This window comes from Magnolia sinica, chromosome 11 (genome assembly GCF_029962835.1).
Source record: "Magnolia sinica isolate HGM2019 chromosome 11, MsV1, whole genome shotgun sequence".
Taxonomy (NCBI): Eukaryota; Viridiplantae; Streptophyta; class Magnoliopsida; order Magnoliales; family Magnoliaceae; genus Magnolia; species Magnolia sinica.
Window position 1 is genome coordinate 65,186,699 of NC_080583.1, and position 72,089 is coordinate 65,258,787.

Here is a 72,089-nt window from a genome sequence, read left to right on the forward strand (position 1 = left end):
TACTTGTGGTTATGCTTCTTATGAGACAAATGTACATTGAAAAATCCTCCTTGTAGGATCCCAGGATCGGAACCTGGCGTATGGACGCTGGGAGCCGAGAATAGGGTACTACAGAGGCTGTTGGCACCGGGTTCGGCGATCAGGATTCCTGTGAATCCGATTTCTGAGTTTAGGGCGTGACAGAACTTGGTATCAGAGCATAACTTGGGAATACTTAAGGATAACATCACATATCTGCTGATAGTTACATTACACTGTGTGATTGTTGAGAACTTAGAATGGTTAGATCCCCGAGTTTGAATAACTTAGAAACTTCCTGATATAGCTCCCTTTCATGTGTGCATTCGAGAGTGCTCTAGGATGATAGATCCTTATTCCTTCCTGTAGGATATGACACCCAAGAGAGTGACCCAAGTGACTTCCATTTTCTCGCCTAAGATTCCTGTTCCCCCACCTAAGACTTCTACACCCCATCCGAGTCTAGCGCAGCACCGACCGTGTCCGTAAGTGCGGACCAGCTACAACAGATGTTGCAAGGAATGACGGCCATTCTTCAGAGAGGAGACCGGAAGAGGAAGGCCCCCTCGGTAGCTCCCAGCTGCGGCGATGTCGACGGCCGCAGAGGCATAGGAACCGTCCGTCCTTCCGAGCATTTGCACCACCTATACGTTAGTCCTCAAGTGTATGCTTCAGATGTGATGAGGCGGGGCACCACTTTTGGGAGTGCCCCCACCCTCGGTAGCCCCTGCCACTCAGACTGTTCTCTGGTGCTTGCTTTGGGTGCGGTAGGATAGGGCATCGTATAGGCGAGTGTCCCCGTCCTTAGCAGCGACGACAGTATCTACCGCCGGGATCCAATCAGTGGCAGCAGCAACAGCAGGATCCTCAGACATCAGGAGGAGTCGTCGACGATTCATGTGACTTGGCCCCTACATCATATTCCTGGATTGTTCATGAATGAGGCGTCTTGGGAGTTAGAGCTTGAGATTTGTGGGCATTATTCCCATCTCTTAGATGTTTGATTATGCTGGTATGTTGCGTTCTGATTATATATATAGTGGTATGGTTTCCCTCCCTTGGTAAGCTCTATTGGTTATGTTGTGGTTTAAATTTCGAGGATGAAATTTTAATTAGGTGGGGAGAATTGTAAGGCCCATATCCCAGTCCGTACTTTTCCATCAACTCCCGCGATCCTGCCTGACGAATTTCGGCAACCCGTGACCTATGATCAATGTTTGCGAGTGACCCTAAGTCATATCACGTAGATTTGAGTTGGCTCAATCTGAGACTTGTACCATTGCGATCGCACTGTTGCCGTGGTTTCAATGCCACGTCTTGCACACCGATCCCATACCCTGGCCAGGAGATGAGGGCCCACGTTCAGTTCGAGAAAAACGCCGCACGTGTGAAACTCAAGAAAATCTCTACAACATGTCACCTCAATTAATCCATCAATCACATTAATTGTTAAGTACTCCATCCCATCTCATGTCAAGTACACATCACCTTTCACCCTATCCCCAAGCAACCCTAAAGTCAAAGCAACCCATCCCTCACATGTCAAAGTACACATCACCCATCACTCCATCACCCATCCCTCTTACTCCTTACAACCTCTCTCACTTTCATTTCTCTCTCATTTTCCTCCTAAGCACCCAATGTCCATAGCTACCAAGAGGAGAAGCTAGTATAGCCCACCTTCCTATCATCCAATCCCACCCTCTAAAGACCATCTCAATCATTGAAATTGATCCTTGGGAGCTCTAGCATGCATTGACGGAAGAAGGAAGAAGAGATCTAAGGTGGGTGCTTTATAGGCTAGATTTTCATGTTTTGATGATGGGCCAAGTGAGGCCTACCGATCGATGGTATGGATCTCACTTTGGACCCTAAGTGTAACCGATGGCCCACCTTGATCCTCATGATCATTCCATGATGGGGCTATTCTCCATGGACCCCATCATGATGTTTATTCTCCTTGCATGAATAGGGTCATCTAGACCTTACATTTTGGTGGAGAAAGGATCTCCACCGTTGATTTTTTATTTGATGGGCCCACGTGTAATGGGACCCACTTGATTTATGATTGAATGTAAGGGAGGGCTCATAGTGGCGGAGCCCTCCATCACACGTGTCCCTCTTTCTTTCTCTCTTTCTCTTTCTTTCATTTTTTTTCTATTGTGTGGTTATGTGGCCGTGTGGCCCACCCGGATGGACCCCACCATGAAGCATATATTTTATTCAAGCCATCTAGTAGGTGGGGCCCACCTTGAAATTGTGTTGTATGCAAATCGTCCAGCGTCCAGGGATGCTGGACATTACTACGTCAGTGAAGTGTGAACTGACCGTGCACTGTGACGAAAATAAAAATATCAGTTTAAGTTGAAACTTAGGGTGGATTGCTCATGTAGGCGCTACCTTGATGTACGAGTGTAATCCACGCCGTCCATTTCATTCTCCTGCTCATTTTAGGCTTCGAACCGAAAAATGAAGTTAATCCGATGTTCTGGTAGGCCATAGCACAGAAAATGGTGATTTTTACCATTAAAATTTGTTAAGGGCCACTTTAATTTCTATACACACCAAAATATACCGCATATTGGGCTTGTTTGGTCTGTATTGAGCCATGAAATCCAATGGCTGGGTTGGATCCACCTGATGTGGGCCCCACATGGGAAAAACTGCAGAAAATCCATTTTAAAAAAGAAAAAGAAAAAAAAAGAGGCAGCAGGTGCTGTTACTAGCGTCAAAGGACGCTGCGCAGCGTTTTGTTGCGCTCCAGCATTTGATGGATGGACAGGCAGGGACCCACGATCCCAGCCGTGGGCCCCACCATGATGGGTGTTGATCATCAACACCGTGCATTTGTTGGGTCTCCTCTAACCTGTGGGCCAACCCAAAAATCAGCTATATGTGGGACTCAAGTGGCCCACACGGCAGGAAACAGTGTGATTGAATGTCTGCCATTGAAACCCTTTTAGCTGTCATAGAAGTTTTGGATTATTATGAAATTTGTTTTTCCTTTTCATCCAGGTCCGTGTGACCTTATCAACAGCTGGATGGCAGGTAAACGTTATGATGGGCCCCATGTGGGACCCAATGATGTATGTGTTCTATCCACACCGTCCACAGCATTGGACAGTGGGACCCACCCCCCACTTGTGGAGCTGCACCTGGTATGTATATATATGTGTGTGTGTGTGTATTATATTATATTATATTATATAACATATACATGAGGGTGGGCCCTTCGTGGGACCCACCTCTGCCTTTCTAGTGCAGCAAGTTGTACGTACATCAGCTATATTGCTGCTCCTTTTGATGGTAGCAAGCTCGTAGGCCCCACATTGACGTATGTATTTCTACGTCGTTTACTGTTTGGACGGAGGGGCCCACCATGATGCATGTGTTGCATCTAAACCGTCCAACCATTTTGACAGATAATTTTAAGGCTTGAGATCAAAATAAGACAGATCTCAGGTGGACCACATTATAGAAAATAGTGGGTTTGAACGTCCACCATTAAACCCTTGGGAATTTTTATGGTGGAAATCCTTATCACCACCTATATTTGGATGTGGCCCATTTGATATACATATGGCTCATTGCAATGTGGCCCACTTGCCATATTTATGGCCCATTACAATGTATGTAAGGCCCAATTGGTGCGGCCTATTCAATATATATATGAGGCCCATGTGATTAGGCCCATCTTGATGTATTTGTGGCCCGTCCATTAAGGCCCACCTGTTGTATGTATTTGAGGCCCATGTGTAGGGCCCACCTATTGTGTATTTAAAGCCCATGTAATGTAGCCTATAGTGATGTGTATTAGGCCCAGGTATGTGGCCCACCTATGAAGTATATTTGAGGCCCACTTGCAATGTATTCGAGGCCCATGGGCGAGGCCCACTTGCAATGTATTCGAGGCCCATGGGCGAGACCTGATGTGATGTATATATGGCTCATTGAGATTGTATGAGGCCCATGGGACTTGGCCCATTTTGATGTATGCAAGGCCCATGGGCGCGGCCCATTGAGATGTATCTAAGGCCCATGGGCGTGGCCCATTGTGATAAGTTTGAGGCCCTTGTAAGAAACCTAACGCGATATATGAGAGGCCCATGAATGAGGCTCAATGTGATGTAGGTGTGGCCGTTACGTTGTGTATAAATCCCTTATGTAGGTCACTCCTTAGGAGCAATATTGGTTAGATGTCCACATTGATGTGCAATGATGGTTAGATGTCCTCATTGTGACCTTCCCGTAAGCTTTGTTAGGCCCATTTGTACCATTCTCTAAGTGGGTTAAACCAAATAAATGGGCCCTAGACAGATGGCTCCGTGCCATCAGATTTGATAAAACCATGGTCATGGGCTGATCTTTATATTATGGTTGATCAGTTGTCCATCTATGGACCCCGCCTTGTTTATATGCTGATTGTCGGTGTCGATTATCGATGCTGATTATCGAGGCCGATTATTAAGGCCGATTTCGATTGCCGAGGCCCATTGTAATATATTCGAGGCCCATGGGACGTGGCCCATTGTGATATATTTTTGGCCCATATGATGAGGCCCGACTTGATGTATATTAGGCTTGTGTGAGCGGCCCATTTCGATGCATATTAGACCCATGAGATGCGACCCACTTGATGTATATGTGGCCCATGAGTGAGGCCATCATGATGTGTATTAAGCTTTTGAGTGAGGCCCATGGTGTTGTATATTTGGCCCTTATGTGAGGCCATGAGTTCACTGTATGTTAGACTTTATATGGGTCATTCATTAGGGGTAATGTTGGTTAAATGTCCACATTGTCGAGGTTGATTGTCGATGCCAGTTATTGATACCGATTATGAGTATGTGACCGCATAGCATCATGATACATGCCCATACGCATCATCTACATGTTTGTTATGAGATATAGTTGACCATTGCATATGTCATTGGGCAGGTTGTTATGAGACTCCCTGATAGGCTGAGGTTATCTCACATGAGCGCACGGTATGCGCAGGATTGATGCATGACTGGATTGTATGACTCATGCATCTTGCATTGTGTGTTGTGATTACTGTACGCCCTTGCGACATCAGGGTCGTAGCCTCTACAGGCATATCGTGGATGGACAGATGGGACACCAAAAATGTTTGGTTCGAGCATCGGGCTGCCATAGATGGCCCTGGGTGAAAATTTCTAAATCTTCTTAGTACCAGAGGATGCCCCAACGTCGAGACCGAGTGGATATACATGAGCACCCGAGTGTCGGATACCAGGAGGCCGCGTCTCCCACTGTGTCTTGGTCGGTTGGGAGGGGGTGTGGCCTTACCCACCCGAGGGAGTAGGCATAGCTAGAATGAGTTTGACCAATTCGAGGAACGGGTCCGCTATCAACGTGCCAGGTAGGTATTGGCAGACTACTGGCCAGGCGAATAGTGAGGTGTCTTCCACTTACCCAGTTGTGCGCTTGATGAGGCGGCACGTGGTGTTAAGTGTACTAGACCCCGGTGATGATCCCATAGAGGAACCATACTGATATATGGACTTATTGAGTAGGAGTTGCATACTCATTCATTCATTCATTCACTATCCACTCTGGCTGGTGGTGCGCAACTATTTGTTACGTGTACCTTCGCAATGGCCAGGATTTCGATTGGGGCGCGCGACTAACCTGAGATCAGGAGTTTACACATTGAGTTTGACTATCCAAATTTAGGTATGAGACTGGTTTGGATAGAATTCCCTTGTGATGGACCTCATAGCCTGCGATACTACGTACTATCATCCCGACTTCACACTCCAACATGGTCATTCCATTCGTACTGCATCTCGCATTACATCCGTAACATATGGCATTCTGGGTTACTATGTTTATGCATTTATACGGCCTAGATACGACTGACGGTATTTGTAGACTTATCAAGATTTGCATATTGCATTGCATCCTCGGCATCTGTTATTGTCTTATTATGTTTCGCATTGTATGGCCTTGGTATGGCCGATAACATTCATGTCTTGCATTGCATAGCCTTGGTACGACTGATAGTATTCATGGACTTACCATTATATTTCCACTTACTCTGATATCGTGTGATTCATGATCTTGTCAGTATTTTCGCTTACTGTGATTACTCTGATATTGCTTACATGGCTCTTACCTTATACACACTTTCACCACCCTCTAAGCTTTCTATAAGCTTATGCACGATAGATGCGTGCAAGTGGCGTTAAGTTGCAGCAACGTGGAGCTTGGAGTGTGCAGCTGTCTTCTGAAGCTTTGATTTCGATATATGTATTTCTCTTTCAGCATTATATTCAAATGATTATATTAATAGATATGTGATGATGATGTTGCCTTTAGATTTGGGCATACTTGTGATTATGCTTCTTATGAGACAAATGTACATTAGAAAAACCTCCTTGTGGGATCCCAAGATCGGAACCTGGCATATAGACGCTGGGAGCTGAGAATGGGGTACTACGGAGGCTGTCGGCACCGGGTTCGGTGATCGGGATTCCTGTGAATCCGATTTCTGGGTTTGGGGCGTGACAGTAACACTTGAGTACTGGAAAGTACGGGGTGTTACAAAGTTAGAGTCGGCGCCTCATTGCTATTGAACAACTTGCTCGGTATGGGTGAATGGTCAGCAACATCGCCAGGGTAGAGTCGACGCTTCTTTGCAAATGAACAAGTTGCTCGGTATGAGTGAATGGTCAGCAGCAACCCTAGGGTAGAGTTAGGCCTCATTGCAAATGAACAAGTTGATCGGTATGAGTGAATGGTCAGCAACAACCCTAGGGTAGAGTCGGCGCCTCATTGCAAATGAACAAGTTGCCCGGTATGCATGAATGGTCATGACCGAGCACTTCATGTGTAATGCCCCGATTTTTGAAACCTGAGTATACTACTCATTTTCCAAAAAACCCGTGTTAGCTTTTTAAATTTCAGTTTAAACTTAAACCATCTTATCAGATATCAGAGTTAGCAACAAATGTTGGGGAGTAAACTATGCATTGTATAAAAACATTCCAATCACTATAAAAATCCAAATTTAGCGCCCATACAGGACTTATACAACCCAAATAACAAAAGTTTATTAAATAAAAACAGAAATCTATCATCTAATGATGGAGCTCGATATGGGCCACATGGACCCGATCTAACTCCTTAGCTACTCGATCTCCCCTAGCAACCAAGTGAATAGTATCGGCTTGCTCTACACTTGCATCAACTGATATGGTTTGATAACGTCAATGGCTATCGCAATGAGGAATACCATCGAAGATTACACACTTGTCATTCATAATCCAGGGTAGATAGGAAGTCATGAGAATAGATATATTAATTAGCGCAATTCAAAATCAGGATCACATGTTTAGAAATAAAGTCAATTAACGTAATTTCATCATTAAGAAAATATAATAGCAATCGCAATGTAGGTGAATGTGTCCAGATAGTGAAATAATCAACATACAACATTCTATTGTACCCAGAAATCACATTGTACGTGAACTCCGCAAGATGGTTAGAAAATCGATAAGTGAACTTCAGCTCCACCCTGAAATCACAATACAAGTGAACTCCGCAAGGTGAATAGAAAATCAACATTTAAATCTTTAGAACACCCGTAAATCATATCATATGTAAACACCGCAAGATAGCTAGAAAATCGATAAGCGAACTTCAGCACCACCCGAAAAATCACAATACGACTGAACATTGTAAGATGGCTAGAAAATCAACATTCAAACATCTACTTTACCCAGAAATCATATCGTATGTAAACACTGCAAGATAGCTAGAAAATCGATAAGCAAACTTCAACTCCACCCGAAAATCATCATATGACTGAACACCACAAGATGAAGAGAAAATCAACATAGGAACTCCGACATCATTCGTAGATCATATAAATTCCGCAAGATGGCTAGAAAATCGATAAGCGAACTTCAGCTCCACCTGAAAATCGCATTGAACTCCACCTAATGACCTAAAAATCAACAAGTTTATACAAATATAACAAACAAAGCCACAAAGGGTGTTAATATTCTATGAAAGCCGCGAAGGACAAATAGCAGGCCAAGCCATGTAAGGCAAATATGTGATCAAAGCCGCGTATGTCAAATATACGGTCCAAGCCATATAAGGAAAATATGTGATCAAAGCTGCATAAGGAAAATATGGACCGCAAGATGGTAAGTTCACAACAAGTTCCATTCAATCCATAAACTAATTGTAAGTAACAAACATCTAATTAATTAGCAGGTTATATAACTAGAAATAGTATGTAAGCCCCGTATTCTAGCCCGTACCGTCCCGTAGGCTTCCGTGGTCCTCTTGGTAGAATTTCGGTGACCCGCGAACTTTTATTGGCAGTTGCGCGTGACCCCGAGAGGTATCCAGTATTCCAGAGTCAGCTCGACCCGAGACCTATACCCTTGCGACCGCGCAGTCGCTACGATTCTGACGTCGCGTCTCGCTCGCCGAGGCGATACTCAGGCCAGGAAATGTGGGCCCGCGTTCGGTTCGAGAAAACACCGCGCGTCGCAATTTCTAAGAGAATCTCTAGCCTAAATGTCACATCAATCCATTAATCAAGTCTAAGTACACAACCTTACTTAGCCATTTCCTTTTCACCAACAAGGCATGGCACCCATTCCTTTTTCACCCAAAAGTTAACACGCACCATCCCTCTCTCCCATCACCCATCTCTTTCTCACTCCTCTCTCTCTCATTCTCCAAACAACCCCAAGAGCTCCAACGTCCATGGCTTCCATGGAGGATCTTGGTGTGGCCCACTCTCTACCACCTAATCCCACTCTCCAAAATCAATCTCCACCGTTTAAATGCACCCTTTGGAGCTCTAGGATGCATTGATGGAAGAAGAGGTCCAAGCAAATCAAAGGTGGGTGCTCCTTTCTTTTTCCTTCTCATTTTTTTTTTTTGTGATGTGTGGCCCACTTGGATGAATCCCATCTTGAGGTATGTTTTATCCAACCGTACAAGTCATGTGGACCCTACCTTATAGTGGTGGAAACATACAAATATCAAGTTGATTTAAATATGGTGGGCCACGTTCATGTGGGACCCACCTTGGTGACACGTGGGCCACCTATACGTAGGACCCACCATGATGATTGTGTTATATCCATGCTGTCCATCGTCCAGGGGACGCTGGACAGGGAGTGGCTAACGTGGTGTGCGTGCATTGACATGGTGGTGTACTAATAAGCAAAGGAGAGGAGGAAGAATAGTGTTTGGAGGTGGGCTGCTCATGCAGGCCCCACCTTGATGTATGTATAAAATCCACACCACCCATTTCACCTCTCAGCTCATTTTAGGCGTTGAGCCAAAAGATGAGGCTGATCTGACAATCATGCGGGCGATACCATAGGAAATGGTAATTTTTACCGTTGAAAACTCACCCGACGATTCTACATGCTGAAAAATACCCAATATTGGGCTTGTTTGGTCAATATTGAGCCGTGAGATGCAATGGTCAGGACAGATTTTCCTGATGAGGGCCCCACCTAAGAAATTCCCTAGAAAAATGGATTTTTTTTTTTAAAAAAAAAAAACAAAATCAAGAGGCAGCAGCGCTGCTGCTGTCAGAAGACGCAGGCAGCGCCTGCGGCTGCATGGACGGCTGCGTGGGCCCCACGTGATGCGTTTCGAACATCGAAACCGTGCATTTGATGGGTCCCCACGGACCAGCCGTCCATCCCAAAAATCAGCTGTATACGGAACTCAGGTGGGCCATACCATTTAAAATCATGTGAAGACATGCTGGAACATATAAAGTCAGTTGGTGGGGCCTACCTGAAATTTGGATGCAGTTGAAACTTGGTCTGAACGGTCAGCCAAGTGGGACCCGCATAATGGGCGGGTTGGATCAGTGGATCACATCACAGTGGGCCCCCAAACCGTGACCCATGAACAGTTTAGATGGCAAGTAAACATCCCAGCGTGGATGTAAATAAACGTTATGGTGGACCGTGGTCCACGTGACCTTAAGAACAGATGAATGGCAAATAAACATCACCGTGGGCCCATGGTCCACATGACCCCTATCCGTTTGGGTGGCAACAAATATCACTGTGGGCCCTATCCTCCTATGGTCCACGTGACCTTATGAATGGTTGGATGGCAAGTAAACATTACATTGGGCTCAGGTCGGGTGGAAAATAAACATTATGGTAGGCCTCACTTGGGACCCACTTAAGTATATATTGTGATCTACACCCTCCATTAGTGTGGGTCCTACCATGATGCATATGTTTTATCCAACCGTCCAATCATTTTAGAAAATATTTTAAGGCCGTGTGATAAGGCCCATCTTGGTGTGTTTGTGGGTGGTCTGTTGAGGCCCACCTTGATGTATTGGTGGTCCTTGTTGAGGCCCACTTTGATTTGTATAAGGCCCATATTATGGGGTCCATTGTGATGTATGCAAAGCCCATGTGACTAGGCCCATCTTGATGCATTTGTGGCCCGTCGTTGAGGCCCACCTTGATATATATATACGAGACCCATGTATGAGGCCTATTTGATGTACTGGAGGCCCATGGGTTAAGGCCCGATGGGACGTACATAAGGCCCATTGTAGTGTGATCCCACCATGATGCATGTGTTTCATCCAACCGTCCAACCATTTTTGAAAAATGATTTTAAGGTTTGGGACGAAATAAGACAGATTTATTTATCAAGTGGACCATAGTGCACAGTGAGGATTGAACGGCTACCTTTAAAATTCTTGAGATCTTAGATTAGATTGGATGAGAAATAAATGTTATGGCGGGCCTTGGGAATTTTAGTAGTGGAGATCATTATCACCACTTATATTTGAGTGTGGCTCATTTGATATACATGTGGCCCATGTGGTGTGGCCCACTTACCATGTTTATGGCCCATTATTAAGGCCCACCCTGTTATATATGAAGTCCCTGTGATGTGGTCCATTAGATGTATTTGGGGCCCATGGGTCGAGGCCCAATATGATGTATATAAGGCCCATTTCAATGTGTGATTCCGCCATGATAAATGTATTGTATATTCGTACCATTTAGCCCGCTGGATGGTGGGACTCTCCCCCCGATGTATGTATTTTATATCCACACTGTCTACCCGTGTTCATGGCGTAGGGCCCGCTTGCTGCATGTGCTGGGCCTGCCTACACTGTACAGGCCCACCACGCTGTGTGTACTTCACCATACCGTCCACTTGTGCGGCCCACCTAGATGTACGTATTTTGTATCCACACCGTCCATAATGTTGGGATAGTGTTGGACAATGTTTGGTTGGCGCCGATTTACATGGATATGTTGGACAGTGCTGATCATCATACGTGGGCCATGGGTGTAATAATACACATGTTATACCTACAACTATTGAAATGATTTTTGGTGCAGCCCATAAAATGAGGCCCACCTCGATGTATTAGTGTGGCCCATTGTGACGTATGTAGCCCACTATGATGTGTTTGGCTCATGTGCGGGCCATCTGTTTGTCTTGCTAGGTCCATGAGACGTGGCCCACTGTGATATATCCGAGGCCAATGGGCGAGGCCCATTAGTGCAACACATATGATGCAACCCACTTGATGTGTATGAGGACCATTGATGTGGTCCACTTACTATATTTGAGGCCAACGGGTTGCGGCCCATTATGATGTAATGGGGCCCATGAGTCATGGCCCATTGAGATGTATACTCGGCCCATACATTGTGCCCCATTGTGATGTGTTTCCGACCCATTTAGTGAGGTCATTGTGATATATTCCTGCTCATATGATGAGGACCATTGAGATGTATTTTCAGCCCATGTGAGGCGGCCCATGGCGATGTGCATTAGGCCCATGTGATGCGACCCACTTGATTTATGAGTTCATTGTGTGAGGTCGTGGGCCCATTATATGTTTGGCCTTATGTGGGTCACTCATTCGGAGCAATGTTGGTTAGATGTCCACATTGTTGGGCAATGACGGTTAGATGTTCACATTGTGACCTTCCCTTAGGCCTTGTTAGGCTCATTCTCTTCGTGGGTTAATCCAAATAAGTGGGCCCCATTTACCATAGACGGATGGCTCCATGCTATCAGATTTGATATAACCACGGCCGAGGGCTGATCTTTATATTATGGTTGATCAGATGTTCATCTATGGACCCAGTCTTGTCTATGTGACCGGTCGTCAGTGTTGATTATCGATGCTGATTGTCGGTGCTAATTATCGATGTAGATTATCGATGTCGATTTGTCGAGGTCGATTGTATTGGCCGGTTCCGATTGTCGAGGCCAATTCTGAGTATCGAATTCGATAACCAAGGCCGATTGTCAAGACCTATATGATGTATATGTGACCCATAGTTGAGGGCCATTGTGATATGTATTAAGCCTATGATGCATGGTCCATTTGATGTATTCAAGACCCATGTGTAGGGCCCACATGTCCTATATTTGAGGCCCATGGGCAAGGCCCATTGTGATGTATTCAAGACCCATGTGTAGGGCCCACATGTCCTGTATTTGAGGCCCATGGGCAAGGCCCATTGTGATGTATTCATGGCCCATGGGCAAGGCCCATTGTGATATGTATTAGACCCATGAGCAGGGTCCACCTATTGTGTATATGTGGCCCTTGAGTAAGACCCATTGTGTTGTATATTAGGCCCTTGTGTGAGGCCGTGGGCCCATTATATGTTTGACTCTATGTAGGCCATTCCTTGGGGGCAATGTTGGTTAAGTGTCCACATGGTCGAGGTCGATTATCAATGCTGGTTGTGGATACCGTTTATGAGTATGTGACAGCATAGCATCATGATACATGCCCATACGCATCATCTGCATGTTTGTTATGAGAGGTGGTTGATCATTGCATATGTCATTGAGCATGTTGTTATGAGACTCCCTAATAGGTGGAGGTTATCTCACATGAGCACACGGTATGTGCAGGACTGATGCATGACTGGATTGTATGACTCATGCATCTCGCATTATGATTACTGTATGCTCTAGCGACATCAGGGTCGTAGCCTCCACAGGCATATCGTGGATGGCCAAATAGGACACCGAAAATGTTTGGTTCTAGCATACGGGCGCCATAGATGTCCCTGGGTGAAAATCCCTAAACCTCCGTGGCCAGGAGACGCCCCAAAGTCGAGACCGAGTGGATACATGAGCGCCCGAGTGCCGAATACCAAGAGGTCGCGTCTCCCACTGTGTCGTGGTCGGTTGGGAGGGGGTGTGGCCTTACTCGCCCGAGGGTAGGGGGCAATACTAGGCTGAGTTTGACCAGCTCGTGAATGGGTCTGCTATCGACGTGCCAGGTATTGGCAGACTATTGGCAAGGCGGATAGTGAGGTTTCTTATGCTCACTTGGACTGTGCGGCTGGGAGAGCGGTAGTGCCATTTGGAGTGTACTAAACCCCAGTGATGATCCTAGAGATGAACTGTACTGATATGTGGATTTAGTGAATAGGAGTTGCATACTCATTTATGCATTTATTCATTCACTATCTACTTGGGTTAGTGGTGCGCAACTATTTGTTACGAGTGCTTTCGCAATGGCCAGGATTTCGGTTGGGGCGTGCGACTAACCTGAGATCAGGAGTTTACCACATTGAGTCTAACTATCCAAATTTAGGTATGGGATTGGTTTGGATAGAAGTCCCTTATGATGGACCTCAGAGCCTGCAATACTACGTACCATCATCCTGACTTCACACTCCAGTATGGCCGTTCCATTCGCACCGCATATTGCATTGCATCCTCAGCACATAGCATTTGGTTTAATGTGCTTCTGTATTACATAGCCTAATTAAGGTTGAAGGTATTCGGTTCCTCATTTGCATAGTAGTTTTATATTGCATATTCTGACATTGATTGATTCATGGACTTGTCTGTATTCCTGCTTACTCTGATAATTCATGATCTTATCAATATTTCTGCTTATTCCGATATTGTATGATTTATGGATTACCGGTATTTCTGGTCTTATATGATGATGTCATTATGTTGAATACTTGGCACTTACCTTGTACACACTTACACCACCCACTAAGCTTTCTATAAGCTTATGCACGATAGATGCGTACAGGTGATGTTAGGTTGCAGCAGTGTTGAGCTTAGAGCGTGCGGCGGTCTTCTGGAGCTTGGCTTTTAATTATGTATTTCCTTTCAGCATTGTACCCAAATGATTATATTAGTGGATATGTGATGATGATGTTGTCTTTGTGAATTGGGTAATCTTGTGGTTATTCTTATTACGAGTTAAATGTATATATATATATATATATAAAACCTCCTTGTAGGACCCCAGGATCGGAATCTAGCGTATGGACGCTAGGAGCCGAGAATGGAGTACTACGGAGGCTGTCAGCACCGGATTCGGCAATCGAGATTCCTGTGAATCCGATTTCAGGGTTTGGGGCGTGACATAGTATGTGAGCATTAAATCATTTATGCTTGCTAAAATTAAAGAGACACGCCCATTATTTAACACAGGAATCAATTGTGCAACAAATTAACATATTCGCATAGTAAGATAAGTAACTCAATCAGGTAACTTAGGAGACTAAATGAGAAAATCAAAGCATCATCTATGTCCTCACCTTGATCAAGCAACCTAGTTGCGCGGCCCGCTAGATAGCACGACCGCCACCTGATAGAGTCAAACTTGTCTATTACACATGCGTATGCGACTTGGTCAAAATGTTATATAAACCGCTAACAATTAGCTATTTATAAACGATGGACTCGGTGAAAATCTATTGAGTTAACTCGGTAACAAAATGACTAAACTAGGTTTCGATTTACCTCAACTTGGTAGCTCAACTTGGCGACTCAGATTTGGGTCAACCAGGAAGGTGTGGATTTAGCTGCGACTCGTTGATATAATAACGGCTAGGTCGGTCAGTTAGTCGACTCGGTCTCGACTTGACAACAACCCCGACCCAAGTTCCCTTCTCCCCTCTCTCTCTCTCTTTCTCTCTCCCTGCTGGAACTCCAGTTGGACCAACCCTAACTCGACTCTCTCTCTTCTTCTCCTTCTGTTTCTCTTTTCCTTTCTCCTAATGCAGGAACGTCCAACAAAATATGGACCAAACCAGCGTCTAAGTCAGGTTGGTGCAACAGCCACAGGCCCAACTCTCTCCTTCTCCTCTATCTTCCTCTTCCTCTCTCTCTCTCTCTCTCTCTCTCTCTCTCTCTCTTTGCTTTTCCTCACTTCCTTCACTTTGAAAGGACCCGGACCGAGTCAAACTCAACCTAACCACAACCCATAGGACCGTGACTCTACCGAGTCAGCCCGTGCAACAGATGTCTTTACAAGCTCGCTGTCTTCCCCCCCTTGTTTCTCTTTCATTTTCTTTCTATCTGCCTTCTCCTTTCCCTTCTTTCTTTTTGAAGTATGGTGGTGCCCTGGACTCGGTCCAGACCCAGCGCCACAATGAGTCAAGGCCTCGTCTCGAGATGATTCGGAGCGACCTCAAATGAGGAAGAAGGTTGGCCTCAAATGGCGAATATAAACGTGGGCCATCATCCTTCTAATGGCTGTTGTGGGAGGTTTGGATGAGCCCTATGGAGCTTGCGAACGCTTGAAATCCATGCTCCGTGACCTCTTCCTTGGTGGTTTGAGCTTGGAAGACTGTGACCTATTTTCTCGGGTCCTTACAAGAGAGGGGAGAGAGGCACCTTCTCTTCCTTCTTATAGCAACCCTAACTTCCTCACAACCCTTAGATGGGCAACAAGCGACTAGGATTTGATCCCGCTGTCCGATCTCTAGGGACAACTAGCAAAATAGTGGTTTCAGCGTTAGTTTTCTACGGAAAACCCTAAACCGTACGAAGAGAATGGATAGCTAGGATTTGCTGGAGCGTATGGTTAGGATAGAGGGAGGCCACCCATGTGGATTTTTAGCGTGGAAAGTAGATTGAAAAATAGTATTTTTCCATTTTCGAAAAGGTCAACTACACACAACCTAGTTTGTGGCTAAGATTGTGCGCACGCTTGTGCGATCCAACGGGTGGATCGACCATGGTTCTGGTCGGTCTCCTACTACACGCAAGATGGACGGTTTGGATCATTAGGAGGTCATTCATGGTGGGCCACAAGCCGTCCCAACGGACGTTGTCCGACAACCCAGGCGTGGGAGGGAGAAAGCTCCCTCGCCTATTCCCATTTCCATCAGGTCAAACCCAATTGATTAGGTTTCCCAGTCCAGTGCACAGTGAGTGCATGCACTTTACATGCACATGCATTAAAGGTGGGGCCCACAAAGATGGTCTTGACAGATCCACTCCGTTCATCTAGTTCTGTGGGTCCTATTAGGGCATCTGATCAAAGGTGGGGTAGATCCAAAGTCTAGGCGGGCCATACAACGTGGACTTTTGTGTTTAGTTGATGTCCACGGACAATCCAATGATCGATATTATAATCTGATCATTAGATTATTACAAGATTACTCCTCTACGGTCCTAGATATCGTATTGACTATCTGTGGTAGATATAACTGTCTAATTTCCATTTAATAGTCGAATTGTGTAATTAAGTAATGGATTATCTTGTGGGCCACAATTCTCGATTGGTGTATCGAATTGACGGTTACCGACAATTTAACAGTTGGATCCCTTCTTGATATGGTCGCCGACATTTCTAAATGTCCTCACGCAAAAATGGATTGACTTGAACAGTTGCTTTCGCAATTTGGTGGTTACATTATGTAACTAAGTGTTCTAGTAGGAAGTTGTCGACCTGATAAACGATGGGTTGGGTGATTCAGGATTCGACATTGATAATGGGCGCTTTGATCCATCGATCAAAGTGATCGAAATCCTAAAAATGGGTTTATACTTATGCTAAGTTAGGTTACATGGTAACACCCGAGTACTGAAAAGTACGGGGTGTTACATCATGAAATTGACTAAGCACTATATGAAAATGACCGAGCACTACATGAAATTGACCGAGCACTTCTTGAAATTGATCGATCACTTCTTGAAATTGATCGAGTAATACATGAAATTGATCGAGTATTACATGAAATTCACCGAGCACTTCTGGAAATTAACTGAGCAATTCTTGAAATTGAACGAGTACTTCATGAGATTGACCGAGTAATACATGAAATTGACCGAATACTTCATGAAATTGACTGAGTAATACATGAAATTGACCGAGCACTACATGAAAATGACCGAGCACTACATGAAATTAACCTAATACTTCATGAAATTGACCGAGTAATACATGCAATTGACTGAGCACTTCATGAAATTGACCGAATACTTCATGAAATTGATCGATTAATACATGATATTGATCGAGCACTACATGAAATTCACCGAGTATTTCATGAAATTGATCGAGCACTTCATGAAATTGATCGAACACTTCATGAAATTGACCGAACACTTCTTCAAATTGACCGAGTACTTCATGAAATTGGTCGAGCATTTCTTCAAATTAACCGAGTACTTCTTGAAAGAGGGAATTCAATCTTCAAGGTCAAGATCCCCATTCAATCTTTCAAAGTCTCAATTGTAGTAGTAACTCCGCAATTTAAATAAAATATATAAACATTTTCAAATTAAATCATTCACCATCATATTACATCAAAACATAAAATACATTACAACATAAATCATTCAAATACAAAATAAATTACAAAGTACATTATTCCCCAGGTATTGGAAACTTGCACCTCTGATGATTATTCCCTGTTTATTTGCATCTTCCACATTTTATTATATTCTGTTCCTCTTCACGTGAAAGAATTATTTTCTTTTTCAGTCTTCCAATTGACCTCTTCTATCGTGGGGGTTTAATTCTTGCACAATACTCCCTGAATTTGGGTGATATTTTCCATTGACTCTTGTCACGTACTGGGTACATAGATTTATTATACGTAATCTAGTAATTTTGCACCATGTAGAATGGGGAGCAATATGCGTAATGAGGAAGATTATAGTTTATACATACTGAAAGGACATGCAAACAAGGGAATCCCTTTACGTCAAACTTGCGACATGTACATGAAAGCTCATTGAGCTTAACTGTATCATTATAATCTCCTACAACATAGTACTCATCGCGATAAATTACTTGACAACGGACATCTCGCGCCTTCAGTACACAATCCTTTAATTGTTCCTCAGTCCTGGGTGTCAACGACCCTACAAATGATGATCAAGATTCTCTTCTCTTGTAGAACATATCTTGAATCTTAAATCTTATGGCCTCTATTAATATACTCATGGGGTATTCTTGTGCTTCTTTAAAGAGAGCATTAATGTACTCAGATATGTTTGTAGTGACTAAGTTAATTTTTTTCCTTGAAAAGTGTGAAGATGCCCATCTTTCGTATTCTATTTCTCTCAACCATGCATGTACTGGGGGGTTGGCCATTTCGATATCATGCATTAACTTTTCAAATGCAACCTTCCTGTAGGCCTTCACAGCCCGCCAATAGTACATTTTCAACGACTTGTCTTTAGATGTGTCCACCAAGTTTTTGTATATATGATAAGCACAATAGTCATGGATTGCATGTTGGAAGACTTGGGGAACTTATTTCATTAAACCTTTATGCCGGTATGATATAATCATAAGACCCGGAAGAGCCCCTAACGTACAGTTGAGGTGGGTAAGGAACTAATTCAAACTATTGTTGTTCTTTTATTCCTCGGTGCCAAAAGCAACTGGGAAAATAATATGATTGTCACCATCTAAGGCCGTAGCAACGAATAGAACACTTTTTTATTTATATTTTAAGTGTGTCTCGTCGATGGCCAATACCATTCGCATAGAATTTTTAAAACTTCGAACGCATTATCCGAGTGCAACAAAACATCTCTCAAATCTGCTCGTCTGTGGGTTAACAAGCACGGTAGTCACCGTCCCTGGGTTGGCCCTCCTCGACTCATGCAAATACATCAGGGGTTTATTGTAAGAGTCTTCATAAGATCCCATTACGCGATTGATTGCGAGCTCCTTAGCCTGCCATTCCTTCTTATAACTGATAAGAATATTATATTTCTCTTGCATAGCGAAAATAATATCACTCAGCCTTAACCCTAGGCGTTGCTCAATACAACTAACAACCAGCTCACAAGCTAACTTACTGCTTGCTTGCCGGTGATTACTCTTCATCCATGACATGCCACATGTGTGTTTGGACGTATAAGTCCTCATCTTGAATATCCTCGCATCATTCACCCTAGATGCATGAACTCTCTATTCACATTTATCTTCGAAACACACCACAGTGAATCTCTTGGATGATAAGTACAAGACCTTGTATTGGAAGTTTTTAAAAATTACAAATTGACTCAAAACATACAGGCACCAGCTCTTGTCCTTAAATGTTTAGCCAACGGCTATATCAATCGGCTCATCCAATGAATCTGAATATTCCAACAGATCTACATTGATGGATGTATCATCCTCGAAAGGCATGCTAACTTGATTGGTGATGAAGTTTGATGTTCCAGTAAGCTCGGGCAACGGAATGTCGCTTACACGTATATATTTGGTGGTGGATGATGAAAGCAAATCAGCTCTTGTAGATAAAGGTGGTGCCATGTATTCATATTTGAGGTTAAGGTCACCTGCCCAGCTCACTTGGCTAGTCACAAAGTTTGATGTTTGAAGCAACTCAAGCAGTGGAGTGTTGCTTAGTCCCACTTGTAAAGGCGATGCCATGTATTCCAATTGCATGCCATGTTCCTCACCCATAGGGTCTTCGTGTATTGTCTCATTAATGCGCTGCACTGTCTCAATGATTAAAGGGATGAATTTATCCAAATATTCCAACTGTGCTGCCAAGAACACTCTCACATTTTCGTTGTTTTCAATTTCAGTTGGAGGGATTGATTGGTTTGAGCAAGTATACAATACTTTCATCCTAATATCACAATCCATTGGTGTACTCTTAATAATCATGTACATTTTAGATACAAGTTATTCATACGTAGTCTTAACACTAAAAATAATACCTTTTGACTTTTCACCCTTGTACGTGTATCAATTATTTTCATATACTAACTCCCCACCATAAGAGCATATGATGATTCTCGCAGCCATTATTTGAAAAGAAACATAATGACATATATCAACGAATCGTTAAACAATAGAAGCATACTATAAGATACAACTCGGTTAAATAATAGATGGCCGAGAACTCATTGAAATAATAGATGAAGATGATGTAAAGAAAAAGGAACTAAAGAATAAGTTGAGAGTTAAAGTTTTCAAGTCTACAACTAGAGCTTTGATGGATATGAATGAATAAAATTCTAGTGGAGGATATGTTGTACCAGAGCTATGGAATTTCAAAGAGGTAAGGAATGCGACGATCCAATGTATACCAAAGCAATTGAATAATACTCGTAAACGTAGGAGATGTCAAATAGAAGGTAAGTAGTCCCATGTTACATTTAGGTTCGATGTCATGGAAAACTGACCAAGCACTTTATGAAATTGACCAAGCACTTCATGAAATTGACCAAATACTATATGAAATTGACTGAGTACAATATGAAATTGTTCAAGCACTACATGAAATTGACCGAGCATCACATGAAATTGACCGAGCACTGCGTGAAATTAACCGAGCATCACATGAAATTGACCGAGCACTGCGTGAAATTGACCAAGCATCACATGAAATTGTCCAAGCACTACACGAAATTGACCGAGCATCACATGACATTGACCGAGCATCACATGAAATTGTCCGAGCACTACACGTAATTGACCGAGCACTACATGAAATTGACCGAGTACTCAGTCAATTTCATTGGTACTCGGTCAATTTAATGAAGTACTCGGTCAATTTTCATTGACTTCTCGGTGTATTTCAGCGAGTTCTAGGTAAATTTTCGTGAGTTCTTCATTAATTTTCAACAAGCATTGGTTAAATTTGACTGAGTAATCTCGGTGAATTACTTGCTGAATTTGCACTTGTAGTCGATGAATTGTTGTTGACTGCAACAAAAATACATTCATGAGAATTTTCTCACTGTAAACTTAACCTTTAACCCAACGACTTTTTTAAACATCCTTACCTCCCACAACCGCTGTACAAGTGATAGCCAGGTTGAAGAAATAGAAGAACAATGCTTTGGAGTGAAATAAGATTTAGAACCCTTGAAAGATTGTAGAAAACCATTATAGATAAAATCCAAAATATTTGAAGTGTATCGATGCAACCAGTTTCAAGGAATAAACATAATCCTGAGAAAGATAGTAGAAAACAAATGTAAAATGATAATATTTAGAGATTTAATAGAAATTTTAGAAAGAAAATTGATGAAAAAAAGGTGTGTTAATACGTTTTGGGTTATAATGGAGTGAAAGGAATATAAATAATAAAGGGTATTTTTCGAATGAAAATAATATGTCTGTAGAGAAGATATTGAAAAGTAAAGCTCAGGTGATTCAAAGCAGCCCGTGATAAAAGGTGAGATTCACTGGTGGAAAAATCTCAAATAATGACATACATTATGGTGGGTCTTGGAGCACTGACCAGCAGATACTCTCCATTTGTAAGCAATCGGGTACCATCACATGGGTCCCAATTATCACAATCATCATATGAGCTACCATTTGTGAAAGTTACTAACGAAGCCGAAGAAAAGGCTGAAATACTAAGGTCCATGGTATGACGATTCTACCCATTTCGTTGTCTACCTACCCTTGGATTAGAGAGTACATGGATCAACGACTGCGGTGATCACACACGTGTAAACCATTGCCACGCAAGTCACCGCGAACGTAACACACTACTTCGACAGTACATCCACGGGACACAGCAGGAAGTAGGCCAAAAGCTAAGAGTTTGACCACATGCTGAGTGGTCAACTGTCCATGTTTCTGAAAAATCCACACCGTCCATCCGTTTTTCCGGATCATGATAGGATATGCATCCATAAATGAGTCAGATCCAAAAACTCAAGTGGGCCGCACAGTGGGTAGGGAAAGGCCTACCGTTGAAACTTTCCTAGGCTTATAGCCATCTATACCGTTCGTAAGGTCATTTGTACTGGAATGAACTGACATAAATATTAGAATGATCCAAAACTCCGGTGGCTCTACGGATGTTCAATCCTCATTATTTCCTGTTGTACGGCCTACTTGAGTTATCGATCTGCCTTTTTTTGGGCCCATGTACTGACATGATCCGGCGAAAAGATGGACAGGGTGGATTTCTCACAAACGTCACGGTGGGCCCACCTAGCTTCCCGCCCCAGGCAATCCGCGTCCAATTTAAACAATGGAATGAAAGCAAGCAAGCAACGTTCCGATTTTCGATTGTTGATGCCTAACACCTGCGGAGAATCGCAACGGAAGCCATCTCTCTCTCTCTCTCTCTCTCTCTCTCTCTCTCCGGAATACGCAGACGGTCACCGTTAGGGTTTTCCAGCCACCCCTCTCTCTCTCATCGGAATACGCAAACGGCCGCCGGGGTTTTCCAGCCATCCTTCGCATCGACCACTACAGAGGTGGTTCCGGTCAATACACGAGGAGGTTCCCCATTCCTCCTCCTTTCCTATTACTTCTCAACCTCCACTACAGAATCAAGGTATCATCTCCACTTTCATTTTATTTATTTATTTATTTATTTGAGCCAAAGAACAAACACCTACCATTCATTCAATATTTGCTAACACCCATCATACAGAAAACCTAGAAAAGGAGATGATTCTCATATGAAAGTGTGGTCCACATGATGGAAAGCTCGGTTCTCATATGCTTGTGGGATGTGTGTTTGCATGTGGAAGCAGAGGGCTCCACGGTCCACATGCTCTCAGGCTCAGCGTATATGATATCTGGAAACTTCACCCATTGAACCCACCATGAATATGATCGAAAATCAAGCTAGGATAATCATCAGTTGGGCCATGCTAGTACATTGATCATGGTCTGGTTGTCAACTCCTTTTGGTTGTCCCTGTTTCGAAGCCCTCATTCACCCTTTCACCATCTGATCTTCTCAACGGTTTCCTTTCATGTGTCTACCAAAGTGATGAATCGGGCTGTATTATGGGCCTTGGGTCTAATAGGGAGTGTCTATATGATGGAATGGGTAAATGTCTCCATGGCTTTGGGTGTAATAGGGAGGGGTGAATCTACTGGACAGGGTGGATGTGCATCACATTTATCATGGTGAGACCCACATAGCTAGAATCGGTGGATGTCCAGTCCAAAACACATCATGGTGGGGCTATGTAGCTTTGGGCCTAACAGGGAGATATCCATTATTGTATCTAAATGGACAGGTTGGAAGCCCAACATTCATTGGTGGGGCCTGCAGAGATCACCCTTACCATAAGCATCCATGGAAACATTTCCTTCATTGCACATCGGTGATAAACAAGTAGTTCAAATTAGACTTCTCCAAATTAGATGATCATAAACCAAAGACATGGATTGGACGGTTAAAATGGAAAGCATCTAATGGTTGTAATATATATATATATATATATATATATATATATATATATATATATATATATATTAGGAATGTTAAACAATATGAGTTTGGACTGTCACTTAAAGACAGTGGGTTCCACAAATTAGACCCTTTAATTTGAGTTGATGTATGCTGCCAGAGTATTAAGTAACTCTTCTTTGAGGGAGGGAATATACATTAGACTGGAGCCTGGAAGAACAAGTAGCACATCTCTCCACCATTTACATGGCTACATCATATGCTTCTTCAATACATTTAGTTATAGGCCATTTGAATTTTGAGCTCAATACATGGTTTCCTTTTGTGAGTGGTTTCATTTTGTTGAATCTCATGATGAATTCTTCAATTGTTTTGTGAGGGCATTGAATAACATATATGCCACATGTTTACTGGCATGGGACAAACATCTGTGCTTTGGGAGTTGTTGTCATTTTCACTCATTTGTGAGCCGTTTTATTTGTAGCACATAGAAAGCCTTACCCTTTAACATCCCTGTAGCACATGGAAAGCCCTAACATTAAGCATGCTACTTCTTATCCTTGTGTCACATGAAAGCCCAAAATTGAATATCATACCTGCCACGCATTTGATTTCATGGGAATTGGAAGAGCGTCTCCAAGGGTCTGTTTGGATTCTGTGGGAATCTGTGGGAATATGTGGGAAAGGAAACATTGTTTTCATTGTTCGTTTTTCAACAAGATTACCTAAAAATTTAGGATCTATTTTCAAATTTGTTGTTTGGCAAAAAAAAAGAAATTTGTGAAAAAAATCTATGTACTCACTTGCATGTGCTAATATTAGCACGAGTGGTACATGTTGGATGCTTGAAGATGGATAGTGACACATGTGGCATACATGGCATATGTGTGGTGCTTGAAGCTGAATTGTGGCACACGTGGTACATGTGAGGTGCTTGAAGAAGTTGTATGGTGGCAAATGTGGCACAAGTCACGCAGTGGCCCATTAGACATGTGGCCACTTGAAGTAGGATGGCAGAACTTGCATACATTGGCAGAATACTGAGATGGCATTTGAGAATGCGTTACTTCAGAACCATCAATATAAGATGCATACATTGAGGTACAATGCTGAATTTTTCTGAGTCTAGCTCAACATGTTTCTGCTTGGCTCGAGCCCAAATGTTAGAGAGAGAGAGTCAAAACGAGGAGAAAAACATATAAAAATGTGAATAAGGAGATAGAAACCTTAAAATTTGACATTTGAGGGGAGAAAGGAAGGGCTGGTGAATTGCATTGAGAGGGAGGGTTTGGATGATTTTTACTTGAAGACATTTGGAGAGAGATGGAAAAGAGTGGCGGAAATCATGGAGAGAGAGAGAGAGAGAGAGAGAGAGAGAGAGAGAGAGAGAGAGAGAGAGAGAGAGAGAGATTATGAGCTTTTAAATGGAGGTGACCTCACCTCTGGTATCTTTTTAATTGGTTTATGATTATGAGCTTTTAAATCCTCAAGACTGTTGATTTCTAAAGCCTCATTGATCTTAATCACAATGCTAAATTTCAAAAATCTGTTCTGCTTCTTAATTGGCTCTTTGTTTTTCCCCCTGAATTCAGTTCCTTTTTTTTTCTTCTTCACTTGTTTTTCTCTTGTTTTTTTTGCAACTGAAGAATCACAATCAGGTATTTTCCACAGGACCATGCCTTGTTTCTAAGATAATAATAGTCTTGTTCTAACAATTGGTTTGGTTTTAATTGGGTATTTGTTCGTTTGCCTGATTTCCATACCTGTTTCTTGATGTCAACTCCTTTTAATGTTTTTCTCATGGGCATCTGTTCGCTTGAATTTTGCTCTTATTTCTTGAATTTCAGCTTCTTTAAATCTTTTGTGATTTTAGTTGGGTATCCTCCTTTGAATCATGTCAAGCTTCCTAAAGCTCAGTTGTTGTAAACTTTGTAGCTTCTGTTCTATTTTTAGTATTTAGTTCTTGTCGGTTCACTTGAATTTCATTATGTTTATTGAGTTCAATCTATCTGAAGCTTCCTCCACTTATCTTAGTTATATATCACTTTTCAGGGGAGAATTTGATCCCCTCAAAAAAATAAAATAAAATAAATAAATAAATCTGCTACTGGACTCTGATCAGACTGTTAGTCTTGAAAGAATCTGGTGGTTTAGTGATTCAAAGTGTGTTTGATGTGACCCACCACGGTAGGCTATGCATAAAAAACTTTTGTTGAATGTGGACCATTGGTGTATTTATCTCTTTGTAACTTTCCGTAGAGGAGAATTTGCGCATAGTATGGTGCGCCACAGATTTTCCAGATAACTAAACCATGGACCCTCTTGAATAATTAGAAAACCAGATTATACCGTGCATATCCTCCACATATATCAACATTTTTTATTCTTCATTTTTACTGCTGAAAGTTTCAGCAACATATTCTGTAAACTTTTTTCTTAGAGATATATTGAGGTTGATACTTAGGCATTATAAAAATCCAATCAACCATCAACTTCATTTTCTTTCTTTCCCCAGTTATATGATTTTCATCTTTAAATCTTCAAGAGCATATATATATATATATATATATATATATATATATATATATATATATATATATATATAGATATATATATATATATATATATATATATATATATATATATATATATAATGTTCTGTTGATCCTATTCAAGATATCAAATTTCAAATGTCTCTTATGCTTTCAGTGGGTCTTTGACTGTTTCTTGAATTCAATTTCTTTTAAAATCTTCTCACCTGTATTTTTCCCCTTTGTTTTGACCGAATAATCAGAATCAGGTATTCTGTACAATCATTCTTTGTTTTTAACCAAATGATTCAGATTCATAATTTAGTTTCAGAATCTGATCTAGTTTTAGTTTGATTTTAGTTCATTTGCTTGATTTTTTCCATTTCATGAATTTGAGTTGTTGCAACTTTTGATCTGTTCTTTATGTTCAGTTTTTGTTGGTTTGTTGCAGCTTTGATCTATGCTTTATGTTTTGTTTTTGTTGGTTTGCTCACATATCATTCTTGTTCAAGTAATCCATCATCATCTCCTCTCTGTCTCTCTCTAAAATCTCTCTTAGTTACTCGGATCTTTTCATAGTCATCAACTCATGATTATTAACTTCTAATCACCATTTCTATGTATATTGCTGGTTCTTTATATTCCAGTTATCTTCTCAGTCTAAAAGTGATCCAATGTGACAAGCGTAGGAGAAGTGCCTTCTTGAAGCAGATCAAGGGGTTGAAGAAGAAGGCTGCAGAGCTTGCCACCTTGTGTGGAATTGATGTGTGCATGGTCAGTTGCAATCCCAATGGTGACCTGCTCGAGACGTGGCCAGGGAGCCGGTCTGAGGTCCTCCCCATCATCGAACGGTACGTGAAAATCACAGAAACTAGAAGGAAATGGAGCATCACTGATGTTTCCAGCGTGTTGGAGGATAAAATAAAGAATTTGCAAAGGGACCTTGATAGGAAGCGAGCAGAGAACAAGCACGTTCTCTATCTGTCATGGGATCATCAACTGGATGGCATGTCAGACAGATCTCTGAGGGAGTTGGTAGGCCATCTTGACATGAAATTGGAGAAATTGAGAGAGAGAATTGAGATGGTGAAATCTAGTAGTGAAGGGAGGAGGTTGAACATGGTGCAAACGAAACAAGAGCTTGTAAAAGAAGATTTCAATGCACCTATCCCTCTTTCCTATCTTACACCTTTGCATCACCTCCATACGAGTTCTCAAAATCTTGGTTTTGATTCTAACATGGTGCGAACAGAACAAGAGCATGTTGTAGAAGAAGATTCTAATGCACCTCCCCATCTCTCCTATCTTACACCTTTTTATCACATCCGCACAAATTCTCAAAATCTTGATATCGATTCTGACATGGTGGGAATAGAACAAGAGCATGTTGTCGAAGAAGATTGCAATGCACCTCTCCCTGTCTCCTATCATAGGCCTTTGCATCACCTCCACATGAGCTCTCAAAATCTTGGTTTCAATTTTGACATAGGTTCAGAAATGCCCATGCTCAATGGTGATATTGTAAGTGGAAATTCACGTGATTGGATGGGTGGTTTCAAGATTTCGAGACAAATGAGTGTGGAATTGAGATGCTTCTCCCAATTTCAAACGAGTTGGATTACAAATTTTAGGATGTATTAGGAAAGCTGCAATTTTGTTTTGTGGGAGCTACATTTTTTGGGGCTTTGGCATATACATGTGGGGCATTTTGTTAATAGCAGAAAGGATGCAGTAGAACAGAATTGTAAATAGCAGTAAGTATATAGCACAACAGAATTGTAAATGAAATACGAGTTTTAATAATATGAGTTTATTTATCGTTATACGAAGTTTGTGATTGTCTAGCATTACTCTTGTATTTAAAGACAAATTTTTGTTGGATGATGGTGATTGTGAAAAGCTAAAACCTTCAATACATGCAGGGCACGTTTGGATCGAGAACTACCACATACGGGCATAACAACTTGTGGTAGGACAACCAACATGCTACTTCAGTGGGACATCCTTACCATAAAGACCCTAACCTGGATCACAACTTGTCGTAGGACACTATCTTTCCCAGCCAACATGGTAGAGTGGGACATCCTTATCATAAAGACACAAGGCCCCACCATGAAGATTGATAGATGTAGGGCTTCATTGTGGAGAATTGTGTTGAATACATTTCATAAGGGATCTAATGATATTTTTTTAAACTTTTTTTTTAATTTCTTTTTTTAATTTTTACACACCCACACACTCCACAATGGGCACTCGAACCCATGACCTTGGTGTTGAAACTCTTGTGAGTCTGCCAGTAAGGTATGAGCAAGGACCCAATCTAATGGTATTTATAGACAGCATTACCAACTAAAAGATACCTATGTGCAGCTGTGTATACACCGGTGTACTTGTCTACAAGATACACTTGCCTAATCTAGTAGATACACCGTAGCAGTATGCTTATATACTCTAACAAGGATCACTTAGGGCAAAACTTAGGTTATTCCGCACATCAGGCGGGCCACATAGTTCTAAAACTTTCTGGGTCAACTTGAAACTCCCTCGAGTCATCTTGACAAGATTTCGAGCCAAGTTGTTGGGATCATATGATTAAAAATAAATAAATCATTGTACTTGAAAGATATCAAGTTATCACCTTCTTAACCAGTGTTGGATGAAGAAGAGTGACATCTTGACAAGATTTCGAGCCAATTTGTTGGGATCATATGATAAATAAAAAATAAAAAAATCATTGTACTTGAAAGATATCAAGTTATCAAATTCTTAAAGTGTTCGGATGAGGAAGAATGACATATCATACTATAGATGAATTGCTAACAACAATTAAAAAATCTATTATGGTTTCGGTTATATACGCATTATTGCATGTGTAAATTAAATAGATTTTACTGGATGAACCCTGAACAATGATCAAATCTCTTCTAGAACTTGTCTACATAATTTCATGGTTCTGTTTAAAGAGTCGTGATTATGCAAATATCAGCATGGAAACTGCTTATTCCCTTGCATCCAATGCCTATTTCGTTGTTGCTATAGTTGCATCATTTTGATGTGGTTCAGGGCCTTCAATTGCAACCAAGAGGAATTATATATAGGTCACTGGTATGACCTTTTTGGTACCTCATTTATACATCCTTGAAGTCTTCATACTCGGCATGCAGCTTCCCGAGACAGTCGAAGCCAACCACCTCATTATTCATCGTAACCAGTAGTGATGCACGACGACTAAGTGCATCAACCACCTTATCCTACTGCCCTGACTTATACTTTAGAATGAATGTGAATTTCTACAAAAATACAACCCATCTAGCATGTACACAGTTCACAGTAGCCCGACTATTAATAAACTTTAAGGCTTAATGGTTAATATAGATAACAAACTCTTTCTAAATCAGATAATGCCTCGTTGAGCTTCTCGTTGTAGAAGGCCGCTTACCTTCCTGTAATAAGACTCATCTAATTCTGATATATGAGCCATTACACTCAACTTCAAATAGCTTATCAAAACTATGAACAACTAAGACTAGTATTGTGGACAATTAATGCTTGATTTCAGTAAATCTCTTGTCAGCCTTATTAGTCCATTGAAATGACCCTTTTTTTATGCAATCTAAAATGGGTGCGACTATGCATCATGGTGGACCCCACCTTGAGTGATGTGCACACACAAGGCAGAAACACCGCGGTGCACTGAAATGCACAGCCCAGTCAATCGGGCGTTGACTCGAGCAAGACCCGAAAAAGGAGAGTTTTATCTCCCAATTCCTACCTGGAACCGTTTCAAACGGACAGTCATAGTTTGTTCGAGATAAGTCCCACCAGCATGATCATTGATTAGATCTAGACCATTCATTGCATCCATATGTAAACCTGGAACGAACCCCAAGTGGTTGCTCCCATCCATATTCATTCATAAGCATACAAACACGAGCACAAGTAGGGTGCGTGCGAGCATCATTCTAGAAATGGAAACTCTGTTTCCTTGCTGACAATTCAGGAGCGCTATTCTCCTGGCTTTGAGACCGTTAGATGCGAAGCATCTCAACCCTTCACAGGTTCAGGGTTTTCTGACAAAAGAGGTGCAGCTTGGATCGCTTTTTATTAAGTAGGGTTACCCTAGAAAGGATCTCAACCGCCCATCTGCTACTAGAAGATGCTAGGGCAACCAGCGAGACCATCTCGATCGGATTGGAGTTCTCGTGAGAAACTCGTGGGTACACAAGTCAATAGCTGCGGTCGAAAATCTCGGAACCCACCGAGTTTCTATTTAAGCCTCTCCAAATGGTGGGTCCCATAGTGTCCTCTAATCAAATCCACACCATCCTCACGAAAGAAATCCAAAGGATAACCCTCTGTTGATGATCTGCCATTAACGGCTAGATCATCTTCTTTGTCTAGCCAGAAAACCCACCACTTGGTTGAGGCCCACTTGCGCTGATCTGAAGCGTACATTTAGTGGGCCATGGTGCCAAAAGTGCGTCCATAACCTCAGATCACAACCATGTTAATAGGACTCGGTTATATTGTCACAAAATAGCATGTTTTAAGCAACAAAAACCGTAACTAATCCCTAGATTAGTTATAGTCCGAATCCTCTAGAAGCCGACTAATACCAGCCTATTTAAGAATGCCTTTTAGGGCAACCATTTGAAAAAAAAAAAAAAAGGAAAGCTAAAAAGAGAGTGAGAAAAGGAAGAGAGAGAGCGTCGTCCGTCTGTTGCTGCACTAAGTTGCACTGACTTAGTCCAAGCCGCTGCAAGATCAGGCCGAGTCCAAGGCTTCACCTGGTTGTTTCCAACAGAGAAAGGAGAAGGACAAGAAGAGAAATAGAAGAGGAAGGAGAAAAAAGTGAGGTAGAAGAAGAGCTCGACTCAACAGTGTCACGCTGAGTCAGCTCAATTTGGGCCAAGAGTGTCAAGTCAATTGCGTCTGGACTAAGCTCCGACTCAGTTTGAGTCCTTTCAAAGAGAAGGAGAAGAAGAAAAAGAAGGAATAGAGAGAGGACTCGAGCCAATGTTGCACCAACTCGACTCACTGTTGAGTTAATGTTACACCAACCCGATTTGCTGTTGGGTCATAGGCTCTGGTTCAGTCCAGGTTTCTTGTTGGGCATTCCCAGTGGTGAAAGTAGAAGGAAGAAAAGGGAGAGAGGGAGGAAGAGAAACGAGAGGAGATGGAGGTTGAGGCCTTGATTTCTGCCAAGTCAGGTTGACTCACCTGCTCGACTCAGGGCTAAGTTAAGGCCTGGTCTATGCAAACCGAGCAAAAGAAAAGAAAGAAGAAAGAACATAAATGAAGATGATGGAGAGAAAATGAAGGAAATCAGAGAAAATGCGAGAAGATGAGCGAGTTGGTGACTCGCTAACTCGAGTTGATTCGGTTCGATTCGCTGGGTCGAGATCGGCCCGAGTTGTATGTGGGTCTGGTCATATCCAGACGTTGTCTGGTTAGAAGGGAGAGAAAGAAAGAAAATGGAAGGAGTAAAGAGAAGAAGGAAGATAGATGGGTGGAGCATTGCCAGTTATCTCCGCTGAAACTCCCCAAGTCGGGTTGAGTCAGGTATAATCTGACTTCCATTGCTGGACTAGCCAAAGAGAGAGAAAGAAAGAGAGATAATCCAGCCCTAAGGTGAGGAGTCACCCTCTTTGCCTTCTGCATTCGTTGAATTCCATGTTAGTCAAATTTAGTAAGTAATGAAATGTCACGCTCCAAATTCAGAAACCGGGCTCACAAAATTTTCGATCGCCGAATCCGGTGTCGACAACCTCCATAGTACCCCATTCTCGGCTCCCAGCGTCCATACGCCAGATTCCGATCTTAAGATCTTACATGGAGGATTTTCCAATGTACATTTAACTCGTATAACCACAAGTTTACCCAAATCACAAAGGCAACATCATCATTACATATCCACTAATATAAACATTGGAATACAATTCTGAAAGGGAAATACGTATGACAAAATCAAAGCTCCAGAAGACCGCTGCGCGCTCCATGCTCAACTCTGCTGCAACCTAATGCCACCTGCACGCATCTATCGTTCATAAGCTTATAGAAAACTTAAAGGGTGGTGAAAGTTGTGCACAAGATAAATGCCAAGTATGCAATACAGTGCCATAAATCATACAATATTAGAATAAGCAGAAATACTGACAAGGTCATGAATCATACGATATCAGAGTAAGCGGAAATATACTAGTAAGTCCACGAACCATTCAATATCAGAGTAAGCAGAAATACTGACAAGTCTATAAAAATATCATCAACATCATCCAGGATATACGATGAAAAGACATAGCAAGCCAATGTCATATACCGAGAAAGTAATGTAAATCGGCTATGTAATGCGGAAACGTAATGAACCAAATATCAGATATCGATGATGCAATACAATATGCAATTCGGAAGAGCTACGAATACCATCAGCCCCATCTAGGTCATATAAATGTAGAAACATAGTAACCCAAAACGCTATATGCTGAGGATTTAATGTAATATGCAATATGTGGTGCGAATGAAATGACCGATTTGCAGTGTGAAGTTGGGATGATAGTATGTAGTATCGCAGGATATAGGGTCCATCACGAGGGACTTTTGTCCAAACTAGTCTCATACCTAATTTGGATAGTCAGACTCAATGGGGTAAACTTCTGATCTCAGGTTAGTCGCGCGCCCCAACCGAAATTCTTGTCATTGCGAATGTACACGTAACAAATAGTTGCGCACCACCAGCCCGAGTGGATAGTGAATGAATGAATGAATGAATGAGTATGCAACTCCTACTCAATAAGTCCACATATCAATACTGTACATCTCTGGGATCATCACCGGGATCTAGTACACTCCACACCAGCTTGTCGTCCCATCAAGCGCACAACTAGGTAAGTGGAAGAGACCTCCCTATCTGCCTACCAATACCGGCCCGACTCGTCGATAGCGGACCCATTCACAAGCTGGTCAGACTCAGCCTAGTTATGCCTACTCCCTCAGGCAGGTAAGGCCGCACCCCCTCTCAACCGACCACGACAGTGGGAGACGCGGCCTACTGGTATACGACCCTCATGCACTCATATATATCCACTCAGTCTTAACGTTGGGGCGTCCTCTAGTACCAAGAGGGTTTAGGGATTTTCACCCATGGCCATATATGGCGGCCCGATGCTAGAACAGATTTTCGGTGTCCCATCTGATCATCCACGATATGCCTGTGGAGGCTACAGCCCTGATATCACTAAGGCGTACAATAATCACAATACGCAATGCAAGATACATGAGTCATACAATCTAGTCATGCATCAATCTTGCACATACCGTGCGCTCATATAAGACAATCTTCGCTTATCAGGGAGTCTCATAACAACTTGCCCAATGACATATGCAATGGTCAACTACATCTCATAACAAACATGCAGATGATGCGTATGGGCATGTATCATAATGCTATGCTATCATGTACTCATAATCGGTATCAATAACCGCCATCGACAATCGACCTCGACAATGTGGACATTTAACCAACATTGTCTCCAAGGAATGGCCCACATAGAGCCTAACATACAGTGGACCCATGGCCTCACATAAGGGCCAACTATACAACACCATGGGCCTCACTCAAGAGCTTAATACACATCACGATGGGTCTTTCTCATGGGCCTAACGTACATCATAGTGGGCTCCATCGCCTGGCCCTCAAACGCATCACAATGGGCCTCATCACATAGGCCTTATATACATCACATTGGGCCTTAAACATGGGCCGAATGCACATCATAACGGGCCTCAAATACGGCCGCATATACATCACATTGGGCCTCAAACACGGGCCAAATGCACATCACAATGGGCCTCAAATACGGGTCACATATACATCACATTGGACCTCGACAATCTGCCTCGATATCCGGCCTCAACAATCAGAATCGGAATCGGCCTTAACAATCGGCCTCGACAATCGGAATCGATATCGACAATCGGAATCGGCCTCGATAATCGGAATCAGCATCGACAAACGGAATCGGCCTCGATAATCAAAATCAGCCTCGATACAAGGTAGGGTCCATAGATGGACGGCCGATGATGGATCAAAATATCAATGGGGCCTAATAATTTGGGTTAACCCACTAGAGAATGATGAGGATGGGCCTAACTAGGCCTAAGGGAAGGTCGAAATGTGGGCATTTAACAATCACTGCCCATCAATGTGGACATTCGACCAACATTGTTCCCAAGGAGTGGCCCACATAGGGCCAAACGTACAGTGGACCCACGGTCTCACACAAGGGCCTAATGTACATCATCATGGGCCTCACTCAAAGGTCAAATATACATCACGCTGGGCCTTATTAAATGGGCCGCAATACATCACATCGGGCCTTATTAAATGGGCCCCAAGTACATCACATCAGGCCTCACTAAATGGGCCCCAAATACATCTCATCGGGCCTCATCAATATGGGCCATAAATAGATCAAATGGGCCGCATTAATGGGTCACACCAATGGGCCTCATAATCGTCAAGTGGGACGCATCAGCGGGCCGCACCAATGGGCCTCGTATACATCAAGTGGGCCACACAACGGGTCGCACCAATGGGCCTCACATACATTAAGTGGGCCGCACCAACGGGCCTCGTATACATCAAGTGGGCCACACCAACGGGCCTCATATACATTACAATGGCTGCTCACACGGGCCTGATATACATCACAATGGGCCGCATGACATGGGCCTAATACATCACATCAGGCCTTACCCACAGTCTCGAATACATTACAATGGGCCTCGCCCATGGGCCTCGAATACATCAAATGGGCCACACGTCATAGGCCTAATACATATCACAATGGGCCACATCCCATGGGCTATAAATACGTCACATTGGGCCTTATCACATAGGCCTTACATACATCACACTGGGCCTTATCATATGGGCCACAAATACATCAATGTGGGGTCCACTGCACAAACGGCAGAGACTAGACCCAATACATTACATGTGTGATCAACACACCATAACAGGTGGGGTCCACGTCCAACTGGACTGGACAACATAGATGAAATATGTACAGCATGGTGGGCTCACGTCCAGCCCATCAGGATGGTGTGGACCGCACACACATCATAGCAGGCCCTATCGTCTGATGGCCAGTGTGGATGGGACACATACATTAAGTCAGCCCCACACAACACCGTCCAGAAATGGACAGTGCCGATACAGGATATGTACATCAAGGTGGGTCCCACCCACTACCAAAACAGATGGACGGCGTGCAATACATACATCAAATGGGTCCCACAGAAACTGTTGATGTCATGCAGTGGGACCCACTGCTGGATGGTTGGATAATAAATACATCAGAGGTGGGTCCCACTAACTTGCTGGCAAAATACAACCACTATATGATTGGTGAGAGGTACTCCAGTCAAACTGCTTCCCACCGTCCAATCCCTGGAAGGTGAGGATACAACACATCCATCATGCTAGGCCCCACACCCCACACGTGTACAATGTGCAGGGTGGGTCCCACCTGCTGGCAAAACAGGCAGATGGTGTGGGTATGACACATACCACATGATCAGGCCCCGGAACTTGTGACGTTAAAGCAGCAACAGTTGCGTGCTGCGTGGGGCCCACAGAACTTGCTGACGTTATACGATAGTGGGTCCCACCTGGCAAAACAGACGGACGGTCTGGATATATAATAAATGCATCACGGTGGGTCACACCTTCTGATGGACGGCGTGAATGAAACGCATATCATGGTGGAGCCTGCTGCTGGGTCCCACGGACCCAACGTCTGAAGCAGCTGGCCGCTGCCTGCTGCAGCGTCCTCTGGATGCTGGCAGCAACAGTAGCTGGCGTTATTTTATATATATATATATATATATATATATATATATATATATATATATATATATATATAGGTTTTTCATAGGTGGGGCCCACCTCAAGAGGATCCACCCCACAGTTGAGTCCCTGTGCTTGTGACGGATCCAATGAGCCTAATATTCGATATATTTTAACATATGAAAACATTACAGTGGACCCTAACAAATTCATCACTATTAAAATAATTCTTTTAATGGTGCGGCCCACCAGAGATTTGGATTGGCCTCATTTTTCGGCTCAACATCTAAAATGAGCTGAGAAATGGGATGGACGGTGTGGATTAGATACATGCATCAAGGTGGGATCCACGTGATCAGTCCTTCAAAACTTGTTAACCACATATATAGTTGCTGTGTGGTAGACAAGCCAATCCGCTTTCCACAGTCAAAGGGGGGTCCACACATGTGGCCACCTCACCTTAGATTAAGATGATATTTGTATGTTCCTTTTGTCCAGGGACACTGGACGTCCAGCGGACGTGCAGCCCTAGATGGGTCACGCCATTAAGGTGGGTCCTGCAGTTAGATAACATGGTTATAACACATGTTGGTGGGCCACACATACACACATCAGGTGGACCACACACCTCTTCATCATCCTCAGTATAGAGAGAGAGAGAGAGAGAGAGAGAGAGAGAGATCGGATGGTGATGGAGGGATTCCGCCACTATGGGCCCCTCAAGGCGATACAAACCATACATCAAATGGTCCCACCATATGTGGGCGTTCAAATAATCAAAATCAAAGAAATTTAATGCTATGAACACCTACCTTTGATCTTCTTGGACTTCTTCTTCCATCAACGCATCCTAGAGCTTCAGGGGATGCATTTCAACAATGGAGATGATCTTTGGATGGTGGGATTGGGTGGCAGGGAGGGGGGTCACACCTAGCTTCTCCATGGAAGCCATGGACGTTGGGTGGTTAGGTTGCTTGAGAGAATGAGTAGAAAATGAGAGAGAGAGAGAGAGAGAGAGAGAGAGAGAGAGAGAGAGAGGATGTAAGGAGAGTGAGATAGGAGGAATGGGTTGTTGTAAGGAAAGGTTGACTTTGGGGATGGGAGAGAGAGGGGTGCCATGCTTTGTTGGAGGGAAAGTGATGGGTTAGGTACTTGCTTATACTTTAATTGATTGATGTGAGGGGTTGTAGAGATTCCCTTGAAATTCGCAATAGCATTTTCCTCGAAGTGAAAGCAGGCCCACATCTCTTGGCCTAGGTATCGCCTCGGCGCGTAATACATGGCGTCGGAACCGCGGCGACGGCGCCGTCGCTAGGGTACAAGTTTCAGGTCGATCCGACTCTAGAATGCGGGATACAACTCGGGATTACGCCAATTACTATCTACGCATTGCGAGTCGCCGGAATTCGACCGCGAGGACCGCGGAAGCCTACGAAACAGTACAGGCTAGGATATGGGTCTTACATGAAATCTTTAGAATATCACTATAATATGCAATGTCTTGTGAACTTGATATCCTTGCTACTGATACTGCTTTATCTAATAAATCTTGTGTGTTTACATTTACTTTTTCATGATGCGAGTCTTGGAAACATGTTATATTCTTTTATTACATCTTGTGAGAAAGATCATATTACAATATTCTTGTATTCGTTGGAGAATTGAAATTATTACATGAAATAGATACACATGTATGCTAGCATTCTATACTTGTGTGATCCTATCCAATCTAAAAATAGAAGAATTATGGAAAATTACATCAAAGTGAGATCAAATTTATGACTCAAGGTTGAAGGTCTTGCAAAGGACCTTAAGATTGGATAATGATCACATGTTAAGGAACATTAATGCCAAATCTAAGAGATCTGCATGGGAATTATGGTGCATAACATTCATGCATAACATATAAGCTTTATTGGGTGCTTGATGTAAGTCACATCCTGTTAAGTCTACTAAGAATTTTATCATTCTAGTATGAACCTCAGGTCGAGTGCATTCATACCACTATGGTCCGCTCTCTTTTTATGAGGCTTTTCCAGGTTTTTAGGACCTCCTTGGGTGTATCCTATATACTTTTCTAGGAGGCTAAATTACCTTGGGCGCTGTCACTACATGGTCTTTTCCAGGTAGTCAATCTACCGCGGGTGATACCTTCTTTTGATAGCTAGATGTGCATCCCCAAGTCTGTGACTTTAGACATATATTCATACGTTTATGCACATGTTCATATGATATTACTCTCATTACGAATTGTTAAGTTGGTTTAAACTGTATTGGAATACTCTGATATGCAAGAAATCTTCAAGGGAAATTCTTATTGAGTTATCACTCACCTTATCGTGCAGTTGCACCAAATAGATGCAGGTTTATTGACAAAGGAATACTCCCAGTTGGGATCCCAGATGTGACTGATGAGGAGTTTGGCGAGGAAGGATATCATGCTAGTGTGGTTGAGCCGTTTGAGCTTAACTAGTAGTCTATGATTTACATGCTTTCACTATTAGAACTTTATGTTTTTAATTCCACGGATTGTAATTAAAATCTCTCGTTGAGGGATTTTATTTTGCCGACTTTTACATGTATTGAACTTCTTTGTTAATGTTCTTGACATCTATAGTTTATATAGTAGTTGTCTTACTTTATGTCGTAGGATTTGGTATTAATTAAGATGTATGGTAGTTCACTTCATAACGTAATAATCGGGTTCCCAACGAGGAGTGATCATCCTCGGGTTATGAGAACCAGGGTGTTACAAGTTGTATCAGAGAGAGAGTTTAGACAGACCTTGTCTTTGGAAAACAAACTAAGATGCTAGAATTAGATATTTGAACCTAAGTAAATTTTCCTTAGACTTGGAAAAAAAAAAAATTGAAAATATAAAAACCCAAAAACATAGGTCCCCTTGAAATCATTAGGGTAGCCATTCGAACTAATTTAGAATTCCCTTATAATTAGGAAAAGTTGTGAACATAGAAGACATAAAACTTTGGGCTCCTTTAAAATCTTTGGTTTAACCAATTCAACTTAGAAACTAAACTTAGATACCTTGGGAGAATAATATACAAGAACATCCCTTAGACTTGACTCCCATGGAACAAAATTTTGAAATCTAGGATATGAAATTTCCCAAAAATCTCTTAGAAATAACCTTGTCATAACTATTTAGTAAATGAGACAACTTAAGCACTTAAGGGAATCTTAACACCATATGGTACATCGAATTGTACATAAGCACTCCCTAAAGTTAAGGAATTGCACTAGGGAAGATAATTTAATTTCCCTAATACATCTCGTTAATTAGAGACGATAATTCTCATAAATTTCGGCGATTAGAAATAATTGTAGGTGAAGGTAGGTGAGACGATTGTGTGGAATCCCACTGGTCGCAGAAATTTGTTAGATATTGTGTTTGATGAGTTCGCTACCTTGTTGGCTCTTCTTCAGTCGGTAAAGATTGAGAGGTTGGAGGAAGATAGGGTTTTATGGGTGGGGGGCAATTCAGGGAAGTTTTCGGTTAAATCGCTTGCTCCTTCATTTCCTCTTCAACTTCTGCCTCATTCGCCGATTTTGTCTGGTTAATGGGTCGGAAAAGAATTCTCACCAGTGATAATCTCCAATGAAGAGCGATGGCTCTTCTCAATATTTGTTTAATGTGCATGGGGAATGAGTCGATTGACATCCCTTTATTCATTGTCCATTTGTTAAGAAGATCTGGGACTTCTTCCTTTCTTCGTTCAATGTCGATTGGGTCATGCTGAATTCAGTGGAAGATCTATTATGAGCGTGGCATGGAGGAGGATTTGGAAAGGTTCATAAAGTCTTTTGGCATCTGAGTATTCTGGCCGTGTTCTGGGTTATCTAGGGAGCTAGGAATGGGCGTTGCTTCTGGAAATTGGAAGAGTGTGATCGGCGTGATCTCTAAGGTTATAAGGCTAGTTAAAGAATGAGAGGTTTTTGTTAAGGCAGCCTCGGTTGTCCTTCCTTTTTGGCTTTTTGTTTGGTTTCTTTGGGGTTTGTTTTCTTTCCTTCCTCTGCAGGTTTTCCATAAATTTCAGATCTCTCAAAAAAAAAAAAAAAGGTCTACCTAATGTCATTAAAGTATTCCCTTCTCAAAAAAAAAGAAAAGAAAAGAAGAAGACATTTTACCTAATGTCATTAAAGTATTCCCTTCTCAAAAAAAAGAAAAAAAGAAAAAAAAGAAAAAGAAAAAAAAGAAGAAGACAAAAAATTTTTTTTTTTTAAAAAATTTAAAAAAAAATTAAAAAATTAAAAAAAAAATAAAAAATAAAAAATGTCCTACCTTCCATCCTAATCAAGGTACTAGTCATTTCCATTAATACAGAAAGAATAAGTGACAAAAAATTGAGTCCATGAAGTCTTCACTGAATTGTGATCAAGAAATATGTCATCATCAAACAACCTATCCGCATCCCAATACATAAAGAAAATACTTGGGAAGGACTGATTTCACTGCTGAAGGCCCTCAAGCACGAAAATGTCAATGGGAGAGAATTATCCGAAGAAACTTCCAGAAAAAGGGGCTAAGACGAGAAAGTTACCATCAGAAGTCCATTTCCAAATTCTAGAATCCAGCGTGCCTATATCAATGCAAACATCATCAAGAACCCTTGTGAGGTACTCAAAAAGATCAGTTTCTTCATCTCAGATACTGCAAAAGTAAATCAGAATCCAGACCCCACCTTTCCTCCAGAGTTTCTTAACACTCTTCAATCTATGGCATCCTGCCTAATAAGAATGCCAAACCATCTAAGGAGCTTTTCCACAAGGAAGCCCTCAACTACTGTGATGCCAAAACAAGCTAGGCAGAAACTGCTCTCATCCACAGTCTATTGTTAACAAATTTATATAATAATAATAATAATAATAATAATAAAAACAATCCTTCAACTATATTGTGGGTCAGGGTATGAGATAGGGCCCAAGGGTGATTATAATGATTATCAAATGAAGGATTCCCATGGATTCCATGAGTACTACTGAAAATGGATTTCCCGTGGATTCCATTTTTGGGGGATGTTGTTTGGATAACAAGTGCAATTCTCATATTCCTCCCACAAGTTTCAACTCATATCTTGTGCATGAGAATTTGACTATGAAAAAGGTTATTGATTGCTATTTCCAATCTCACTATTATTTTTTTCTCAAGTGAATGGAAATTCCTCTTTGAGTTCTCTTTTCTTTTCCCACAATCCAAACAGGCCCTAAAGGCGGTGCAGAGGAATGGGAGGGAATATTGCTGGGGATTTAGAACTGCCTAAAAGAGCCGAATTTTGAACCGAGAGATAAGTACCTCCAATCTCACTATTTTTTTCTCAAATAATGGGAAGAATATTACTATAAAAAAGGCTATTGATTGCTATTTCCAATCTCACTATTTTTTTTTCTCAAATAAAGGGAAACTCTTCTTTGAGTTCTCTTTTCTTTTCCCACAATCCAAACAGGCCCTAAAGGGGGTACAGAGGAATGGGAGGAATATTGCTAAGGATTTAGAACCGCATGAAAGAGTCAGAATTTTGAACTGAGAGATGCAAGTACCTCCAATCTCACTATTTTTTTCTCAAATAATGGGAGGAATATTACTATAAAAAAGGCTATTGATTGCTATTTCCAATCTCACTATTTTTTTTCCTCAAATAATGGGAAACTCTTTGAGTTCTATTTTCTTTTCCCACAATCCAAACAGACCCTAAAGGGGTTGCAAAGGAATGGGAGGAATATTGCTAGGGATTTAGAACTGCCTGAAAGAGTAGAATTTTGAACCAAGAGATGTAAAAATACCTTTCTTGCGCATTATCAAGGGATATAGCAAGAGCACAAATTCCTCGAGTCAAATCTAAGATGCGATAGGGTTTAGGATCCATTAAAACTATGAATCAAAATCATTCAAAAAAACCAAACACACAACATTCTTATGTCAAAACCAGTAATCCAATGCCACAAATTCACAACCTATAAACCAAAAATAACAATTTCCCAATTCCTTCCAATATGGGTATGCATCAAAATATTCCAAAATCCAAATCCAATAAAAGCTCTACACCAAACCCAGTAATCTGATACTAAAGATTCACAACATAGGAGGACAAAAAATCACATTCTCATTGCTCCCAAGATGGTTAGGCAGCAAAATCAATCCATGTTTCAATAAATTCAAAATTGGCCATAGTCCCGCACTGAGCTCAGATATCTTATGGTACAAAGTTGCAAAACCATTAAAAAAAATTACAAATTTCCAATTCGTTCAACAACTGTATGCACCAATGACAGCCTGAATTTCAGTAAGACTAATAACCCACAAATGTAGTATATCAGAACAAATAATCTTACAAAACAAATTCACAAGCCCATAACATCGTCATCTAAGCCTTATCCTGACTGAATGGATTCTGCTACATGAATTCTTTTCCACCATCCCACTCTATCAAGGGCCACAACTTCAGCACGGGCATAGGTCATCAAATATTTTCTTACTGCCTACACCCATGTCTTTTGGGGCCTTCCCCTTGCCCTTTTAGAGCCTTCAACTTGTACTAACTCACTCCTAACCCATGCGGTTCTTGGTCTCTATTGCACAAGACCAAACCATCTAAGTCTACTTCCACTCATCTTATTACCTATTGGTGCTACTCCTAAATTCCTCAAAATGCATTCATTTCTAATTATATCCTTATCTTGCTGCTCATCCATCTCAACATCCTCATTTTAGCTACATGCATCATATGAACATGGTGTTCCTTAACTGCCCAACATTGTATCCCATAAAGCATGGCTGGTCTTATAGTTATCCTATAAAATTTCCCTTTTTAGTTTGAGTGGTACAAGACAATCACAAAAAATAAAATAAAATAAATCCAAAGGCACATCTCCATTTCTTCCACCCCGCATGAACTTTATCAGCAACATCATTCTCAATCTCTCCACTCTAACGAATTATCGACCCAAGGCCAAGATATCAAAAGTGGTCATATGGGAAACTTCTTCGTTAGCAATCTTAACAAATTCCTTGTTCTCACTCCTGTTGTTACCAAAATTGCACTCCATATACTCTGTTTTAGTCTAACTAATTTTTATCTTTCAGATTCTAAAGCACCCTCTATAAATCTAGTTTTGTGTTTACACCCTCCCTCATCTTGTTAATCAGAACTATTCATCTGCAAACAACATATACCATGGGATCTCTTCCTGCAAATGCCCCATTAACTCATCCATAACCAATGCGCAAAGATAGGGACTCAACGCTAATCCCTAGTGCAAGCCTATAGTAATTGGGAACTCACTTGTCTCTCCACTAGTGGTCATCACATTTGTTTTTGCTCGCTTATAAATATCCTTAATCATGTCAATATATCCTCTTGGAACTCCTTTCTTTCCCAACACTACCAGATTAACTCTCTAGGAACTCTATCTTAAGCTTTCTCTAAGTCAATAAAGACGGTGTCAAATCCTTCATCCTCTCCCTATATTCATCCATCAATAATCTAAGTAGGAAAATAGAATCAGTGGAAGAAAACAGAAAAGGAAAAAAGAACACATACTCCCTATTCTTTCTTATTCAAAGGAAAAGCCTAAAGCAATTCAAATATCTATTAAGATGATGGTTAATAAGCATTCTCAACAACCCTATAGATGCCTTCTTGGTTAACACATCTAGGGACGCATGTTCCTGAATCTTCCAACATATCTATGGATCAAAATCAAACAATCCACTGGGTAATGTTGAATAACAAGTTAAAGCCATACAACAAATATGACAGATTTCAATTTTTTTCGACATCAGCATAACCAAAATAATTGAAACTTACTCAGTACGATTCAAAACCCATAATTTTCCCAGTATTCTTATAATACAAATTCACAAATCCACAAAACAAAATAGTAGTAGCAGTAGCAATTACCATTGTCCCCAACCCATTAAAATCAATCCAACTATTCTGTAAATTTCAGATCCAGTAAAAATCTCACATCAAATTCAGTAATCCTGCACTATGAATTCAACAAAGCACAAAATGAAAGACAAAAAATACCCAATTCATCCAAACTGGATAAGCTTGAAAAATTGTTCATAAGTCCAAACCTGCAAACATCAATGTTAAACCTGGTAATGCTAAAGTGTTAAACATGGGTTAGAAACCCAAAAACTCTACAAAGCCAGTAAAGTCGGAGGCTCAATCAAGCCTCAACGGTTTTGAATATCAGGACTAGAAAGTTTTTATATTTCAAACCTACCGCGTCATCCATCTGTTTTGACAGATAATTTTACTGCAATACCCCAAAAAAGAGGCTGCTTGAAGGCTCAAGTGGACCACACCACATGAAGCAATGGGGATTGAAATATTACTGTCGAAAACTTCCATGGGGCCCACCATAATGTTTATTTGCCATCCAACCTGTTCATAAGGTCATGTAGACCTAAATGAAGGGAAATCATAAATATCAGCTTTGATCCCAAACTTTTGTAGCCCCCAAGAAGTTTTCAATGGTACACTTTCTTTCCCCACTGCTTCATGTGGTGTGGTCCACGATCCTTCAATCAGCCTTCTTTTTTGCTTCATTCCCTAAAATGATATGTCAAAATGGATGGACGGGTTGGATTGTAAATAAACATCAGGATTGTAAATAAACATCATGATGGGCCCTACAATGTTTTCAACAGTAATAGTTCAATCTGCACTGCTTAATGCAGGTGTGGTCCATTTGTGCCTTTGATATGCCTCCTTTTCGGGCTAATGCCCTAAAGTGATCTATCAAAATAGATGGACAGTGTCAATCAAACATATGGATCACGGTGGGCCCATGATCTGGCAAAACTGATGGCCGGATGGATTTCTCACAAACATCATAGTGGAACCCACCTAGTTGTTGCAAACAAATAAGATGAGCCGGAAGGATTTCACTTCCGTCTTATTTTAATGCTCTGTCCAATCATCTGGCTTCTCAACTGTTGCTTTTCCCCCTCTTTTTACTATGCTTTGATGATAATAGTGGTGGACCTTTTTCCAGTTAAATCTCAACTATATGTTGTGCATTATTTTTTTTTTCAATCCAATTGCAAGCCACCATTGGCATGGTTAAAATTGCTTTAAAAAGCCAAGGCCAAATTGTTCGATAAACCTCAAATTGAAGGAAAAAAGTTGAAATGACACTTTATGGCCCACCTGAAGAAAAATCTTAGTTCCATTTTGCTTACCTTAAGCTTTTTTTCCACATTACAAGCATTTCGAATAAGTGGACCCACTTTTATCGCTCACATGATGATTAGTTTAGCCTAAGAATCGGTCTCATTATTCATCTAGATGGGCTCAATAAAACAGCATACTTTTATCCAAGCTTTCTTATGTTTTAATCTGATTTTTAAACGATTTCATATTCCAACCTCTAGTTGGTATGAATATACAACTTATTACCTATAAATAACTTATATGTTATCCAAACACGAAAACTAAGTTGCCTGTAAGTAATAATTTACATCCAAACGGGATTACATGTAACTTTCTTTCACCTGTAAATTACTTGCAACTTAAAAAACTTACCAACATCCAAACACGGCCTAATGAATTTTCCTGATATTTCATAATTAATCAGTGTAATTTGGTGCCCCAAAGGACCAATTTAGGAATGAGACAGCTCGTGATTCCGTCACGAAAAGAATGCACTCCACTTTCAGTTTCAAGACCACCTATACTTCCAAAACCCCCAAACATTCCAACATCAACACCCAGTAATCTCAAACTACAAATTCACAAAACCCATGAATGAAAAACCAAAGAATTTCAGTTTTTCTAAAACACGGCAACCTAAAATCCCATCAAAAGGGTTCCAAGTAAGATAATCCAATACAAACCAGAGTCGATACCGATAACAGATGACGACAGAACCTCATCAGCTTGTGATTTCCATGACGCTCTTCGCCTTGGGAGCGTAGAGAGAATAGACGATTGCCTGCCTGTTTGCGACCTCGAGCTGAGACTTTCCGTCGGAGTACGCCGAAGAGATTGAAGAAGGGTCGGAGAGATTGCGGTTTAGGCGGAAACCGTCGACGGTTCTGCGCTTGGCGTACTCCCTGATGTTGTAGTCGGAGAAGGATCGAGCCGTTCGCAGCAGAGAGCGGAAGAGAGAGAGGATATCTGCTCTCGCTGGAGTCGCCATTGAAGATGAGGCGAGAGAAAGAGACCGGCGATTGATAATTCCAAGCTCTTCCTTCTTCGTGTAAGGAGAGCGGATTCGGTGAGACCCCGCCTCACCCAAGTGCGGCCCTTACCGTGGGGTTACCGTGGGGCCCACCTTGTATATGTATAATGCATCCATATCGTCCATTCGTTTTTCCTAACCATTGTAGGGGAAGCGGATTGGCTGGTGTACCACACATCAGCTATATAGCTGGTGTAGATACGTGTCGCGCGTAGACGAGCGCCGACGCTCCTCGAGCTCGGTGTTGTACGAACGGTTCAAAGGAGATCAAAGTTACATGGCTCAACAATGATGTATTTATTATATCCACACCGTTCATCCATTTTTCGAGATCATATTAGAGCATTAGAAAAAAAAAAAATCATATCCAGAGCTAAAATGGACCACACCAAAAATAACAGGGAGGAAATAACAGGGAGGATAATATTTTCACCGTTAAAAAATTCTTAGAGTCCACCATCACGTTTATTTTACATCCAATATGTTAATAAGGTGGAAAATACATTGATGAAGAGGATCAACAATTTTCATATTGATCCGAAACTTCTGTGACCCCCATAAGGGTTACAATGGTAGACGTTCAATCTTCCACGGCTTTTTGCAGTGTGGTATACTTGATCTTTAAATTTACTTTATTTTTCTTAAGACGAGATCACAAAATGGATGAACGGTTTAGATATAATACATAACTCATGATGGGACCCACAGAACTTGCTGACGTCAATACAGCAACAATATAACTGTTGTGAGTAAAGCTGGGCACAAACCAACCTGATCGGGCGGATCTGACCAGATCCGAACCGAACCGAAGGCCTGAATCGGTGCAGTTCAAGTTGGATCGGTCAAATCCGACCATTCATCGGATCAAGTTTGGATCGTGGTCAATCCGAACCGATCCAAATCGAATGAATCCGATCCGGACCGATCCAAACCGAAATCCGAACCAAATGGATCCGATCCGAACCAATCCGGAGTGATTCTTATGAATATTTATCACATATAGTCACTAAGTTATTGCAAGTGATATCCTATCCGTGCAAACTTATGATAGCATAGGTCGCAACAGGTGAGTGCAAGTCATGCAAGCCCAGTACCATGAATATAGGAACCGGTAGTGGGTGGCACATTGATGAGGTTGCGTTGGGGAGGTGTACCGGTCCTTAAAACTAGGAAGTGGATTGGCTGGTGTAACACCGAAGTGGATTACACGTACTGAGTAAACTTAGTGGGCCCAACTGTCATTCATGCAATTTATCCAGTCCGCCCATCTCTTTTAACAAATTTTAGGGCTTTATCCCAAAAATAGAGTGTATCCAATCCTCAAGTGGAGCACACCACCAAAAATAGTGTGAATTGAACGCCTGTCGTTGAAAATTTATTGGGAGTCAAAGAAGTTTTAGATCAAGCTTATATTCGTCTTTTCCCTTCACGCATGTCTTTCTAATCTTATGAATAGGTTGGATGACAAATAAACATCACCAGGGTGCCTTATAAATTTTACAATGGTAGAAATCAATACTTCTACTTTTTCCTGTGGTATGGTCCTCTCGAGCTTTGGATATGCATCAATTTTGGGTTCAACCACTAAGATGATCTGGAAAAACGAATGGACGGTGTGGATAAACCACATGCATTCATGGTGGGCCTTAATAGAGTTTACTTAGTACGATAAGAACGTACTGAGTTACTTGGTACCACGCAATGTGATATTATGTTGTGCACGTCAACACAACAGCTTATAGCTGGTATAGATACGTGTCGTGCAAAGATGAGCGGAGACGCGCCTCGAGCTCTAAGTTGTACGAACAACTTAAATGAGATCAAAATTACATGGCCCCACAATGACTTATTTATTATATCCATACCGTTTATCCATTTTTTGTGATTATTTTAGAGCTTTTGAAAAAAAAAAAAAAAAGTGAATCATATCTAGAGCTCAAATGGACCACACCAAAAATAGTAGCGAGGATAATGATTTTCACCGTCAAAAAATTCGTAGGGCCCACCATAACGTTTATTTTCCATCTAATCTGTTAATAAGGTTAAAAATACATGGATGAAGAGGAAAAACAAATTTCATATTAATATGAAACTTCCATGATCTCCAAAAGGGTTTCAATGGTAAACGTTCAATCCCCCACTGTTTTTTGCAGTGTGGTCCAACTGATCTTTAGATCTATCTTATTTTTCAACTCAAGTCTTAAGACGAACTCTCCAAATGGATGGATGGTTTGGATATAACACATACCTTATAGCTTAACCCATAGACCCAACCCGATTCGAACCGTACCCAACTCAATTTGACTCAGTTTCCCTAACCGAGTCGAACTCGGTTCGGGTTCAGGCCAACCGTGCATCGGATCAGTTCGAGTCAACTATCCCGGACTCGGTCACGGATCGAATCGAGTTCGGGTCAACCCATATAGATTTCAGACCTATTCGAGTTGGACCCAATTCGATCCAACTCAATCCAATGCCCAGCTCTAGGTGTGAGGCCCATTGCAGGGGGCATTATACCAAAAATGAAATATATCCAGTAATCAAGGGAACCATACCATGAGAAACAGTTGTGATTGGTCATCCTACCATTAAAGACTTCATTCGTTCGCACCTTAACATTTCCATAGTGTTTGATAAGGTTACATAAGGTTGTATGAAGGAAAAAGAAAAAAAAAAAAAAAAAACAAATATTAGCTTGATCCAAAACTTTTGTGGGCCATTAATGGACAATCATAACTGTTTCTTATGGTATGGTGCACCTGATGATTGAATCTGCTTCATTTTCTCTACAATGCCCTAAAATGATACGGAAAAATGGATGGATGGTGTGGATACATAATGACTAGATCAAAGTGGGCCTCACGGTAACCCCATGGTAACGGCGGCACTGTCTTGGGTGAGGCCGCTGTCTCCACTGATAGTGGTATCAGCAAATCTGGTTTAGGTCGCATCGGTAGTACTCGAACCAGGCCTAACGGCGTGGGACGCAGATTGCATCCTACCCCCGCCCGTCTCCAGGCATGAACGAGCAGTTTTGTGAGCAGGCCATTGTGATTTATTTGTTTATCTATGCCGTACATTCCTTCTCTAAGATTATTTTTGAGCATATAGATAAAAATAAGGCAGATTCAATGGTCAAATGGGCCACACCAAAGATGACTCTTGCATGACTCTTGCATTTAATGCAACTTACATTTCATGCTTGTGCATTTAATGCATCCAAGCTTATTATTTGGTGTGGTCCATTTGAGTGTTGGATCTTCCTAATTTTTTCTACCTACATTAAAATGATCCTAGAGAAGGGATGAACGGCGTAGATAAACAGATAAAGTACGGGGGTTGGACGCATGTTCAGGAACTTTTTGGGTCCAGGTCTCGTTCAATTCAGGTGCATCAATGGTACCTGTACTAGGCCTAACCGGGTTAAGGTTGCATTTTGTGGTTCCCATGCCAAGCTTAAAGGGGTGCATGTCCTGGAGCTTTTGCGCCCAGGTCTAGTTCTTGAAGACCCGAACCTGAATATGCTCGCTCAAGTTCAGGTACCCACCCGGTACCCATCAGGCATTTAGAGGTAGGTTTTGAGTTGGATCCAATGCAAATAAGAGCAATCACGTGGTTGGGTTCGCATGAATAAAATATTAAACCACACGTGGGCCGAGACGCACAAGGTGTAAAGGGGCTCTTATTATGTGTGGCTTAAAAAAGCTTGTTTCTTTTACTATAATAATATGTAATAACTAATACAAGTGCTCTTGAGAGTACTACAAGTTATATTGCTCCTACTTGCATTTAGACACTAAAGTGGTCCAATTAATTCAGAACACATTACTTACACTACCATAAAAAAAATAAAAAAAAATTATACTAATCAAATGAATTATCATCATCCTTGGTTTAGCCTTATATAAGCCATCTTTTTTTCAGCCATGAATGGGATGGTTCCAATTGCTTAACAAAAGTGAATCTTTAAAAGCATAAGCAATCGATCATGGCCCCTAACAAATGTATGAATCAAATTGTTGATTGATTGGACCCACTTTCATTACATGATTTTCATTGTCCATTTTTAAGGCTATTGTTAAATTATTAAATTTGTTAGTTAAATGAGATATCTTCATGGTAGGCTATGAAATATGCTGTAACACCCTGAATTTTCGCTATTTTAAAAATTCCAAAAATCCTTAAATTTTCTTTTTTTAACTAGACACATTATCACTTACTGACCCTCGACACTCGAGATGGGCTTATACACGATTGGTACCGATAAAGAACGGTACAAATAGGATAGATCGACTGTAGAAGACCAATGAATCCGCCCGATCACTTAAACATCGAGCTTAGCCTCAAGATTTGTTCACGTAGGGTCCAATTCTAGCCGACCTATGACTGACTACTTGAGATGACCGTAATTGAATAAAGACATGCCAAAAGTTGTGACAACTAAGGGTCAGATCTTAATTAACAAACCAAATTGAGTTATTATCCTTTTAGCTTAAGAACCGACGGTTTAGAGTGATTATAATCACATCTTCATTTCCACCGGTCGTGAATAGGTCACAATATGAACTTAGCTAATCTAAACCCTAATAATTGCGCACAAGAAATCTTTACACCTAATTCATTCCAGAAATGTCCCGATTTCTCGAACAAGATCTAGACCGCTCGTTAGTGGGTCATTAGTTCCAAAACTATAGAATAATGTCCGTCTTACTGGGCTCGACGTCCATCGTGGGAGTCGGACCTGGGTAGTGTCCAGAACTGCTCAACTTGAGCCAAGGGACGAGTGCATGAGGAGTGCAAATATTCTAAAGGAAGAAGTTGAAACTTAAGTGAATTGGGTCGTCCACTTATATGCAAAGTTGAGAATTTTGGACCGTCGGTTTATGACCAAACTTCACATGTTGAGTAAGAATATTTCTTTGCTCATATACGTATAGCTGCGGCCCCGATCGACCATCGGTGACCTTTGAACAGATTTCTAATCATATCTGTCGATCGGCGCATCCAAATGGCGGGCCGATCATGTCCATACGTAGATCATCATTAGGGTTAACTATCTTATGGTGTATATCAATATGTACACGCCATAGTGGGCCTTAGAGGTTAGAAAAACCCTCCCATAGGGCTAGTATAGTAAAAACTCAACCCTTGGGGCCATTTACACCAAATTTGACACTATAAAAGGGCCTCATTTAGGCATCCATTTCTCCCATACGAATTTCATGCCCTACCTTGAGTGAAGGAGAAGAGAAAGAGAAAGAGAGATGGAGAGAAAATGAAGAGAAAGATAAGGGAGAGAGTGTTCGTCTAAGTGAGGAAAATCTTAATGCTTGTAGGGTTGGTATTTCTTTAACCAAATCGGTGGCTAATACAAAACCTCCACCAAATCCACCCATGCCAAGAATCGGAGGTAAGAATGGTATATTTTTTTTCTTCAATTAAGCAACCTAGTGTAGATTTCTAGTTATTAATGTTATTTTTCTTGATTTTGATTTAGGAATTGGTGGTTTTACCCAAATCTCAAAATCTTAAGATCTCAAAGAATGAAAATCTCCTCTTAAGATGTGGACTATTATCTTTAGGTGGCCAAGTACCAATTTTATGATAAATTTAATGATTGTGAATGTTAGAGTGATGTGCATGATTGAATTAGGGAAACTCCAGCTAGGAACCTACACGTTAGGTTCACCAACTTGCTTGCAATGATGAATTTTTGTTTAATTAGTCTTCAACATGTTTGGGCATGAAATTGGCATTGCATGTTCTTCATCACATTTGATTTTTTGCATTATCTTCCCTATAGCATGTATGAATGCATTATTTCTTGTTGTATTTTTGTACTATGAGGGAGGCGTTGTCCTTAGACTCTTAGGTAATCCAACACCACACACACACATGTCTAACTTGTGATATTAAGACTAGTTATATTCATTTTAACAACCTTAAATTTATGCTAGATGTATTGTACGCATAATTCTACCTGTACTAGAAGATGAACTCATAATTGCTAGAAGTGTTATTGAATGCAACCCATTTTTTGGGTTGGTCAGAGAACCGAGATTTGCGAAGGTAGTTCCATTGGTTAGACCATACTGTGACTAGACTGATTGATTTGAGAGGATGCGAATGGGCGATAGTAGTGGAACCACATGGGCTGCTTGCGCCCGATCTCGTGCGTTACGTGCTCACCTGAACTTGGACGGTCTAGTCCACTGACTGACCAACCATGTTTGTTAATCATGTTTACTCACTCCTGTATGGAACTTAAAACACTTCTCGCCCACTGACAATTGTTAGAAACAGATCCACTGTCTCGTGAGCCGGGCATGTTTGAATGGGAAACTTTGTCCGAGTCGTCGGCCTATGCTAGGGTGACAAGCCTCCCCGTAGTGACCGCGAGTGATCCCGCTTCCCAGCACTCCCCACGTGCTTGCAATTGGGGGTGGGGACTTCAATAGGATGAAGGATCGCGGGGTCTTGGCCTCGCACGTTGAGGGATCCTGGCCTCACAACTGGATGAGGGCATTAATATCGTCGGGGTGTACCGGTTTTCCCAACCTGCTGGATGAACAAAATTAACTAAAAACTCACCTAATACATTATTCACGTATCGCATTAGCTAGGATTTGGCGACTCAGCAGTTGAGGTCGCAATGAAGGAGTGTTAGTCATGCGCGATCGTGAGATGAAGCCGCTCAAGGGAGTGTTGTGGGTGAGGTCATACATCATACATAACTCATGCATGCGCATTAACAAAGACTAGTTAGTGATTTATGAATTTATGCTTTTCATTAAATTCATCATGTAATTGTTATTTGATGTAACTTATGGCTAATGGCACCTACTGAGTTAGCTACTCACTCCCACTCTGGGACGGTGTTTTAAAACACCAATCAGATACGACATTAGATGCAGGTGAGGCGAAGCTCGACGAGCTGAGCGGGGTGAGCATGGATGAGAAAGAAGAGCTTCCCTGCTTCCAGACTTTCAGCGGATCCTTCTAGTCTGAGTTCGGGGTACCGCAGGGTGTGGGCCAGGGTTCTAGTCACTTTGGGTCATGTATGGGTGGGACTAGTTCCTTATTTAGATGATTTTTGATTTGTGGTTTGGATATTTTTATATTTAGTGGCATTTGATACTACTTTATGACTTACTTATACTTTATGCCTTGCTAAACTCTCCATTGTTTATGAGATCATCCAAATGTAATTAAAATCTGAAGCCCATTAGGGCACTCGTGGCACCTGGGAATTCGGGAGCCGAGTTCCTACATGGTCCCCTAAAAACCCGGGGTGTTACATATGCATTGGACCTTATAAGTAGTCTAGAACAATGGATTATATTGTCTAAATTTCAAATACAACTAGGAGCATTAGAGTTTGTTGAGTTAACTACGCCTGATTTTAGCCGGGTCACAGGGACCCAACCCAATCCCAACTAGGCCTGCTTTCTATTCCAATCCAATAGGTGAGACCTAAACACAATCTGGTTTCTTAATGGGTCCATTAAAATTGGTCAAGGTCATTGGGTACCCATGGTCCAATACCCATTAACAGCCCTAGTCACTATGATAAATAACAGTGAGATTTTGAAAATCTCACAATATTTGTTGGAATAATTCACCAAAAGATGGGATTTTTAGGATCTCGTAGTTTTATATTTTTTGTGATTTTAGTGAAATAAATATTTACAAATTTAAATTAATTCATTCTTACTCATATTCTAAATTTTTTAAGTTATTTTTTAATTTATAATATATATTTGTAATATTTTGTTTTCAATAAGATCTTTCCAAAAATATTGTGAGAAAAACATCAAAATCTAAAATGTCCTGTCAAATTGTGAAGTCTCCAGGAAAAATCCCATACTGAGAACAACATTTGTCATCTTTTATAAGCGTATTTATTGTTGACATTGTGAAAATATCAACAGTTCTAAATTTTCATTAAAATATCCCAATATATTAGTCATTGAATCCGAGCCATTGAACATTTTCTTTTCAAGGGCTAGTTTGAATTGTAGAAAAAAATTGTAATAATTATCAAATGATTATTTCCTATGAATCCCAAGAGCTTGTTTGGATATTAAAGTAAACTATAGATTCCACGAAGGGATACTTATCTTTTTCATAGTTAAATTCTCACACACAAGTTACAAGGTAACCAGGCAAATTATAGTGTATAATTATTACCATTTTCTTGTCTTTCTCACCATCCCAAGAGGCTCTTACTTAATGTTCATTATTCATATGTGAAAATGATCATCATCAAAATAATTTGTTTGACATCTTTTTTAACTATTGCATGTAAGGTTTCTATTAAGTGGGCCCCACATGACCAATGGTTTAGATATGATCATTGAATTATTTGGATTAAGCATACCGGAGGGCCTACGGTAGTTTTAATCAATTCATATGCATAAAGGGGTGATATGCTTGGACTATAGTACGTGTGCAAAATATTTCAGAGAGACATGGACTCTTATTGTAACGCCCCGAAAATCAGGGGTCGAGCAAAGCTCAACTCCCGAGTTCTAACGCATCACTTATGCAACATAGATCATGATGATTAAATGTTGTCTATATTAGTACATTAAACATGAGTGGGATTACACCAAATTAGCATATCATACTCCAGAGATATTTAAATTGAGTAAGCGGAAGACAGATAAATGTATAGAGTATATACGTGTTCCATAACCTCCAGAGTATGAATGTATTACCGGGCTGAGTACATACATGGTTTGTTTCAAAATATACAAAATAACAGAATGTAAATGTTCAACTAATCCAATATCCTTGTAATTCCCGCAACGCAGCCCTAGGTCTACATAGACCCACCTGAGAGCTGAATGTAGGAGAACTCCTCCTCGTTGAAGAAGTCTGGCTCCATCGCATAAGCCTCGCCATAATCTGCATCTAAAACAGAGTCTGATTGGTATTTTAAAACACCGTCCCAGAGTGGGAGTGAGTGATCAACTCAATGGTACTATAAGGCAAAGGTTAACATGTTATCAATTCAGTCAAGTAGTAATGATAAAGCAGTACAACAATCATATCCTAAGTACTCTTATTAATGCAAAAATGGTATGCTGTAATGATGCATGCCCTCGCCTACACTCCCTCAACGACATCATCTCACGATCGCACATGACAAACTCCCTAAACGTGCGCTTCCTCGCCAAAGCACATGTAATGCGGTGCGTGATCGTGTTAGCCAAGTAATTTATTAGGCTTATTCATACAGCAGATTCAGAAAGCTAAGGTACTTCCTTATTATATCATTAACCCAAGAAAGGATCCATCTAGGGTCGTAAATCCTAGTTAATCACATACAATATGCAAGTTGTAGGGCATCACCCCTGATGAAATCAGTGGATAGGTAACTTCACGAGTTTACACTCGAGGTCACTACGGAGAGGCTCGTCACCTCAGCGTAGGCCTAGTTTATACTCGAGGTCACTATGGGAAGGCTCGTCACCTCAGCGTAGGCCTAGTTTATACTCAAGGTCACTAAGGGAAGGCTTGTCACCTCAGCATAGGTCGACAGTTCGAATACAGTGTTCCATACCACATTAGTTTGGGTTGGTCACTGGTCACTACGGGGAGGCTCATCACCCCAGCGTAGGCCAACAACTCGACCATGGTGTCCATATCACCATGCTCGGCTCATGAGTCTTAGCAGATCTTGGTACCACGGTTGAAACGGGCTTTACATTGGTAAGCGGTACCTTAGATTTAAACAATAACGTCCATACATGGTAAACACATAATAGGCTAATCGGATTATTTGATAAGTGTGATTGGTACGAGCGCACGTTGAATTAATCGACATGAAGCGCGTAAGCACTCCGCATGGCCTAACCACTGTCGACAATCAGCGTAAGTCTCGGATTCATCGAACGTATCTAATGTGGCGAAACTAGCTCGACCACTCAATCAGGAACCATTACCGATTGCCTAGACTAGGTGGTAGTCCCAAACATACTCAAATGCCATAGGAAATCACATATGTTACTCATAATAGCATTTAATGAACAATTCAAACATAATTCTCATTTGAGCATTTTATCAAACACATTGAGCATGTTGACATACATATGCATTTCATCCATAAATCATATAACAACAATTTATGTTATATAAAGGAAACTACCAATATGGATACGGTAGTTGAGAATCCTATCTTAACACCCTTGATAAAAGTGATTTACCAAACAATTACTCATTCAGACATTTTATCGAACAGTTAGACTAGATAATGTTACATATACAAACTAGATCAGTTATAGTATATATTATGGTAAATCCTTTCGTAAAAGAGTTGTCATACATACAACAAACATGTATTCTAGGTTGATAGACATGGCAAGCATAAATCAGAATTGCACTTTCATTCAAACATTTCAACAAATACATGGAATAGATTATATATTCACATAGTTCGCACGCATGTATAGTTTATCGAATATATCGTAATTAAGCTCATATGGCAGCAATCAAGTCAGACATAAATTATTGCTAACATTGAAAGCCTTAAAAACCATAACCTAAACATTTATAGTCCACACCTTTCGTTGAATTCCTCATTTCGAACTCGGTTTGAATCCTACGTCTCCGTCTACAGAACAATAGTTACCTGAATCATGAAATAGGTTAGCTATTTCGCCGATTCCTCTATTTGGATTTCTAAAACAATATTAGGCTTAAGATTTCTTAACCAAATCGAAGCTAGAATCGTTGGCATAGCGATGGTGGGGTGGTGATTCGGTACGTGGAGTAGTGGGAGTGAATCCCCGCAACAATCTCTCTATCTCTCTCTCTTCTCCTCACTCTTTTCTCCTCTTTTCTCTCTTCTCTCTCCTAGGGTTAGATAAATTCCTATGAAATGAGAGAGGGGTGGTTTAAGGTCCTTAAATAGGCTCAGAACTGGTTCAAATGGCTTTAGGGCCATGGTATACTTAGGTTATAGCCAAAGGGTGTCTGTTTTGGGCAAACAGGACTCATCTGGAGGCCCATTACTCACCTGCATCATGGAGTAAGTTCCCTGACCATGGATCTATGGCAAGTTATGCTTACGGTCTGATCAGATTTATGGATCGACCATGGAGGACCTGTTTCAGTTCAACGGTCATCGTCACTCGATCAGGGCCACAGGTATACTGACATGTGCAGGGAAATTTTCCTGATCCACGGGTAAAGTTTGGTAAAAAATTGATGGTCTGAAACCTTCAATTTTGCCCGCAAGCGAATGGTCCAATTTATTTAAGTTTGAGTTCATTTTCTAAAGATATTCACGTTTCTCACACACTTCGCTTTAGGCTCAAGTTATGCGTTTCTGGATACCATTTGGGCTCGATTCCCGCGATGGTTGTCAAGCCCAATAAGGCGATCATAACCTTATAGTTTCGCGATAATCGAACTTTCGACGTGCGGTCCAGGTCCGATACGGAGTTTCAATGTGCTCTCGAGAGTAATTGAGTTTTGAGATTTTTCCTAGGTTTTTAAGTAATGCTGAGTTAGTGATTTTAATAGTTTTGAGTCTTACAGTTCGTATAGATAGTGGTTCATGCTAATTCCACTAGTTATTTAGTTTAGTACTTAATTCATTTTCATCTAATTTCTACAGAATTCGATCCTTAGTAATTCCTGCCTAAGGTGATACTCGAGTCTTTGTACGGATTTTTCTGAGACGTTATACTTATAGTGTAGAGTTGTGATAGATTGAACTACTTTAACCTTAATTCTTATAAATAAAGTCTTGATCCAAACATGCGAGAAGATCCATCACTACCATCTCAGGTGTTTAAATGGGTCGAAGGTGTGGAATATCAAGGTACAACATTATCATCAACATCAATAAGAATGCTTCCCATTAAGGTATGTAAAAATCAGCCTAAGTTCCTAAAACCTCCATGAATGATACATATGGTGATTCATTATTCTACAAATCTGGTTAGCATGTGATACAAAAGCCTACTTATATATTAATCGTGGAGATCTTGTTGAATGAGAGATGCCTTAGATAGGTCCTTGGTCAAAAATCAAATTCATTGTGCCATCTTAGTTCGTCATTATTAGCATCTCTTTGTTAATTTTAGCTATTAAGGCTAACTGTACACTTAATTTACAATGTCTGCATGTCTCGGACGTACTAGATAGATGGCCACTGGATCATGACCCTAATTTAGTACCGCAATTACCTGAGATCTATACCTTGACAACCGTGCGAGTGCTACCCCAATGCGATACCCGGTTTGTAAGTTATTATCATTGACACAATCCGAGGTGGGTCGTGCAACACAAGCGTGATGTGAACTCCACTTGCGTAAATCCCAACGATCATTCAACCCTCCCCACCCCCAACCAAATCCATCTCTCTCTCTCTTTCCCCCTCTATCCCTAAAGCTAATGGACTCCTCAGATTTTTTTCTTTCAAGCATGGGAGAGAGAGATAAGAAAAGTTAGAGAAAGAAAAGAGAGATTTGATAAATATTAGGAGAAGAAAAGAGAGATTGAGAGAGAAAAGAGAGAGTTAAGTGAGAGCTAGATGAGATTAGAAAGGAGAGGTGATCCAATTGTTCATGTGCACCCCTCCATTGACTAACCGTTCATCTTGTGCTGTGAGTGCAAGGGTAGTTTTTTTCCCTTTCCCTTGTTTTCTTTCATTTCTGGTGGCCCACAAGGGTGGGACCCACTTTGATGTGGTGGACCCCATGATGGCGGGGTCCACACCATCCCTTTCTTCCTTTTCCCTTCCGTTTTTATGTTATTGTGGATTGAATTGGGGCCCACAAGTGGGCTACCTCATATGTCACGCCCCAAACTCAGAAACCTGGCTCACAAAATTTCCAATCGCCGAATCTGACACCGACAGCCTCCATAGAACTCCATTCTCGGCTCCCAGTACCCATTTGCCAGGTTTCGATCCTAGGATGCTACGAGGAGGATTTTCAACATCAGTTTGATTCGTTATAAGCATAACTAAAGGCATAACCCACAAACAACAACAAAAAACTCCACGTTTTTACTATGATAAAAAACTTTATAAGTACAATGAGCATAAAGGGAAATACAATGATAATGGATAAAAAGCTCCAAGATGATCTGCTATGCGCTCCTGCCTTATCGCTGCTGCGGTCCAACGTCACCTGCACACAACGGTCGTGCATAAACTGATAGAAAGCTTAGAGGGTGATGAAAATGTGTGCGCAAGGTAGTAATACAATTATGTAGTATTAGAGTAATGCGAAATATGTTGATGAATCCATGAATACCATTAGCCGTACCAACGCTATGCGATGCAAGACATGAATGATGTCGGCCATACCAAGGCCATGCGATAAAAGATGCAACTCAAGCATACAAATCCTCATCTGAGTCCACATATTAATACATTCAACTTTGAAATATAACCAGGGTCTAGTACACTACAAACCAGATTGCCGCCTCATCGTGCGCAATAAGGTGAGTGGAAGAGACCTCACTATCCGCCTGCCAATATCGAGCCTGGCTCGTCGATAGTGGACCCATTCCTCGAGCTGGCCAAACTCAGCCTAGCTTTGCCCCCTTCTCTCGGGCAGGTAAGGCTGCACCCCCTTCTAACCGACCACGACATAGTGAAAAGCGCGGCCTTCTGGTACTCGGCACTCGGCGCTCATGCACCCACTCAGTTTAGACGTTAGAGCAACCTCCTGGTACCATAAGGGTTTGGAGACTTTCACCCAGGGATATCTATATCACCCCATGTAGAACAAAATTTTAGGTATCCAATCCTGCCAACTACGATATGCCTGTGGCGGCTACGACTCTGATGTTGCTAGGGCGATTAGTATACATGTCACACAATACAAGATGCATGAATCATGCAATCCAGTCATACGGTAAACATGCGCATATCGCGCGCTCATGTGGGCAACTCCCCTTACCAGGGAGTCCCTAATAATCTGCCCAATGGTATGTGCTATGATCAATCACTCATCTCATCACAAGCATGCAGGTGATGCGTATGGTCATGTATTAGATGCTATGTTACCACATACTCATAATCAGAATCGTTCAATCACATACAGTGAATGGGGCCCACTTATTTGGGTTAACCCACGCAGAGAATGGGCCTACCAAGGCCTAAGGGAAGGTCACAATGAGGACATCTAATTATCATTGCCCATTAATGTGGACATTTAACCAACATTGCTCCCAATGAGTGGCCTACATAAGGAATTTATACACAATGTAGCAGCCACACATACATCACATTTGGCCTCGCTCATGGGTCTCAAATACATCGCATCGGGCCGATCGAATGAGCCGATCAAATGGGCTGATTCAAAAGGGCCGATCAAATGGGCCAACTCAGATGGGCCAAATCAAATGGGCTTAATCAAATGGGCCTAATCAAATGGGCCGAATCAATGGGCCGATTTAAATGGGTCGAGCCCATCTCATCTATTTTTAGAAAATCCATATAGAGTATTATATAAAAATAAACCATATCAAAAGATCAACTGGACCATATCGTATCTGATCGTGGTAATAATGATTTCCATGGTTAAATGCTAGTGGGTCCCCATTATAGGGTTCATTTTCTACCCAGCCTATTCATAAGGTTACAAGGACCTGGATTTAGAGGAAAACAACATCATATTGGTCCAAACTTGGTAGCCCCAAGAGGTTTAATGGTGGACGTTCAAACCCAATATTTCCTATAATGTGGTCCACCTGATCCTAGATCTGTCTTATTTTTAGTCTCAAGCCTCAAAATTATCCTTCAAAATGGTTGGGATGGTTCGTATACAACACATGCCTCATGGTGGGTCCCATAGATAGACGACGTGGATGGAATAGGTGAGACCCACGAAACTTGATGCCGTGTACGACAGTTGGCAGTGGGGTTCACTTGCTGCCGTGCACAGCAGCAATAGGGCAGCTGTTGCTGCCTAAACGAGGCAGAGGTGGGTCCTATGTAGGGCCCACCGTTCTATATATATACAATAATATATATATATATATACACACACACACACACACACACACACACCATATAGTAGTTGCTGCTATGCAACTTTCATGCATTAAAGGGGGGCCAGAGGTGGGTCCCACGTAGGGTCCACCCTCATATGTAATATATATATATATATATATATATAATAATATAATCAACTGCTGTACATTAAACTTTTTTGCATTTAAAAGAGAGAGGTGGGTCCCACGTAGGGCCCACCACAACATGCAATATAATGATATATTATATTATAATATACTATATAATATATTAATATTATATATATATATATATATATATATATAAATTGACAACGTCCAGGCCTTGGATGGCCTGGACGATCACATGCATTTAAGGGAGGCCCCACACGTGGGGTGGGTCCCACCGTCCAGGGACGATGGAGGTCCCACACACATGATGGTGTGGCCCACTCCAAATGGATGGATGGTGTGGATGGGTCCCACGGGCCCACTGACCATCACACTTCACCGTTAGCCACCCTACTAGGGAATTCGTGCCAAGACCTCAGCGTTGAGAGGAGGTATCACTCAGTCTACCACTGTAGCTATGGGTCTGGGTGTGTCAGGGAGGGCCCACATGGACGTGGGTCCCACCGTCCAGGGGTGGGGGACGGTCTGGGTAAAGCACATACACCATGATGTGGCCCATCTAAAAGGATGGACGGCGTGGATGGGTCCCATGGACCCCCCCTGTCAGCCCACACTTCACTGTTAGTTAACACTTCACTATTAGCACACACCCAGCGTCAGTGCACCCTCCACTGGTGACGGACGGTGTGGGTATGCACCCCATCAAGGTGGGTTCCACATGGACCACCTGTTTTGGATCAGGCTAATATTTGTGTTTCCCTTTCATTCGGGCCTGTATGACCACCCGGTCATGCAGGCCCCAAAAAAAAGATCAAGGTGGCCCACTATTTGGATGGCTTGGGTAAAATACACACATCATAAAATGGGCCATGATCATGGAGAGAGAGAGAGAGAGAGAGAGAGAGAGAGAGAGAGAGAGAGAGATAATGGAGGGGCCCCGCCACTATGGGCCCCTCTTGGATACAAGCATACATCAAAGTGGGTCCCACATATATAGACCCTTAAATTAAAAGAAATGAACGAAAGACAAAAATCCAAGATCACCCACCGTCTTCTTCTTGCTCCCTTAGCTTCCTTTGCTCCTTAGCTTCGATCCTAACGGAAGAGATGGAGTTTGGATGGTTGAGATGGAAGATGAGAGGGTAGGAAGTGGGCCACACACAAAGTTCTCTTGGAGTTTAGAAAGGGCTTGGGCATATGATATCTTGGTTGCTTGGAAATGAGTTTGAAAAATGAGAGAGTGAGGGTTATAAAGAGAGAGAGAGAGAGAGAGAGAGAGAGAGAGAGAGAGATGGGTGATGGATGTGGTGGTGATGGATGTGTAAGAGACTTTTTGACTTTTGTGGTAGATGGTGTAAGAAAAGTATGGGTGTGTAAGAACCTTTTTGACTTTGGGGGTTGCTTGGGAAAGGGTGTGAGGTGATGGTGTACTTGACCCTTGATGGGATTGATTTATGGATTGAGGTGACATGTTGTAGAGATTCTCTTGGGTTTTGCAACGCGCGGTGTTTTGCTCGAACCGAATGCTGGCCCACATCTCCTGGCCTGGGTATCACCTTGGCACGTGAGTCGCGGCATTAGAATCGCGGCGACAGCGCGGTCGCTAGGGTACAAGTCTCGAGTTGAACTGACTCTGGTTGACAGGATTCTTCTTAGGATTGATCGTAAACATTGGAAAAAGGTCGAAGGTTGCCGAAATTCGACCGGGAAGACCGTGGAAGCATACAGAACGGTTCGGTCTAGGATACAGGGATTACATCGTATGGCCCGTCATAATATTTATTTACCATTTAACTTGTTTTTAAAATCATATGGATCTGAATGATAAGAAAATACAAAGATAAGAGTGATCCAAAGCTCATTGGGCCCCCCTTGAGTTGGCTAACCTGGTGGACGGATTGGATTTTACATGTGTGAACCTGTAAGAGCTATGGTCTCATGCTCCTTTGGTTGTCAAATTCTGCTATGCCAAAACCTCTATATGTGTCTTATTTAGTTTGTTGTTATATGAATGTTTAAGACACTGCATCAATGCTTCAAGTCAAGTACGGTGATCTACTTCAAGAAATGCAAGGTCATGTACTTGGTCCTCTTCTGTAAGCTTCAATATTCAGAACTACATCGATAAGAAGAGTGCTTGTTCAAGTCTAAAGAAGATGTTCAACTCAAAATAAAGTACAACCTACGAAGACAAATCCAAGCTTTAGAAGATCTCAAGATCAAGCTACATTAAGTAAATATCTCAAGCTTCATAAGGTTCAAAGGTCAACCGTCTTCTGATTGAATGAAGTTTTAATGTTCATACTTCATGTCCCAGGTATGATAGACCTTAGTTTGACCTTAGGGTAGGCCATTTTGTATATATAATTCAAGTTGAATCTTTTTATATAATTTTGGTATGTTCTAAGACTAGTCTTGTACCTTATTCGACTAGTCCTAGCACTGGTTCGACTAGTCCAAGAAATTCCACGACCAATCCTAAGTTGTTGCAATTTCTCAGAATTTTTTAGTTATGCTACGACCTTTCCTGAGACCTGGTCGACCGGTCGTGTGAACAGTGCATGACTTGTCCCACGACCAGTCCTGGTTCTACAACTCGAACTATAACAACCAATCCTGGTTTTCTACAACCAGTCGTGGACATCCTAAGAGTAGCTGTAGAACGGTTTTTTCAGATAGCGCTCAAAATTTCAAAATATCGTTGGTTCTACAACCAGTCGAAGTGTTTTCAAGACCAGTCGTAGATGAGGTTTTTGCATCTATAAATAAAGCACGAATTTCAGAGAATGATAACTCAATTCAAGAAAATTCAAGGCTTTGCTCTGAGATAAGTTTGTGTTCATTTTAAGTTACTTTGTGCATATTTAATATTCTCTTTTTGTTAGCTTATGCATTTGATTTTGCTTCTGCATTTCTATCTGATTTAAAAGAGGAATTTATGTATTCTGTCTTCTTGGAATCAAAATCAAATAAAGCTAAGCCCAACTGGTTTAATTTAAAATCAATTTGAACCTAGAACCATTTTAAAGTGAGTATTGGACATTGAACTTCTATATTCGAACTTCTACTCCGATTGGTTCTTCTGGGCTGCTTCAAAGAAAAGGAGAAATCCAGGTATTTTATATTATCGTAATTTACATTCTTTTTGGTTTCTTTTGGGATTCACCAGAAAAATCTCATTGTACTGGTTATCTGAGGAAAGCCAAAAAACTCAGAAAGAGGGGTTTTTGAATTGTGTAAGCCCATTTAAAAGACACAATTGTGAAGGTTTTAGGTGAACCTGTGAAACCTATTTTGATAGTGAACACTGATATCCCTTGTGTGAGGATATTAGGAGTGGAGTAGCTATGTGGCTGTTGTTTAACAGTTAGTGTACACACAGGCAAACCACGATAATTTCTTGTGTCGTGTGATTTGAATGTTTGTTTAATTTCTATATCTTTTATCATTCAGATTTAGGGGATGTATGTGTGGATGTGAATGTTGTAATATTTACATTTCAAGCATTGTGGGAATGTTGTAATAGTTTAGAATTTATTTCTTGCTATTTCTTTTATTTCCTTTTCAGTTTGAGTCTTTAATACAAAGAACATTTTAGAAATAAGGTTGTCCTGCCATAAACCCTTCGTTTTTATGGTGTAAGGTTATCTTTAGAACAACATTTGTATCAATGTCTCAATACTTGATTGTTAAGGTTGCTTTTTATTTTAGCATTGTGAATTGATTTCCTTTATTTGGCTATCATACTCTTTTACTCCGCTGTTATTATTTTAACTTGGCGTAGTCCTATTCACCCCCCCCCCCCCCCCCCCCTCTAGGACATATAGCTAGGCTGTTTTAGAACCCACGAGATAGGAATAAAAAATACAATAGAAAGAGAGAGAGAAAGAGAGACTCCGGTCGCTTCTCAGCGTCAGAGATACTACAAACTATCTAGCGTCAGAGACCCGGGGAGTAGGATCCCCACTTGTGGGACCCTTCATGATGTATATGTTTAATCCACACCGTCCATATGTTTCTCAAGATTATTTTAGGGCTGGGTCCTAAAAATGAAAAGATCCAAATCTTAGGTGGCCCACACTGTAGGAAACGGTGATGATAATGATGTCTACTGTTGAAATATTCCTAGATCTACCGCGATGTTTATATGCCTATTGGACATTTCTGGCTACCTTCAATCAACGAGAGGATAATAAGTTACAAATTCAGTCTCAGTAGGAGATTTCTATTACAAGAAAGTTCGAGCCATGTTTGATTGAGACACATCGACGGTCTGTCGATGGGATCGAACTCCACTCAAAAACTAATGTTTTAGGCTCCGTCTTTCACAACAACTTTGCACCTCTTATAGCCTATCTTATCATATTCTGATTGAGCTCATAAGGTTAAGGGATGATCAAATAAGGGTTTACTTATTAACGTTAGGACATCTAGAGGCTAGGTTGTTTTGGGTTTAAGGTTTAAGGTTACAAAGGCTCCTTAATTTACTTGTTCTTCACTTCTTGATACTTCCAACAGCTCAACTGAACTGACGCATGGACTCACGTGATTGGCACATAGATGCACAAATCAACGCACTAACACAAGCTCCCTAGTGCATCGTAGATTTGGGAAGGTACATGAATCGACTCGTCATTTACGAGTGCCATGTGGGCAACACAATGTTCGCCAATAATGACATCCTAGATTAGTTCACCGGACTTGGGTGGATTCCCACATTGAAAGCTAAGCGCATGGTAAAAATTCAAAGCATTAATCCCTCGATTAGAATAATTCTAAACATTGAGTTCCATGGGTGTATAGTATAATCTCGGCTTTTCATCATTAAGAGTCCAATCGTCAATTTTCATGATAACATTGATAATCAAACAGAGCATTCTTGGATATCCCAACTTAAATCGAAACTTGCCTTACAGTTCAACTTTTTTATTCTTCCAGCTTTTGATTTTTCCGTCGATGGCTTCACACTGTGTCAACCTTTTTAAAGATCTTTAACAGGTAGTTGTTTTCGAACACAACTGTTTTTTAGCAGGGAATTCTTTTTTTTTTCAATGAACATATGGACAAATTCCCTAGGCTGGTTCCTTCCATGCTTAGTGATTACCAGGTTAATAATTCAATATTGAACCGAAACCTTAATGTGTAAGCTAGATGTGACATGTGAAATCACGACTCAATCAATGTTTAAAACTTCTATTCATGGATTAACAATTCGAACTTAACTGTGAAATCTAAAGATAGCTGAATCCAAGAGTCATAAATTACCAACATTACGTATCTTATACTTCTAAAATCAAGATTCCAAAATAAAAAATTCAATTTTTTTTCGCAAATTTTGTTCAAGACTGAGAAAAGACTGATTAGGTAACCTAATCTCCCATCCCCAACCTAAAATCTACATTGTCCTCAATGTAAAATATATAAACATGCAATGCACATGAGACAACAAAAGTGAAGGAGAAGCGATAGAAAGATAGTACCTGATGACGGAGTTAAGTGGCTTTTTCCCAAAGAGATTATAGCATGACAGCGGCTCGGCACGAGAGTTAATCCAATAAAAGCAAACTATCCTAAAATAACTGAAAAGTAACGACATAAAGCCGACTAACTTAGAAGGACAAAAAGCCAACTACCCTAGTCCTATGAAATCAATAAACCTACCTATACCTCCATCAGACTAGGCGATCAATCCTGGTAAACGGGATCAGTTAGAGGCATGGACATGTCCTCTGAATCAAATTTCTCAATTAATGGCTTTAATCGATGTCCATTTACTTTAAACTTATTACCATTATCTAGATTTCAAATCTCGCCAGCCCCATGAGGATAAACAGTGATAACGGTAAAAGAGCTGGTCCAACGAGATCGGAGCTTACCTGGAAAGAGATGTAACCAAAAATAATACAAAAGGACTTTCTGACCTGGTGTGAATGATTTTCGATGAATATGTTGGTCATGAAACGCCTTCATCTTATCCTTGTAAATTCTTGAGTTCTCGTACGCATTGTTCCGGACTTCTTCAAGTTCATTCAACTGAAGTTTGCGTAGCGAGCCAGCATTGTCCAAATTGAAATTCAGATTTTTATTCGCCCAGTAGGCTCTATGTTCCAACTCCACAAGCAAGTGACAAGCCTTCCCTAGACAAGTCTAAAGGAAGACATTCCAATAAGAGTCTTAAATGCAGTACGGTAAGCCCGTAAGGCATCGGTCAATCAGATTGACCAATCCTTATGGTCAGGGTTAACCATTTTCTCCAAGATGTGTTTGATCTCCCTATTGGAAATCTCAGCTTGCCCACTTGTCTGTGGGTGGTATGGGGTACTCACCTTATGAGAGATACCATATTTCTTCATTAAACTCTCGAATGGTCTATTACAAAAGTGTGAGCCTCCATCACTAATGATGGCTCAAGGCATTTCGAACCGAGAAAGGATGTTTTCTTTTAAGAATTTAATGACCATGTGATGGTCATTGTTCCAGCACGAAATTGCTTCAACCCATTTTATGACATAGTCTATGGCAAGCAAAATGTATAGATTTTCAAATGATTGGGGGAATACTCCCATGAAATCGATGCCCCAACAATCAAATGCCTCTATGATGAGAATGGGGTTCAATGACATCATATTTCGATGGGATAATGCTCTCAAATTCTGACAACGCTCATAAGCCTTGCAAAACTCATGAGTGTCCCTGAACATAGTGGGCTAGAAAAAGTCACACTGTAGAATCTCAGCCATGACCTTTTTAGCAGAAAAGTGACCACCACAGGCCTGTGAGTGATAGAAGGAGATGACACTCTGATGCTTATCGTTTGTCATACATCTCCTTAAGATTTGGTCTGGGAAATATTTAAACAAATATGGATCGTCTTAGAAGAAGTTGTGCACCTTGGTGAAAAATTTCTTCTTATCTTGTGTAGTCCAATGTTTCAGTATGAAACCTATGGCAAGATAATTAGTAATATCAGTGAACCAAGGTAAATTGGAGACTCTGAACAATTGTTCATTAGGGAACATGTCATTGATATGTGCCGTCTCAAGAGAATCAGAGGGATTAAGGCGAGGAAGATGGTCAGCTACTATGTTCTCTACTCCCTTTTATCTTTAATTTCTAAATCAAATTCTTGGAGTAGAAGGATCCATCTTATCAGGCGGGGCTTAACATCATTCTTAGCAAGAAGATACTTAAGCGCCATATGATCTGTATAAATAATGATCTTGGATCTGATCAAGTAGGACCTAAATTTGTCCAAGGCGAACACTACGACTAAGAGTTCCTTTTCCATAGTCGAGTAGTTCACTTGGGCAGGATTTAGAGTCTTACTTGCATAATGAATAATGTAGGGCTTCTTTTCTTTTCTCTGGCCTAAAATCACCCCGAGAGCATAATTAGACACATCGCACATAAGTTCAAAAGGAAGGCTCCAGTCAGGTGGTTGTATGATAGGTGCAGTGGTCAACATGCCTTTAAGCTTAGTGAAAGCTTCCTTGCATGACTCAGTCCACTCGTACGGTACATCATTTTGAAGTAGATTACATAGAGGACGAGAGATGAGATTAAGGTCCTTTATGAATTGTCTGTAAAAACCAACATGTCCTAAGAAGGATCGCACATCTCGTATATTCTTGGGTGGAGGTAGGTTAGAGATAATATCGATTTTAGTCTTATCTACCTCAATTCCTTTGGACGAGATGATATGTCCATGGACAATTCCCTCACGAACCATGAAATGACACTTCTCCCAATTAAGTACCAAGTTCTTTTCTTCACATCTTTCCAACATACATTTAAGACTCTCTAAGAACTCGCTAAAAGATGGATCAAAGACAGAGAAATCATCCATGAAGACCTTTAGATATTGCCCCACCATATCAGAAAAGATACTTATCATACATCACTGAAAAGTGGCAAGGGCATTACATAGTCCAAATGACATCCTTTGGTAAGCAAAGGTGCCATAAAGACATGTAAATATAGACTTTTCTTGATCTTCAGGGGCTATCTCTATCTGATTATAACCTGAATACCCGTCAAGGAAACAGTAATAGGAATGGCCAGCTAACCTTTCCAGAATTTGATCAATGAAGGGCAAAGGAATGTGGTCATTCCTCGTGATGGTATTCAACTTCCTGTAGTCAATACACATTCTCCAACTAGTAGTAACTCTAGTTGGCACGAGTTCATTATTGTCATTAGCTATAATGGTGATTCCGAACTTCTTAGGAACCACCCGAATTGGACTCACCCGCTGACTATCGGATATAGGGTATATGATACCCACATCCAATAGTTTAAGAACCTCGGCCTTAACCCCTTCTTTCATGTTTGGATTTAGTCTACGTTATGATTGCTGAGAGGTCTTCGTATTATCCTCGAAATAAATGTGGTGAGTATAAATCGAAGGGTCAATTTTCTTGAGGTCCGCAATCGTCCATCCAAGGGCTCCCTTATGCTCAATGAGAGTAGGTATGAGCATACTCTCCTATTTTTTCTCCAGGTGGGAAGAGATCACCACCGGGTATGTCTCATCTTGACCTAAATAAACATATTTTAAATTAGAGGGCAAAGGTTTTAGGTCAAGCTTCAGTGCCTTGAGGTTAGACGACAGAGGCACTTCTTCAGTTTGGGGTAATTCTTCAAATTGTGGCCTCCACCGGTTAACTTCAAGTACCAGTGCAGTATCAAGTATGGCAACCATCTCCCTAATCATGTCATCATCGAAATCATGGTAGTGGGCCAGGCACGTCTCTAAAGGGTCAGAGGATAAGGTTAAAGATGTCCTATCTTCCATGAAAGAGTCAATCATGTTAATGTCGTGAAAATCGTCATCATCCTCTGACCATCTGCCTGTGTTGAAAAAGATGTTAAACTCCAATGTCATATTTCTGAAAGACACTCATGACACCATTCCTACAATTGATAATTGCATTTGAAGTGGCGAGGAATGGGCGACTAAGAATGATGGGAATCTGAGTGCTCATGTTTCTGATGGGTTCCGTATCCAGGATGATAAAATTTACAAGGTAGTAGAATCTGTCAACCTAGACCAACACATCCTTAATTATCCCTCTCGATACACGAACAAAGTGATCAGCAAGTTATAGTGTGGTTAGAGTGGGTTTTAATTCACTAAAACCTAACTGTTTGTATACCGAGTAGGGAATCAGATTGACGCTCACTCCTAAGTCAAGAAGTGCATGCTCAATTCGATAGTTCCCGATTACACATGATATACTTGGGCTACTGGGATCTTTGAATTTTTGCGGCACATCTTGCTTTAGGATGACACTCACTTTCTCAGTCAAACGGATTTTCTTTTGAATATTTTGCCGTCTTTTGGTCGTTCACAAGTCTTTCAGGAATTTGGCATATGAAGGTATTTATTTCATGACATCAAGTAGAGGAATGTCGACTTTCACTTGTTTCAACACCTTTAGAATGTCATGAGAGTTAGAGAGAGGTTTTGATGCAACCAACCGTTGGAGAAATGGAGCAACTGGCTTCCCTTGAGGTTCCGGTTCTAATTCTTATGGAGCATGGCTAGGTCCATCATCTTTGTCCACTTCCCGGTCCTTAGGCTTTTTAGCCCTAACTGGAATGGTTTTGTTGATGATCTTCCCATTCCTAAGAGTGGCGATAGATTTAGCTTGCTTTATCTAATGTGAAGAGCTTGGGTCGCTAACTTCATATTACGGTTTTAGATTGGGAAGAGGTTGAGCTAGGAGGCTCCCCTTATTCCCAATCATATTTTCAGCTTTAAGTCCTTGTATCGCTTTTGTAAGGTCTTAAAAGGCTTGTAACATACCCTGATTGAAAAACTCTTGCTTTTGAAAATATTTTAGAACCGAGTCCTCTTGAGGTTTCTCTTGTTGTGGAATTTGATTAAAGAAACCTTGAAGGGTAGCAATTTGTCCATTCCTCCAATTGAAGTTTGGATGATTTTTCGAACTGTGATTATATGTATTGGAGGTAGGTCCATTGAAAGGTCTTTGGTAATTGTTCACGGCATTGGATTCCTCATTCAGCAACCCTCGAAAGGCAGGTATTGTTGGACAATTTTCAGTTGTATGAATGTTGCCATCACAAATACCGCAAACAATTTCATTAACCTTATCCTTCTTTAATTCCATTGCCTTGAATTTCCTTATGAGATTAGTCACTTTAGAATTGATATCATCATCCTCTTTCAAGAGATATATTTCACTCCTCTCCTTAGATTGAGTCGGCCTAAACATGGTTCTTGATTTTGGGTATGTGTCCCATGATTATGTGTTTTTAGCAAGTCTATCCAAGTAGTCCCACACATCATCGGCATTTTTATTCATGAATTCTCCATTACACATCGTCTCAACCAATTGGCACATGGAAGATTTCAGTCCATCATAGAAAAAGTGTGTAATGCACCACGTTTCAAAACCGGGTTATGGGCATGAACTGACAAGATCCTTGAACCTTTCCCAACATTGGAAGAATGTTTCATCCTCCTTTTGGGTGAAGTTCGTGATTGATTTTCTAAGGGTGTTCATTTTATGATGTGAAAAAACATTTCTTTATGAACTCCCTTTGCATATCATTCCATGTGCCAATAGATCTAGGACGTAGTGAGTGAAACCACGTCTTAGCTTTCTCTTTCAAAGAAAAGGGAAAGAGTTTTAGCCTGACTGTGTCTTCAAATACGTTTGGAAAATAAAAAGTGGCTATGGTCTCATCAAACTCTTTTAAGTGTAAATATAGATTTTTTGACTCAAGCCCATGAAATTTAGGAAGGAGTTGGATCACCCCTGGCTTGATATCCATGTGTCTTGTATTTTCAGGGAAAACCATGCATGAGGGAGTGCTCACCCTAGCCGGTTATAAATAATCTCATAAAGTACAAGGCCGGGGGTGCTTGATGCACATCATTCTCATCCTGGATGTCGTCCACCTTAGGTTAGGGTAG

At 41.2% G+C, this 72,089-nt stretch overlaps 2 protein-coding genes across 2 annotated transcripts; one reads left to right on the forward strand and one right to left on the reverse strand.

Annotated features, from left to right (window-relative positions):
• The first annotated feature begins 539 nt into the window (after positions 1 to 539).
• On the forward strand, positions 540 to 27,618 carry LOC131218136 (uncharacterized). The gene is made up of 3 exons (XM_058212816.1): positions 540 to 785; positions 26,409 to 26,488; positions 26,625 to 27,618. The coding sequence occupies exons 1-3, from the start codon at positions 540 to 542 to the stop codon at positions 27,616 to 27,618; spliced, it is 1,320 nt and encodes a 439-aa protein (XP_058068799.1).
• A 17,949-nt stretch (positions 27,619 to 45,567) lies between these two features.
• LOC131219252 (uncharacterized) lies at positions 45,568 to 46,104 on the reverse strand. Its single transcript, XM_058214300.1, has one exon. The coding sequence runs from the start codon at positions 45,992 to 45,994 to the stop codon at positions 45,728 to 45,730; it is 267 nt and encodes an 88-aa protein (XP_058070283.1). The 5' UTR covers positions 45,995 to 46,104; the 3' UTR covers positions 45,568 to 45,727.
• Between the last annotated feature and the right edge of the window lie 25,985 nt (positions 46,105 to 72,089).

What these genes read in the sequence shown, in the direction of transcription:
- LOC131218136 (XM_058212816.1), top strand. Translation starts at nt 540, where the DNA reads ATGACGGCCATTCTTCAGAGAGGAGACCGGAAGAGGAAGGCCCCCTCG. An exon ending in TGGTGCTTGCTTTGGGTGCG is followed by an intron (nt 786 to 26,408) that starts GTAGGATAGGGC and finishes CTTTATGTTCAG; the next exon opens with TTTTTGTTGGTTTGTTGCAG. An exon ending in CACATATCATTCTTGTTCAA is followed by an intron (nt 26,489 to 26,624) that starts GTAATCCATCAT and finishes TTTATATTCCAG; the next exon opens with TTATCTTCTCAGTCTAAAAG.
- LOC131219252 (XM_058214300.1), bottom strand. Translation starts at nt 45,994, where the DNA reads ATGGCGACTCCAGCGAGAGCAGATATCCTCTCTCTCTTCCGCTCTCTG.